At 39.2% G+C, this 70,240-nt stretch overlaps 1 protein-coding gene and 1 long non-coding RNA gene across 5 annotated transcripts; one reads left to right on the forward strand and one right to left on the reverse strand.

Annotated features, from left to right (window-relative positions):
• Nucleotides 1-1,250: 1,250 nt before the first annotated feature.
• LOC128021613 (SH2B adapter protein 1-like) lies at nt 1,251-6,655 on the forward strand. The gene is made up of 5 exons (XM_052608922.1): nt 1,251-2,841; nt 3,184-3,285; nt 5,802-5,892; nt 6,018-6,093; nt 6,355-6,655. Exons 1-3 carry the CDS (start codon nt 1,489-1,491, stop codon nt 5,889-5,891), a joined length of 1,545 nt encoding a protein of 514 aa, XP_052464882.1. The 5' UTR covers nt 1,251-1,488; the 3' UTR covers nt 5,892; nt 6,018-6,093; nt 6,355-6,655.
• A 14,930-nt stretch (nt 6,656-21,585) lies between these two features.
• Nucleotides 21,586-41,214, reverse strand: LOC128021614 (uncharacterized). 4 transcript variants are annotated; one of them, XR_008185614.1, is made up of 8 exons: nt 40,437-41,214; nt 37,842-38,991; nt 37,603-37,725; nt 26,494-28,289; nt 26,280-26,357; nt 25,984-26,100; nt 25,751-25,887; nt 21,586-23,002 (listed from the first exon to the last, which is right to left on the reverse strand). It is a non-coding gene; the product is annotated as an uncharacterized LOC128021614 (long non-coding RNA). The 4 variants fall into 4 exon arrangements; XR_008185615.1 differs by having other exon boundaries at nt 26,494-26,780; nt 28,105-28,289; nt 37,842-41,209; XR_008185616.1 differs by having other exon boundaries at nt 37,603-37,656; nt 37,842-41,213.
• Nucleotides 41,215-70,240: the final 29,026 nt, after the last annotated feature.

Below are 70,240 nucleotides of genomic sequence, written 5' to 3' on the forward strand. Positions count from 1 at the left end.
GCTGGTCCTGGCCTGGAGACTCCGCAGTCTCCTCCCTGATGGTAGCAGGCTGAAGAACCTGTGTGATGCAGAGGGCTTTGCGGGTGAGACGTGTTCCATAAATGTTCTGGAGGGAGGGGAGAGAGACACCAATGATCTTCTCAGCTGCTCTCACTATGCATTGCAGAGTCTTTCGGCAGGACGCGTTGCAGGCGCCATACCACACAGTGATGCAGCTTGTCAGGATGCTCTCGATGGTGCCTCTGTAGAAGATGTACATGATGAGGGCCGGGGCACTGGCTCTCCTCAGTTTGCGGAGGAAGTAGAGACGCTGTTGTGATTTATTGGCCAGTGCTGAAGTGTTTTCAGTCCAGGAGAGGTCCTCTGTGATGTGCACACCCAGGAACTTGGTGCTGCTCACTCTCTCCACAGTCACACCGCTGATGGTCAGAGGAACGTGCTGAGTGTGTGCTCTCCTGAAGTCTACAACAATCTCCTTTGTCTTCTCCACGTTCAGAGAGAGATTGTTGTCACTGCACCACTTGGCCAGGCGGCTCACCTCACTCCTGTAGTTTGTCTCATCTTTGTTGCTAATGAGACCCACCATAGTCGTGTCATCTGCAAACTTAATAAAGAGGTTGGAGTTGTGTGACGGTGTGCAGTCATGGGTCAGCAGAGTGAAGAGGAGAGGGCTCAGCACACATCCTTGTGGGGCCCCAGTGTTCAGTGTGATGGTGCTGGATGTGTTGCTGCCGACCTGTACTGCCTGAGGTCTTCCAGTCAGAAAGTCCAACAGCCAGTTGCACAGCGAAGTGTTGAGCCCCAGCTGAATCAGTTTGTAAATGAGCTGTTGAGGGATGATTGTGTTGAATGCTGAACTGAAGTCTATGAACAGCATTCTGACATATGAGTCCTTTTCTCTAGATGTGTGAGTGCTGAGTGGAGGGTAGTGGCGATGGCATCATCGGTCGACCGGTTTGACCGATATGCAAACTGGAAGGGGTCCAGGGAGGGGGTCTCTAAAGTTATATATATATATATATATATATATATATATATATATATATATATATATATATTCTCATTCAGGGTTGTAACACCATTATGATGACTTTTCATTTGTAGCTGAACAATCCTTTTAACTGTAATATTGTTATTATTTCTATTTAAAAAAAAAATTTAAGACCACATTGTTAAATTGTTTAAAAACAATATTAATTTATCTATTTCTCTCTTAATTTGACATAAAGGTCAAAAATCCCTACCGCAGGATTCTCACAGAGCCCTAAAACTGGAGATCACCTGAGAACTACCATCGCCTCATCCTGCTGCTCACTACATAATTCAGTGTTACTCCTCATACGTGTTTACAAATTTTGTGCAGATTGTGAACTATTTCAGATTCAATTCATTTTCTTTACATTTTTGGGAAATGATTGTCAGTCATTTTCAGGCCACATTTTTCGGTCAGGTTTTCCAAATTCATGTCTTTTGTAAAAGTGTAGCCTGATGAGCAGTTCAAGTACCCCTGAGTGCCCCCTCATGTGCATGTTGTTCGCAATGCAACAAAGTTCGTCTCACCTTCCACCCTCCCCAACTCCATCTCCTTCTCCTCTTTCTCCATCACTGTTGCCACTCTCCACAAGACCCTTGCCTCCTCCAACTCCTGCTAGTCAGCCCTTGTCATCGTTATCCGAGACACCCCTACCATCTCCGTCTCCCTGCCTTTGCTGGACCGAGTTCTGGGAGCTTTATGCCCGAGTAGCCGCTGGTGTCTTTGCCCAGCATTTCCAGGCCCTTTTGCAGGAGAACCCTCATAACTCCCCTGATTCGGCCACTGCTTTTTGCCACTGCTTCACAGACAGATCCATTCGACATTTTGAGAGTGAGCACGAGGGGACCGTCAGTAAAGATGGAACGGTGTGCTGGGTCACCCAATCTAACGTTACATCACTGGAGGAGGAAACAGCATCGCTGTCCCTGCTGCCGTCAGAAGCCTCCACACCATGCATGCCTACTCACACACAGGCTGCACCCACACCGGCCATGACCCAAGAAGGCTGTGGATCGAAGCAGTTCCAGAGTGCCGGAACATTTCAGGAGTTGTATGCTCATACTCCAATCCTCCCACCATCCTCCTCTTCTTCATGCTCTTCCTCTATGGGCGGGAATAACGGGCGGAGGGAGGACAGGGGAATAGCGGTAAAATATAACCAACCTGGATACAAAGACCTGGAAGAAGAGGAAGACAGCTGGGTGGGGCCTGTCACGGAAGAGGAGGTAGAAGCAGATGTAGTAGCAAGGGACAATGAGGGTGAGGATGATATGACCTCAGAAAGAGCTGATCTCAGCCAGATTTCGACATGCCCCAATCCCTCTGGCACACCAGCAAACTCTGGGTCAAAAGGCAATGGGAGATCCATTGGGGGTCAATTGAAGAATAAACTAAAAAAGTGGTTCTCTTTACACACCGTGGCCCACAGCGTCCGAGGGAGAGTGCATGGCATCTTGCACTGGAGCAGGTCTTCCAGTGACGCCCCTCAGAACTGCAGCTCGGCTAATTCTTCAGCACTACCACCAAGCAGCTTTGGTGCCTCCAGCAAGAAGGGCAGGCTGGTAAGGGAGGGAGGTGTGACTGTGTGCTCATCTTCGGAAGAGTTTGCCAGCAATCATGGATTCCCAGGAATTTCTTTTGGACTGCTGCGCCACGGCATGGACAGCACAGCATCGGGACATCCCACTGCCATGGGAGGAGCTGCAGGCGGAAAGGGGATGCATTGGCATGAGTGCCATCTAGTCCTGAAAGAACAACATGGGGATGGAGGATTGGAATATTTCCTGGAGTTTTACATCCCACCTACGGTGAGTGAGATGATTTCTGCTCTTATGTATTGATTAAAAATACAATAAAACGCTAATATTGGGAGATATTATTTTACTTTATAGGGACTGTTTTGTCTTTGAATATGTTTTAAAATGTAATATATTCCTCCAATTGAAGACTTGAATTTATAGCAGACTTCAGTGTTACGTGATGCTTCAGAAATCACTCTAATATTCAGCATATGCGATTTAGTGCTAAAGAAACATTTCTTCATATTATCAATGTTGAAAACAGTTCAACTATTGAACATTAGTCTTGTATATTAATTTAGCTTAACTTATAAATCCTTTATATATTTTGATGTTTTTGAATACTTCTAGACATCCAATCCCAGAATGACTGTCCCATGTTGCTCTATTGTTGATGTGAGGAGCACTACAGCGACAGAGATGCCAGACAAAGAGAACACCTTTCTTCTGCAGGTATGTCAGCACACCTCTATTTTTGCATGTAGTAGTGAGTCAAATCTGCAATAATGAGGCGAAAAGGAAACACTTTTGGTGGTTAAAAAGCAACATGTTCACCACCTTCAAGTATATTTGTATACAAATTTAATAGAAATGTTATACATTTTATTCACTTTTGCATCCTGTGCTGTAAGACCCTTCTCAAAGATCCATATTGTTTAAAAACTGCTCTGTTTACAGTTTTTTTCAATTGTTTACACGCAATTTTGAAAACAGTTCTTTTTGTCAAAATATAATCACAATTATCCAAACACCACAATCAATTAGCAAAATTCCTAGATTGTTTGCAAAATGACACACTTCAGTCAAAACATACACACATATTTGTGAAAATGCTACTTGTTTTCATTTAACCAACACAGTCGTCAATGATCATACACTATTGCAGCCAGTTTCACACTGCTGTGATAAATAAAAAACACATTTGTAAAAAAAATAAAAATAGATTTTTGGCCAGACATTCTTACTGTATGTAAGAGATAATTTAGGTGACAAAAAAAATAGTGAGAAACTCACAACATTCATGATTTGTTTTGAGATATAAGGAGAATGTAGACAAATACTGTAGGCCTACTATAACCTTACCAAGCACTCCACAACACTTGATGCTGCAGACTGAATATTTCAAGTATTTATTTCAATACTTACAGTATTTCTTACCATAATCAGTTACAGTGATCAACCAACAATGATATCAATTACTGTAAACAAATAAAATCTATAGACAAATAAAAATTACTGCATGAATTACAGTACATACACATTGACTCTGAAGAAAAGTAAAGTAAAAGTAAACAGAAATGAAAGAAAATGACTGTAAAAGCAACAAGAATACTGTAACTGGTCCACTCGGTGTAATGCTGTGACAATCTCATGCAATCAGTCAAGCAATGCAAGTATCAGATTTGCATTATAGGGTCCCAGATTTGCATGGTGGTGGAGGACCCCATTTTGTGTGATAGCAGCGCAAAGGGTGATGTTACCCCCTCGCTGCCCTGGCACATTGGTGATTGCCCTGTGCCCAATTACATTTCTCCCTCTTCTTCTTGTTTTTGCAAGGTTAAATCCAGCCTCATCCACATATATAAATTCATGTTGAATTTCAGCAGCATCCATTTGCAAGACTCTCTGAAACACATTAAAGAAAATAGGATGCTATTCAATATCTATTCAATAGCACAGTATTTTTGTGACAGAACATTATGAGCAGTGTATGATACCACACCATAGTCAGATGAACAATGCATACCTCCACATACTCATTGCGCAGATGTTTCACTCTCTATGGATAGATAGATAGATAGATAGATAGATAGATAGATAGATATAGGGCCCCTTCCACCTTGGTGTCTTCGACCCTCAATCCTATGGATAGATAGATAGATAGATAAATATAGGGCCCCTTCCACCTTGGTGTCTTCGACCCTCAATCCTATGGATAGATAGATAGATAGATAAATATAGGGCCCCTTCCACCTTGGTGTCTTCGACCCTCAATCCTATAGATAGATAGATAGATAGATAGATAGATAGATATAGGGCCCCTTCCACCTTGGTGTCCTCGACCCTCAATCCTATGGATAGATAGATAGATAGATAGATGTGCAGCCTACTGTCAAATGTCACAGTAAACAACATTGATTATACAAGCTTCTCTTTCAATGTATACTGTGTGGTTAGCTTACCGGTTTTCTCGATGAAATGTCCGAATTACTGACGCAACAGTATTTCTGCTGAGATTTGGTTGAACTCTTTGTCCAGCTTCCATCAGTGTCAGTCCATGGTTGATAACATGGTCAATAAGTGTTGCACGGATTTCTCGAGTCAAATTTGGTCCTCGTCGTCTTTGTTCAGGTTCTATCACCTCTTCAAGCCCTTCTCTACCTCTTCCTCTTCCTAGGTGTCTTCCTCTACCTCCTTCTCCTCTTCCTCTACCTCCTTCTCCTCTACCTATGCCTCTTTCTCTACCTCCTTCTCCTCTACCTATGCCTCTTCCTCTACCTCCTTCATCTCCTCTTTGAGCTCCCCCTCTCATTCTCACTCTTCTTCTTATTCTAACTCCTTCCATTTTTGTTGAAGACAGGTGAGCTCACCTGCTGCCTTTTATAGCACACCTGAGTGCTACGTTTTCAAATTAGCACATGTGTGCTTCCACACCTGGTAGATGTGTTTATCCAGTTCGTTCATTAGTGTGGTAATTGGCAGTCCGGTGCTTTGTAATTACAAGGAAGTAACCTCACAATCCTTATCTGTGTCTAAGGTGTGAAAATGTGTGTAGAGTTTTACAAATCACTGTGTGTAATGTTTTGCAAAAAGGGTGAAGCAGACATTGTGTGTAATGTTGTGCAAATCTGTGGAGGTGTTTTGCTCATTGGAGTAAAATTTTGCTAATTGTGTGGAAATTTTAATTTTAGTGTGTAAACAACCATAAAAAACTGTAAGCAGATCTGATCTGTTTGTGTTTTTCGCAGTTGGAAGGTCAGGTGCTGTACGTGATCGAGACCAGAAATGCGGTTCAGATTAGAGCTTGGCTTAGTGAGATCAGAGGTACCGTTTTTTAAGGTAAGACTTTGTGTTTTGAATCATTAAAACCACAATGTATATTGAAAGGCTATAATGAGATCATGTTTGCATGCATGGCAATCAAAACTTAGATCTCAAATGTACTCATTGAACCTTCTAATCAGTGAGCAAGAGGATGTTGAGGGAGTGTTCTCACCAACCTCAGCAGTACACCAGAATTCAACGACCACCTGTCTCAAGGTAAGAGTTTGGAGGTGATGTCAGCATTAAAGTGGTCAGCTGCATTCAGGACAGTATGTGTAATGAGACTTATGATTGTGTGATGTTTGCCAGTGCTAAAATCAGCCCCCAAATAAAGGGAAGCAATTTTGTGATTAACAAGCATTAAAAACATCTGATCCTGAACTGAAATATTTATATGTAGCAGAAAAAACAAATACAAATAAGTATCAGTAACTACAGATGGTGATGTATTTGTTATTTGATGTGTTTTCACTGTAGTGTGTTATGGTGGAGTTAGTGGTTCTCCTCAGCTGGACCCTTTACCTCCCGAGTTGCCACCCCGCGCCCCTCTTGATTAATCAGACAGTCGACTGCTTGGTGGGGGCGGAGCCAGTCTTAGCACACCTTTTGTAGAAACACTTGATTCCACAGGTGATGTGCTACACCAAACACACACACATGCGCGCACACACACACACAAACGCGTTGATAGTGACCATGTTGACATCTATTTTACCCTAATCCTGTTTATATTTGAATGCATTTTTTAAAACATTTAAAGGGATAGTTCACCGAAAAATAAAAATTATGTCATTAATAACCCTCATGTCGTTCCAAACCCGTGAGACCTCCGTTTATCTTCGGAAACACAGTTTAAGATATTTTTTAAGATATAGTCCGAGAGCTCTCAGTCCCTCCATTGAAGCTGTGTGTACGGTCTACTGTCCATGTTCAGTAGTAGTGGAAATTATGATTCTTTCAAGAGATTCGTTCATTTTCAGTTCATTCACCAAAAATGATTTGTTCAGAATCGTTCATTGATTCGTTCAGTTTTCATTTCTTTATATTACACAAAATAAGCCAGCAGGTGGCAAAAAGAGTGTATTATGTGTTATGTCTTAAGTCAACGAACGTATTCACTTGTTACAAAAACTGATCTGGCTTTATTAAAATGTGTGCATAATCGCATTCAATATATAAAGTCTAATTAACTTGTTCAGATGAACAAAGCACAAGGTTTTCTTGCCTAATTAGCATTTTAATTGTTTGGTCAGATAGGTTGTATATCATATATTCACATTCATAAATCCGGGATTAAACGTGGAATTCTGTATGCTAAATATCAAAACAAGCTTATGTGCACAGTACATGTAGCTGTGCTTTGCATTTTGCGAGACTGACATGCTAAATGGCAGACTAAACCGGTTTACTCTCATTTATTTCATTCACGAACGACGTATCCGTTCATTCAACTCATTCACGAACGGCGTGTGCCAGTTCAGTCATTTCATTCAGGAACGAGATGTACTAAATCATTCAACTCATTCACGAACGACATGGGTATCAGTTCAGTCATTTCATTCACGAACGATAAGATCTCTAGATCTCGTTCAGACTCATATGAAACTAGTTAATTGAAGGGCATATTCGTTCACTACATTCAACAAATCACATGCTCTGTCACATCTAATACTTGAAGGCTATTGGCTCAAGGTTGAGTAATTCTTTGACAGGATGAAATGGTTGTTAACCGGTTCAATGAGCTGCGCATGTGCTGCTTATAGTGCCGCGCTGCTGTGGAGGGAGGAACTTCACTGAACGAGAAATATGAGTCAGTGGATTACGTGATCGAGAATGATTCGTTCACCTAAAAGATTCATTCAAAAAGAACGATTTGTTCACGAATGACACATCACTAATGTCCAGAAAGGTAAGAAAAACATCATCTAAGTAGTCGTGTAAAATACTAATAAAGTCGTAGTTTTTGCTATTTTTAGACCGAAATGTATTTTCGATGCTACAAAATATTCTAACTGACCCTCTGATGTCACATGGACTACTTTGATGTTTTTCTTACCTTTCTGGACATGGACAGTATACCGTACACACAGCTTCAATGGAGGGACTGAGAGCTCTCGGACTAAATCTAAAATATCTTAAACTGTGTTTCAAAGATAAACGGAGGTCTCACGGGTTTGGAATGACATGAGGGTGAGTTATTAATGACAAAATTTAGATTTGAACTCTGATCTCTTTTATGATTAAATAAGGCACAGAAGTCAAAGTTTCAATCCAAGTTGCTTATTTAATTTATGTATAAAATAGGAATGTTGAGAAAACAAGTGCAAATAAGATTTCCCATCCCATGTGTCCCAAAATTACTTACGAATAAGATATTAATATTTTAGCCACTCCGAAAACCACTGTTGCTATTTCATAAAAAAAAATATTTTCCAATTGAATCTTTTTGATCACATTTTTAAGCTATTCATTTGTGCATACATTTCATATATTTTTTGACATTTTGTAATTCTTTATTAAAATAAATAGATCATCAGATGAAATAGAAGACTTCTCTCTGGCAATGTATGCTGTCTGCTTCTTTGTTTTTCGATTTACCTTTTCAATTGGATCTGCTTTACTTGGATCACAACTTTTGTTTTGTTATTGCGAAGTAAATATGCTATGCAATGATATTGATCGCACTTTGTCTTCTCTGAGCAAATTAGAACACAGAAACACAGTTCATCTGTTTTTTTTAATGCGTTTTTTTAACAAACTCGAGGTCAAAACACTATATGGACAAAAACATTGGGACACACCTTTTAATTACTGAATTTAAGTGTTTTAATCAGACAAAAACATTTGTGGAAAAAAATTATTCTTAAGAGCTTAGTGAATTCAAGTGTGGTACTATGATGGGAAGCCACCTTCTCAATATATCAGTGAATTTTCTATGCTGCTAGATAGTCCACAGGCAGCTGAATTATTGAATTATTATATATAAGTGGCAGCATTTTGGAACAGCAGCTTGAAGTCATAGAGCAGGATCATCAGGTGCAGAGGCGCATGGTTTGTAAAAGACAAATACTCAATGGCCAATGCTCTCTTGATTCAATAGCTGAAGAGTTCCAAAGTTTCATTGTCATTAATATCAGCACAGCACAGGCCTTCCGATCCAACATCAGTGACTGTCCTCACAAATGCTCTACGAGATAAATAGACAAAAAGCTGTTATAGCTATCAAGGGGGAAACAGCTCCATATTAATGTTTATGTGTTAAGAATGTGATGTCATTAATGTCCCTTTTGTATGGAAGCATATGGGTAGCAATATTCAATTTGGAATGTAATATGCAAAATGACAATGCAATATGTAAAATGGCAATGCATTTCTCCAATACATTTGTGCAACATTTGGTGCAAAATGGAAATGAAAATACACTTATGGTGGCATTTTCATTCAGTGTCCCGCAATGAATGTAGCAAAATTCAATATGCACATTGAAAATTCTGAGCCGATCACGTTTCCGCCCTCTCCTGCCACGTCAATCACTGCATGAACAAGGCGGGGCTTGCAGAAGGTCATGAGACTCAAGACTCAACAGGATTCAAGTGAGAGAACATGGACAAGACAGTTGGTCCGTGTATGCCTTGATTGTAATGTAATCATTTTTATAAATAGGTTTATGGCTTCAATATTTCATTCGCACATCTGTCTCGTTGGATTAAAGTGAAGTGAAAATCAAAAGCAATAATAGACTGAACAGTTCCATGATAATATATCTGTAACAACTTTTTATCCTGTTAATTTCAATGGTACGTATTTTGCTAGTTCAGTAGCAGACATTGCCTCGGGCTTGATAACATCCAGTTCTGCCAAAAACAAGCAAGCCCAGTCCTATGAAGTCCAGTATTACTCCTTAAGGTTAACTAGCGTATTAAACATCTCCATATACTTCATTATTACCTCAGAGTACTAATCTGTTGCCCAGAAAGAGAGAATGTCCCTTGGTTTAAAATATCAATTGTTATTGAGTACAAAATTATGATCCTTATAATTAGAATATAATAATTGTCCAAATAATAGCTTTTTTTTGTTGTTTACTATTTGAACACATAATATTTGTTCTCCAAAATCTGTTCTCGGTTTGTGCCTTTATTATCTCTTCTAAACACACTTTCTAGCAAGAAGGGATTCTAGCAAGATTACAATAACAGATCACTAGGAAAGGGAGACCACCTAATTTGCATTACTTTTTGGTGTAAGTAATCAACCAGTAATTGAGTTACTTTTTTAATAAAGTAACTAACTACTTACTATTTCTTAGTGACTAGCACGACTTCCCCTCCACCCTAGTGGTGCGGGGGTCGTTGGTAACAGAGAGATGAACTTTTCCAGCACCACACGATCGATGATTTGGTTCACGTCACTTCCCCGGCCAACAGCCATTTGTGGCACGCATCCCGGAGCTGCTGAGCCATCACGAAGGGCCGGCCATTTTCCTCCAGCTCCAGCGATCTGAAGTGCTGCTGCTGTTGAGGATGCTGAAGGATGGAGATTATCGAAGACCAGGAGGCAACTGCTGTGCAGCCATTTGTGCCTCCCCCGAAAGGCAATAGCATTACATATTACTAATCAAAAATTAAGTTTTAATATATTTCAAGTAGGACATTTAATAAATATCTTCATTGAACATGATCTTTACTTATATCTTTTAATATTCTAATGATTTTTGTCATAAACTATTATTATTAGCTTATAGGCCTATGTGGTGAGTGGGGCGGGGCCGAGAGGTGTGGGAACGAGGAGTGAGGCCAGGTGTAGTGATTGGAGATGAGCTGCAACTGAGCCCCACCGTCGGTATCGAGTCCCACGTAGGAGATGGAAGGATATAAAACTGGAGCGACTATAGTGAAGGACGAGAGATGACCAGGCCTGGGACATTATTTTATGTTTGCTTTTTATTTTGTGTTTTGTGTTTATTTTGTGTCATTAAAGTTCATTTTGATTGTGCGCCGGTTCCCGCCTCCTTCTTCCCGATGAACAGGAAGGTTTTATTGTTACAGCCTACTTGACGTATAGCATATTCTACTGTGCAATAGTAATATATTTCTGTTTGAATTTCTTCAAGTTATACCGAAATTTTATTTTGACAGGTTGTCATGCCCTTTCTGTCCGTCTTTGTATACAATACGAATGAATGGTGATAGTTTTATAATCAAATGAAATGGTGAAATTCTCTCATAGCGCGCTTGCATGCAAATGTGTAGCCTACATCATGCGTCAATATAGAGAAGAGCTGAAAACACCATGCGTGCTTCAGTGTGTGTGTGTGTGTGTGTTAGAGCACACATTCCCAGAGACTTGTATAACAACACCTTCAGGGCCGCTGCTGGCCAAACAGGTTTCCTATACTGGACTGTATTGTTGTGCCCCCATTCCTCAAATATGATGATGGAAAAAAACACCTACTATAGGGGTGAAAAAAGAATGTTAAATGAATAAATTGTATTATTTACAAATTACAATTGTAGCTATTGATGTTTACCTATGGCTACAACTTTATTATGACTAATTTATTTTATAGTCTCAAGCATAAAGAAATCATGCAAAAGGACATTAAGCAGTTTTACTATGATAAAACCATGGTTTCTTTTTGTAAGGGTTGTGATATGCACGTTTTTTGTTGAAGAAATTATAAAGGCTGTGTCAACTATAGCAACAAGGTGGCCAAAAATGAAAGATGAAGTGAATATTTGAATGAAATGTTTGGTCAGTAGCCTAATCAAGGGTTTGATTGTCCTGTAAGTGTAACAGCAGCAATTACATGGCATTTGGCTCCCTTTGCAAGCATTTGTAATAACATGTACATAAATTGTTTATTTTGTATTTGCCTATATTATGTATTTTAACAGTGTTATTATTAACCAATAATTATTGCCTCATTGTTTTTTTATGTAATGCATTTTAAGTCATTTTAAAGGCTATTGATGGCTTAGGTCTGTTTTTATAGCAACAACAACATCAAAAAAAAAATATTACAGTATATTAATACTTCTTTGTAAATTATTATTTGAAGTAACAAAACCATGGTTAATTTTCAACAAGAAGGATGATTTGGGGTGTTATTGTTAAAACCATGGTTAATTTTCGTAAGGGAACCTGAAAAAAAAAATTCACAGGAATGTGCCTGGAAGTGATTAACGGACCTTGTTTTTACCTAATTGATTTATAATTTATTTTAATATATATATTAAAAATGTATAAGGTGTGCATTGTAGCTGGCACCTAAATGAACACATTACAATTGTTTTATGACTGCAAGTCTTTCTCCTCAAATGCTTTTGAGCTTCAAATTTGCGTTTGAGCCCATGTGAAAAAGTAGCATGATTTACATGATTTACAGTTTATTTTAATAAATATCAAACATTCAATTCAATTGTGCATTATAGCTGACACCTAAATGAACAATTACAGTTGTTTTTATGACTGTAAGTCATTCTCCTCAAATGCTACTGACGTTAGAAAAGTGTATAATAATATTTTTTTACAGTCTATGATAATAACGCATGTAACTTTAGAGACGGTCCCTAAATTTGAGACTCGAACGTCCATGCCAATTTTATGCCTGTTTTTTTTTTTTTTTTTTCTTACTTTCTTTAGTTTTCTTTTCTCTGACACGGATTACGGATGTCATCCGGGCATAGATGTTCATCCATCAATTCTGAATATTCAGCCGCAAACATGAAGGGCGAGCGGTCGCGAGCGCGGATGGAGAATGGCAGAAGGTTTTTTTTTTTTTTTTTTTTTTTGAGCAACTGGGATGGTGCGTGTAGGGAGCATAGACAGTAAAAGAAATGGACACAGCGACCCCATTGGAATTCAATTGAGACAAATGAAGCCCAGTTTTAGCGTTTTTTAGCACTTCCGTTTCTGACGCGCAGACTCAAACGAAGCTTGATGACGTCAGCAACCTGTCTGCCAGATGTAAATCTTCTAGTAGCTGTGTGTGCAAACTGCCATCGTTAATCTTGCAGAGACGGCGAGCTTGAGCGGGGAGTTCTTTGTCGTGAGTGAGCAGGAGTAAGTATTCTGATTAATTATTTTGTATAGTATTTTAAAATGTAACGCCAGTACGCCATATTAAGTTAATTGCCTGCGAGCTTCTCCTCCTGTCTGTACGGTAATGCGACAGAGAGCCGAGTGGTTATGACGCAATCGTTAGCCTATTTTTTACAAAAACTGTTTATACGGGGCCATAATGTAACATAGAAGGTAATGGAGCCCTTTATACATTGTCGTGTATCTTTAGAAATAAATAATGGACAAACAGAGTCTTTAAACGCCTCAGATTTAAAGTTATTCGCTGTCAAAGTGACGCCAAAATGAATGGGAGTCAATGGGAATGCTAACGCAAGTGAAGTTCTGCTAAAAGATGGCAGCCCCCACCCGACTTCAACTTCCGGTCGAGTTCCTTGCCCCTTGGTAGGGAGCGACTGTACTGAACACCTTTAATATTCACAGACACTAGTCCATATCGAGACTTGATTAAATGTACAGCTCTACTTTTTTTTTTTTTTATTTTTTTTTTTTATGCTTTATTTAGTGACAATTCACATACAAATGAACAATAAAAGCAAAAATATAAATACTGTATATTCAACCTGACAATAATTGTGAAAAAAAAAAAGAAAAGGTAAATACTAAATAAATCAACAAACAAAAATAAGAACTATATACAGAGGGGTATTAAAAACAAATCCATATCTCCAACTACAAAATAAGTATACAAAAGTCCTTAAAAAGGATAACGTTTCAAGGCTTTACAACAATCTATAGTCTTTTTTGCTTTGGAGTTCCTTACACATTCCATCACTTTAAGATACTGACGTAACTCAAATTTAAATTGTAAAAAATTAGGTGTACTCTTTGACCATCGACATTTATGAATGTGATATTTCGCTAATATAATAAACAAATTAATAACAAAATAGAATGTATTCTCTAAAGGCTTATCATAATAAAATAAAACATTCTTTTCTTCTAAAGTAATGTCAATTCCTGAAATCTCTTCAAAGAAGATCCTAAAATCATACCAGAATAATTTAGTACAAATACAATCAAAAAAAGATGACATATACTTTCATCATTCAAATTACAAAAGACACATTTCAAATCAATATCCTTCTTAAATCTTTTAATAACCTCATTTACTGGATAAATACAATGAATAATTTTAAATGAAACCTCGCGAATCTTATTGATGACACAGTATCTCCTGGAGATTATAAAAGCCTCCTCCCAATTAATGTCCTTAAAGCGAGAATTCCAAAAACTTTTAGCTGGGGGTATTCTAAATGGCCGACAAATCTGTCTAAGAAAATTATTATTGCATTTTTTATCAAGAATACTTATACCATCTAACTTTACATTTAAGTCATTAGTTATGTTCAAATCAAAAGCATCAGCAGCTCGCATCAACTGAAGAAGACCAGAAGGTATAGCATCAAAGACCACTGCATAATCCTTTGCAGAAATTGGAAGTTTAAACTTATCTAAAAATTCTCCATATGAAAGTAAAACACCATCAGGACGAAACAACTGTGTCACCAATATAATATTATTTCTGAACCAATAATCGAAAAAAAGTGTCTTATTCTTATATTTAATATCTTTATTGTTCCAAATCAAACACCTGTGGGGAGAGAAATTGTGTTTGTACACCAACAACCAAGATAATAGAGCTTGTCTATGAAAGTTAGACAGCTTAAGGGGAATTTTATTGATATCAAAGTTACAATTGAGGAGAAAATTAATACCGTCAATTTTGTCAAAAACTAAATTTGGGATGTAATACCATAATTGATTATTAGATTTAATACAATTTTGAATCCATTTAATTTTAAAGACAACATTAGATACTCCAAAGTCAATAGCATTTAAACCACCTTGATTAAATAAATTACCTAGAATGTCTCTATTTAAATAATGTAGTTTATTCTTCCAAATAAAGTTATACATTTTCTTATTTACCTGACTAATACATGACTTTGGAGTATCTAAAACCATTGCTGTATAAGATAATCTTGACAGTCCTTCAGCTTTTGATAGTAATATTCTACCATTCAAAGATAAATCTCTAATTAACCAAGAATTAAATTTATTTTGTATTTTATCAATCAATGGAAGATAATTTAAATCAATTCTTTCCTTCTGATTTTTACAAATTTTGATTCCCAAATAAGAAACCTGGGTTTTAACTGGTATACCACACAATTCCACCACACCATCAGATATATCTTTCAGTGGAAACAGTTCGCATTTATTAATATTTACAGTTAAACCTGAAACTGATGAAAACATATCTAAACACCTAAGTGCTGCATCTATTTCTCTGTTACTTCTTAAAAAAATAGTTGTATCATCTGCAAGCTGTGAACATTTTATTTCTTTGTCAAGTAAACGGATACCCTGAAATGGATTCTTTTTAATGTGAAGACACAACACCTGCATAACTAATAAGAATAAGAATGGAGCTGTACAGCTCTACTTTGGATTTATAGGGCTTGGGCGTCGTGACGTCATTACTTGGCGTGGCCACCACATTGACAGCCTCCTTTACTCCTACTCGGGCTACTGCGCAGTGTTTAGACGTACTCCCTCTCATCCGTGTATCTTAATTTGATTAATTAAAAATCTATTTCAACCATGGTAAAGCGTTGCTGTATTGTGGGGTGTAAATAGCGCAACATATAATCGCCATGGGGAAAATAAAATGAAAATGGATTAACTTTACACCGCTTTCCTGCTTGGAGGCGCGACGGAGACCATAACATCTGAATATTCATTTATATAGCTTAAGTCAACATTGAACATAATGGAAATTTCTTGGGTTACTCATCCAAAATACGGGAAATTTCAACATTCATCTTTTTGTTCCTATCCCTCTGCTGACATAAAAAAATTCGAACTACAAAACTGCTGCATTAACTAACTTTAAGCGATTTGTGAAGCTAGGTCTAACATGACTTTAGTTACAGATTGGCGTGAAATCGTGCTCTCACAAAAACCACGCTATCTTAAAAAGCCCAACATCACGCTAAGGTTGCTTTCAAGTAAGCAAAACGATGCTTTGAAAACAGCTGTTTCGCTGGAAGGACAAGGAGTAGCAACAGGACAACAACACAGAGACTTGACAGGTCCGATTGAAGAGCTAACGGGATATTTTACAGGAAAATACCCATCCATTTGTGAACTGTACATGAGAATTCAATGACTTGTAGCTTCAGAACTATTCTGAAGTGTAGGCGCTCACAAAACAAACAAGTTAGCCGAAGATATCTATTATGCAAAAGTGCGACAGCAAGTCTCCGTCGGTACTCCACTATTTGTTGGGAATTTCATATGGATCCAAACCGTTAATAGTAACGATTTTGTCCACATACTGGTCCCTGGCATCCATATTTAGCGTATCCCTATAAATCCCATAATCTTTTCACGATTTTACTATCTTTTCTCTTTCTCCTAACTCTGCTTCTGCTCATTCATCTTGATGTATGTTTACATTCGAGAGGCTGCCAGCAGGACCACGACGTCCCAGAATGCAACGCGGCGCCCAAGCCCTATTCATAAAAAAATGGCTGAATTCCGTGACGTTCAGCAATTTCCATTTGTGACTGAATTCCGCGATTCAATCCCTGTCGCTTTGCAAACACAGACGGGGTGAATTTATGAATGAAAGTGTCAAAGTTCTGACACAAAACGAAGTTGTTACTCATCCTCACGCTTTTTAAAAGTTGTTAACGTATCACGTAGCCTAGTAGACTACTGTAGCGTTAGTAATTTATCATCTCAAAGTCTGTGCTTTTATTAAAGCTTAATTTCTTGATAGATAGATAATCCATATTTACCTCTTTCCTCCTGTGTCTCATGGTTCCCTCGCTTCGCGCGCACTGAGAAAGTTTTCCAAACAAACCAGTCTCTTGCATACTGTCTGACTCTATTGTCTCTTGCGACTCTGGCGTGCTCTCGTGCTGCTGCGTTCACTGCAGTCGGACATTGGAAGTTCGCGCTCGTAAATTTTCAAATTGGCCATAATTTTTAATTCGTTGCTGCCAACTGGGATGGCAGCAGGGGTGGCAAGGCTTTCATTTAGGGTGGCATTTGCCACCCTATGCCACCCCGGTAGATCCGCCCCTGCTTCGGCGACCAGCTGAGAGAAAACTCTGTCATGGTGGCTAATGCTACCAGACTAGTGGAGCTGAATGTCACTGAGATTAAAGAGTGCAAGCTCAAGATTCAAGCGATAGAAAAAGAAATGCCCCATCTTGTAAAGGACAACGAGGAGCTGAAAGATAAAGACACGGAGATGGAGCGTTACAAGAGACGATGGAACCTTAAAATACATGGTTTGAAAGAAAAATTCAATGAAAACACCAGAGACATTGTCAAGAGTATAACTTCTAGATTAGGGCCGCAGTGGGACACATCGATGGATTTGGTAGTTGATACTGTGCACTGCATCGGGAGAAAATAAGAGGGGAGAGACCGTCAGGTTATTATCCAGTTCACCATGAGATTTCACCGTGACGCCATCTGGAAACTATCCAAAAACTCTAAGGTTTGCAAAGATCTGGGGATTCATTTCAAGCAAGACTTTTGCAAAGCTGACAGGGAGGCTCGTGCAGCTGCATGGCCGAAGATGGAGTAGGCCAGGGCGGCAGGCCAGAATGTGTACTACAGAGGACATGTGGGCTACATCAACGGTAACAGGGTTACTCTGGATAAGACAGAGCTTTGGACAAAAGCATGTCATTTTCCTCTCAAGTAACAGATTGAGATTTATACCTCAGACTTTATACAGTAATCCGGCGAAACACGGAAGTAAAGCAGAGCCGCCATTACTGCGTGCCTTGCTGCTAAGGAAGTAGCAGAATTAGCGTGTTGGTCCCGTAGGCGGCTGTAGCAGATGTTAGCTGTACGAAAAGTTATTTTGTCCATTGATGCCGGGAAGAGCGTGTTATGTGGTTGGCTGTTTTAACAACAGCACAAAACTACAGGCCTGGAATAAAACAGTTTGTGAAATTCACGAACCTTTGTTGCACATTGACCGCCCATGTTTACGGCCATACGGAATACACAGATTTCCTGGTCGAGCGGAGAAGCATTTATTGTTTGAATTTCGTAATAAAATTGACAGAATCTGAGAGATTAGATTTTTTTTTCTATCATAAGTATCCTGCTCGGTCTTGTCTGTCAGTCTCTGTGTCCTCTTTGCTCTGTGATTTTTCTGTGCATGAGAAAATGGATGTGTGGCGTGAGAGCGTCTGAAAATCATCAATTGCGTGTGTCTCACATTTTATTGCATTTGTATTAGTTGTTTGAAGAGTAAACAAAAAATCTGTGGGTCTTAACGCAATTACAATTGGCAAGTCGGTCGGACTAAAAGGGGAAAAAATAATGAATTGGGTCGGTCGGGTTATTGGCAAACAAGAATATTTTTAAGGATGGCCTAATAGTTATTTGAAGGTTGTGAACATATAGCAACACAGCTAGTAATGACAGCATTAGGTTTTATTGTTGTCATCAATTAATGCACTTCTTAATTGCATTACCTTACATATTTTTACATTATTACGTCAATAAATTGCTTTTATCAGTAAGTTTTGGCCACTGCCTGACATCATCTACCCAATGTTCCCTTTCCCCAGACATTTTCTTTAATGAGCAGGAACCGCTTTCACTTAACACTAGGGGTCTAAGAGATTTTGTTAAAAGGAAATCAGTATTCCTTTTTTGTAAAAAAGGAAAAGGCACAATGCTTCTCCAAGAAACTCATTCTGTTGAAATCGATGAAAAATTATGGTCAAACCAGGGTGGAGATAAAATACTTTTTTTTCATGGTTCTAATAGGTCAGCAGGTATTGCTATACTTTTAAACAATTTCCTTGGAAAACCACTGCCAGGGACAGTTGTGGTCATTGGATAATATGCGTTTTTGAAATAGAGGATCGTTTTTTGATTCTGGGAAATATATATGGATATAATAATCAAAACCAAAACAAAATTGTGACGAGTGGGGCGGGGCCGAGAGACGTGGGAAAAGCAGCAGTGCGTCTGGGAACCGGAATTTTTTTTTTTTCCTCTCTCCCCTCTCTCGTCCCTGTCGCTCCTCCTTCCATCTCCTTTTCTCTCGCCTCGTCTGTCCTACCCCCAGGTTCCTGCAGGTCCCTGTAAGCGGTCCCCCACCGGAGGGAAGGGGGGGGGGGGGAGTAGAGCGCAGTCTCGAGGGTACCCCCCCGGCCTGCGAGGGGCGATGGGGGTATGTGACGAGTGGGGCGGGGCCGAGAAACGTGGGTACAAGGAGTGAGGCCAGGTGTAGTGATTGGAGATGAGCTACACCTGCAACCCACCACCTGTCTCGAGTCCCACGTAGGAGATGGAAGTATATAAAACTGGAGCGACGACCGTGAAGGACGAGAGAGGACCAGGCCTGGGCCATATTTTATGTTTTGCTTTTTATTTTGTGCGCACAAGTCGGCCGTGAGGGGCTGGTGCGCTGTTTTGTGTTTATTTTCAATATTAAAATGATGTTTTGATTGTGCGCCGGTTCCCGCCTCCTTCTTCCCGATGATTACAAAGGTTTTATCATTACAAAAATATTGATTGATGATGTTATAAGAGTTGTAAAGGATTTAGGTAAAAGGTATCCAACTGAAAACTTTATTTTCGGAGGTGACTTTAATATGGTAATAGATAATTGGCTTGATAGATCTCCCTCAAAATATACAAGACATCATTACAATGCCATATTGCTTAACTTTTGTAGTGTGTTTAATTTAATAGATGTATGGTGGACTAAAAACCCTTGTGTCCAAGCCTTCATTTGATTGATGGTTCAGTGAAATCTAGATTAGATTTCTGGCTGGTCTCTGAATTTAGATCTTGTCTGGAGCCAAGCACTACAGTTTCTTCTGCACCTTTAACTGACCACTGTATGGTTAAACTTATTCTTAAACCTGCTAACACAGATCAAAGGCCAAAAGGGTACTGGAAATTTAACTCAAGTCTTCTAAACAGTGAAACTTTTTGTCAAAAAATTAGAGCTATAATAAATAATGTTACTGGAGATTCAAATAAAAAAAAACTTGTAGAGAAAAATGGCAGCTGTTTGATTCAGATGGTTGTATGGATTTATTTACTGTTCGTTAAAAAAAAAAATCCAATCAGAATGTGTCTCATATCACTGGAAAAGTCGTGTTGTGCAGTTTCAAATGAGTCCAACCTCAGTGTTGTGTGTTGTTCGCAGTTCGAGAGATCAGGGGTAAAGTAGGCCTTGTTGAGGTCATTCAGAGCTTTGTTGTGGACCTATTCTCACCAAAATATTTGTCTATGAGACAAATCTTAAGCTATCTTCACATATTTTGTTCAAATTAAAGCTTAACATTTACTGTGTCTTGTTCAGAAAGTGGAAGAGGAGATTTACAGTTGAGTCTGTATCAGGGCCTTTGCACAGCGGCAGCTGTTTAATTGAGATGCCTGTACGGATTTATTTACTGTTCATTAAAACAAAATCCAATCAGAATGTGTCTCATATCACTGGAAAGCTCGTGTTGTGCAGTTTAAGACAACAGGGGTCAAGTAGGCCTTCTCTCGAGGTCATTCTAAGCTAAACGCCGAAAATACTGGCTGAATTGGGTTTATTGTAATGATTATTATTAACTTTCCTTTTGGACTAAATTAATGTGTTTGGGTTTGATGGAAAGGGGGAATTCAGGGCTACAAATTGACCTACCATCCAATCAGTAGTAGCGACGGGCGGTGTGTACAAAGGGCAGGGACTTATTTAACGGGAGCTTATGACCTGCGCTTACTGGGAATTCCTCGTTGATGGGAAATAGTTTCAATCCCCAGTCCCGATCACAAGCAGGGTTCAGCAGGTTACCCGAGCCTCTCGGCGCAGAGTAGACACACGCTGATCCCCCCATTGTGGCGCACGTGCAGCCCCGGACATCTAAGGGCATCACAGACCTGTTATTGCTCCATCTCGCGTGGCTGAACGCCACTTGTCCCTCTAAGAAGTTTAACGCTGACCGCATGGGGCCGCGTGACTATTTAACAAGCCGGAGTCTCGTTCGTTATCGGAAAGAACCAGACAAATCGCTCCACCAACTAAGAACAGCCATGCACCACCACCCACAGAATCGAGAAAGAGCTATCAATCTGTCAATCCTTTCCGTGTCCGGGCCGGGTGAGGTTTCCCGTGTTGAGTCAAATTAAGCCGCAGGGTCCACTCCTGGTGGTGCCCTTCCGTCAATTCCTTTAAGTTTCAGCTTTGCAACCATACTCCCCCAAACCCAAAGACTCATGGTTTCCCGCACGCTGCCCGGCGGGTCATGGGAATAACGCTGCAGGATCGCGGGTCGGCATCGTTTACGGTTACTATGACCCTATTGAACTAATCTCTTGTACTAACTATATTTTCATGTTTTTTTTTTTAAATTAAAAAATCTTTGCAATTAATGAAAGGGTTAGGCCATCCATCATCATCACAGCCTCCAAAGCCCTGCTTTGCCTTCATGACGTCCGTTCTTTTAGGCAAAAGCTTTTGCCCCTCTGTTCTCGCACATCTTGCTCCGGGTCCAAGAATTTTCTCGCAATATAACATCCATCCCTCACAATCACATCCCCCTCAATCTCGGCTGTCAATTAAAAAAAGAGAGAACATCTGTAGCACATTTTATTCTGGCAACACGAAGGAACTATAAACAACAAAGCACAGCTTAAAAATTAACAATAAATAGAATGACAACAAGAACAAAACTGATGAACTGGCAGAGACTGAAAAAAGAAAGAAATTTAAATAGCAGCAGTTAAAAGAATATGTCAACCCCAGAACCTTAAACAAGAACAAAAATTAAGCAATGACAGCGTGGTTGCACTGCTTTTCTCTCCGCAGGTCCCGGCTGTCTGTATTCAGGAGGCCAGAGCATTTCCCCAGGTTTTTTTTATTTATTCGATGCCTATATTCATCTCACCATCATCTGCTTCATTAGCCCAAAAAGGTCACAATCGGACATAGTGTCCCTCTGTTCAGCTCCTTAGAGAGCTCCAGAATCTGCTTGGTCAGATCTTTTTCAGTCAGAGAGCTCCACTTGTGTAGCGATGTTGTCCAACAGATCGACCAATTAGGTTGTAGAAAATTTTTCAAACATGATACTAATTATGTGCTACATATGAAAAGGAACAAATTAATATTTACATACACGGGTAGTGCAATAACAACATAAAATATAAATACATTTTATCCAGGCCTATGAGTCAGCAGCAAATCTGCCCTCTTCGGTAAAATCAGGTTAACAATAAATCACCGGGGGATTTAAATTTTATCCTGGGATCACCCAGAAATGCAAGGCCAGTGCTTTAAAACTATAAATTACGGAGTAAAATTTCCTCTGCCCCACAAGTCCTGGCTCAACAATTTTAATTATGTGCTACATATGAAATGGAGCAAATATATATTTACATACACAGGAAGTGCAATAAAAACATAAAATAAATAATTACATTTTACCCAGGCCTATGAGTCAGCAGCAAATCTGCCCTCTTCGGTGAGATCAGGTCACCTGGGGAGAATTTTATCTAGGGATCACCCAAAAACCAGGTTAATAATAAATCTCCAGGGGAGAATTTTATCCTGGGATCACCCAGAAATGTAAGGGCATATAAATTACAGAATAGAATTTCCAACATATCTACATAAAAAATTTGTTAAAAAACTATGAATGGCACATAGATCTTGCTAAACTGTGGTCTGTTCTTGACAACAAATTTAGGCCTAACTCAACAGTACCCTGAGAGGCGCCACAAGTTTCAAAATTAACAATGTTAGTCTCCAGTGAAAAGCCTGAATCTAGGTTATATATTATCACTGAAGTAAATGTGATCATGTTGAAGAGAGAGCCAGGCCTATGATTCAGCAGCAAATCTGCCCTCTTCGGAGACCATTCTGTAGTGTTGATTTCCCACTGCCGTCGAATGGGCCATGTAGTGTGTGACCGATGCCTTCTGCTCCTCTGTGAAGTTTGCAGCCACTTCTGTCTCAACGGTCCTGCGTATCTGCTGGCTTTTGATATTGGGCACACTGTAAAAAATAAGTGTAATTTTAACTGTAAAATTTTGTAAAAACGCTACGGAAAAAAACTGATAATAGGTTAACAGTAAGTTCCCGTACTATATACAGGGGAAAACTGTAAAAGATCTAACAAAGCATTTAATGTAAATTTACAGTAAAATTCTGTTAATTATACAGCTTTTAGAAGTAAAAAAAGAACAAATCAATGTATAATTTACAGTCTAAAACTGTAAACTGATATTCCCAGAATTCCCTGCGTGACACTCCACGTTTGAAAGTATTTTGTTTAAATAATCATGTTTTTAAATAGTTCTTGTTATCAGTTATGTACATTTGAGCTTCATGTTACATCTTCTGTTGCTTAATGAAAGTTTTTTGCATTATTTAAGTATCACGTGTGTTACCATGATGGTGTTTTGTGTTTCCATAAATGTGCACCTTCTATATGTTAATATTAGAGCCCGACCGATATGGATTTTTGGGGGCCGATGCCGATATTAACTCGAAAAGAGCCGATTTATAAGCCGATATTTTGATTTTGAAAATAAACTGGATATTAGACCCATTTCCTATAAGCTGCACTTACATAACATTCAATGGCAAAATATCTGCCTGTTCTATGTATGTGGGCTGTATAAACCATTTTCCAGAAGGGATTTATGTAAAAAAAAAGCCTTAGATTACGGTCTCAATCACTAAACAATTGCACATCAAAAGTATATATTTTTTAACGATCAAAAAACAGTCTGATTTTAAACATTTAACACTTTTACTTTCTTCCAGTTGAAGCTGATTTTAACAGTCTGTGTGTGTACTGTAAATAAATTATAATACTAAAGTTAAAGTTAAAGTATTTGCAGAAGTAGTCCCACACTTTTGCTGCTACATCATTCACCTTTTTCAGCCATCTGTAGGGCAGAAAGAGAGACATAGAAAGAATAAGCATGTGTATTAATAATATCACCATGTATCATTACTCATGTCATCATTAGAATTATAATAATAATAAACAGGGATCTCCTACATAGGCAAAAATGAGAAATATATATATATTTTTTTATTTGTCAAGCAATAGGTATTAACCTCTTTATATTTAACAATATTATTTCAACATTTTCCTGTTATGTCTGTAAAGCTGCTTTGAAACAATATGTAAGAAAAAAAAAGAAAAGAAAAAAGCGCTTGTTCAGCTCACATTTATTTACATGTCCCCTCTGATTTAATCATTTCTGACGCACCTACTGTAGTTACTGTAACTACACTACATTTGCTCTCACAGACACATTCACAACGGACCCGTATATCTTCTCCTCTTCTCTTTGTGCAGTCTGAATCAAAATGGTTAACGTTAGTGCCATGAACACACCGCTGTCAATTTTGAGAAGAACCACCTTCAAACAAGTTAATAGCAAGCATTTAAGGGGCCTGCTAAAAAGGAAGCTATATTAGCGTTAGAGTAACGTAACCAGCCTGAATTCACCAAATTGTTCCCTGGGCCTGAGGGTAGCCTCTTCTTCCTTGCTTCTCTCTTAATTCTCATCAGCAGGACTAGCGCTATCGCTCGCTTCTTACAACGGGACAGATACATGTTTGCTGCTGACCGAAAAGAGGAACAACAGACTATGAAAGAGCTCCCGCTAAAAGTTTTTAAAACTCCGCCTACGCCATAGCGCAGAGCAGGGCAAATCGCGTTGTATCTGAAGGGCAACGCTAAACCCAGCGGCCAAGCGCTGTGCATACCGCGTCCTGTGTGAAAGGCCCATTACGCGGTCATTATGTGGGAAACACACCGCAATAGAATAAGCACTAAACGCTAACTTTATAGTTCGACCTCTTATTAACGTTCGCGATCTTCCACTGATAAACATGGTATTAGCTTTGTGGCTAATCTAATATAGCAATGCATTAGCGGCTGTAAGTGATGTTACAGAATATTTAGAAGTGATAATGATAGGACCGTTAACTAGAACTACCACACCGTTTTTATATACAGTGTATGAACTAAATCTACAATCATTTCACATGACGAACGACAGACTCACCTGGGTGGCTTGGCTGATCGCTTTCTTCTTTGTGGATTTCTGGCGCTGTTGCAACTCTGGAGCTGCAGACCGCCCTCTGGTGGGCAAACTATGCAACACTCATAACATGAGTGAAGAATATGAGACTGTTTCTCATGTTTCATCGGCCGTTATAAACGCCGATGCCGATTTAAATGCAATTAGCTCATATCGGCCGATAATATCGGCCGGCCGATATATCGGTCGGGCTCTAGTTAATATATACTTCTGCTTGTGGTGAAGCTACTTGTGATGAGCTTTGATACTTCATGTGGCTTTCTCTTATACAGTACCATCTTTATTATTATGGTGGTTGTCAGTATTTTCAAGGTACAAAACAGATTTAATTTTGTGTGTTGTTGAATTTACTGGTTTATATTCACATTTTCTTGTTTGTAAATTACAGCTTTATATTGTAAAATTAACAGTTTTTGACGTAAATGTGTTTACAGTTTTCTGTATTTTTACAAAATTATTCTGGCAACCACAGCTGCCAAAAAGTTTTTGTAAAAACAACAAGAAATTTTTTACAGTGCAGATTGTAGCTGAAATGGGGCAGAAATATCAGATGAAACTCCAAAACTTGAATTATATATATTCTAGAGGCTGATTCATTTAATAAATGCACAAATACATTATTAGTTGAATGCTAATCCAACAGATATTTTTGGATTTATGGACTGCTGTTAATACTTACCGTGCGTGCAGACGAGAGAGGTCATTGGTTGCACTCCTGATCTTTGTGCCCGATGAAGAAACAAATAACCTGTTTCCATGACCTACATCTGGCCGGATGCAGTAAGGGTGGATCCAGGTGTAGTATGTGTCCAGGATCTGCAGAGGCAAAAAATCTGTTAATATCTGTTGGTTCATTGCTGGTGTTACTGTATTTCATGGTAAGGCAATTTAGCCTGTACAAAGTTTACTTACTGCTCCCTCCTCCATTGTCAGGGCAAACACAGTGATCTGCATTGTCGCAGTCTTGTGTTCGCTGACAGCCACACACACCTTTCCCCCAGAATTTTTTCTTTCATCCCACTCTGTTGTCTGAAAAAATAAAAAAACACAGAGAAATCTCCTAATATAATCTGTTTAGGCTGATGCCCCCACAAAAACTGAGGTCTTATCACTTGCTGTTATTCCCTCCCTCTGGAAGTGACCGAGGATCAGGATTGCTTCACAGTAGTAGCAGAACATGGTCTTTTCGTATGAAGCCACGTGGTCACCTTTCAGCAGCCTTGGCCTTCCGGAGGACTGCCTGGCACTCCTGAAGCCTCATCTCACCCTCAAGGAACCGGTCATACCTAGAATGGCATACAAGACAGCAATACAGCGAAGAATTACACATATGTCTGTATCACATAACCCCAGATTTACAGCCAGCACATAAGTACTATCAACATGGAGGAAGTCATGAAATAAAACTAAATGGAAACTGACCTGGTTTTACAAGCGACCTTGCTGTTCGACTTCGCCACTGGCTTTCTGAGGGAACCGAGGAGGTCGATGTAGGCTTGGCTCTTCCTGTAGAAGTCAGCATCTGCTGCAGCCAAGTTGAGGTGGGTCTTCAGATACTGAACAAACCAGATCATGTTCTTGATGTAGTTCAGTATGGTGGCTGGTCAGCGTGTCAGAGTTGGGTGAGGTAGTCCTTGGTCTCAGTGGACTAAACTGACTTCATCCCCACTTGGCTGGATGTATCTCAGCATTCTGGAGACGTTGTCTACCTGTGATAAAGAAAAAGAGAAGTGTGAGATGATGCAGTGAGAAGAAAAGCCACACACCAGCCAGCCACACACAGACACCCCTAATAAAGCTGTGTTTTATCTGAGTTCCCTTCTTTTATGGAACGCAATAGCTGCTCTACATGTGCTGTGCTACTATATATTAAAACATTTCCCAGTTACACAGAGCAATACGGAACAGACTAGTCCTCACTTTAAATGAGCTCACATAAATAGTTAACTGACCGTTAACTGACCTGAATTTACTACATTTCTTGTGATCTTATGAATCACTGGCAACTCCTAAATAACTGGTTTGTACATAATGCTATACTTCATTGAGAAATGATAAATTGATCATGAATAAAGTATGAAAATACAATTATTAAACACATTATAGATATGGTTTTAAATCAAGAATAAAGCATTTATATCTGTATTTATAAACTGCTTATTACTGTCTATTAATGCTTTATAAATTATGAATTTTCTGTTGACTAATGCTTAAGTAATGATTAATAGTGTGCAGTTATTATAAAGTGTTACCCATCAATCATGTATCACAATTATGTCAATGTAAACATAATTAGTTTTGACCGTTTAAGCTTTGTGCAAACATAGCAAACTAAAATAAAACATACTCAACAGTATCTTTCACCAAAGTTTCACAGTATTACAGTACAAACTGTAGTGGAAATATTACTGGGTCACAACCACACTGTAAAGTTGGTAACAACAGTAAAAATGTAAACAGTAAAACATTAACTAGTGCACTTACATCATTTGTATGACTCTTTGCACTTACACTTTTTATGCCTCACAATTGTTAATGTACTGAACATGTAAGCTAAACATAACTACAGTCTTACTACAGTTCACCATTTAAGCTTTGTGCAAACACGGCAAACTAAAATAATGCATACTGAACTTGTCTTTGGCCCAAATGTCATAACATTACAGTACAAACTATACTGTAATTAAAATATTACCAGGTCACAACCAAACTACAGAGGTGTAACAATGGTAACAATATCCCAATTTAAATACTGCACATCAATTGTAGAACTCTGTGCATTTAAATATTTAAACATACTTTTTATTTTTCATAAATGGATAATGGAGTAATTTGATTGGTGGATAAATCCCAATACAAAGGGTGGTGTTAAAGTATCACAGAGAGACGTTTCTTAAGCAAAAAGCTGGTTTGCTAGAGACTGAACTCTAGGCTTGAGAGCAATCTATCCCATTGTCATTAGTACATGCTGGATGAAATCAAACGTGTTGGTCAGTGATTTTGGGTAATTCAGGTCTAGTGCATAAATCAAACCGAAGAGATGACAGATGGCCTGTGGGAGGTCCCACATTTTTCCATCACCACTTGGCCTTCAAGAATTATTCCAATAGAAGAAGTCAAGTGCAAGGAGTTGGGGGGCTGAAGATCTGTTGGGGGGCTGTGTCCCCGAATAAGATCCCCACTGGCACATCAAGGATAGTGTTGTGATGATCAGACACCTAGTGAAAAAACAGGTATAAATATAGTATTGTGATCAGGAATCAAAGGTTTATCATCAATGCATGCTCATCAGAATACGCACCAAGTTTGTAAAAAAAAAAAAACAACAACAAAAAAAAACTAATCACTAACCCTAATCCAACTTTATATTGACATGTATGCATTTGATTTTATGTAAATGTAGATGCTTCATGCATACACTTTTTAAAGTATGCATTATAAATTACGTTTATTATTTTGAAGACTTGAAAAAAGTTGGCTACATTTGTATATAAAAGGAATACTTCACCCAAAAATAAAATGTACTGACACTCAGGCCTTTCAATATGAGTTTGTTAAAGGCCTTCTGAATTGACTCAACGGTTTTAAGAAAAATATTCATATTTAAAACTTTTTAACGTAAAATATCCAGCTTCCAGTGGACCATTTTCGACTTACAGAAAAAGAGCAAGTGATGTGACGAATGATGTACCTTAAAGGTACAATATGTAATTTTTTACCGCTAGAAGGCACGTATTCAAAACAAAAAAACAAACAAACAAAGGTTTAGTTTGATGACAACAGAGACTGAGTGTGGAATTATGGGAGTGGTCGTCTTCATCCCCACAGCTAATGCAATCCGACAGGACTCGGGTAGAAATCATGTTCATGGATGAGCGGTTTTAAAGGGCGAGAGGCCTATTGTTTTCCTTAGGATTATTTTTTATTCTTATTATTATTATTATTAAGGCTCAAGCCCAAAGGGCGAGAGGCCTATTGTTTTCCTTAGGATTATTTATTATTATTATTATTATTATTATTATTATTTTCCAACGTCTCGGGGGCTTTTGGGGCCCTTAACATGATTAAAAAGTCTTGAAAATTGGCACACACATTGGAACCTGCGGCCATTAGGGCCGGGCAGAGACTGATACACGGGCGTGGCACAGGGGCTCTACAGCGCCCCCTGGAATATGGAGGGCTATATATCATACATACTTGCTCGTAGACGTATGAAACTCGGTACACATATAGATCTCATCAATCCAAGTATTGCATGTCATAGGCTCCGCCCAACAGGAAGTCAGCTATTTAGAGTTATGTAAAAAGTGCATGCTCTGGAACTTGATATACTTGTCATAGGTTTTTTACCCAATTGCCACAAAACTCGGTCAACATGATCTCAAGGGGGGGGGGGGGGGCGCTGCTGAGGTGTGCATGGAGTAGACGTGTTTTATCGAGCTCCTCCACACCAAGTTTCTTCAACGAGTGAAACTAAATGCCGCCTTCATTTTTATTTCAATTAGTAAACACCTGGATGTGCAAAATGCCTTTAAAATCGGCAAAAGCCTCAAAAAGTTCCAGCCCTCAGCCATCGGCTAGTTGTGACGAAGCTAATCCTGCCGCTAGCCAAGCCTCTGCCGACGACAATACAGTGAAGTGAAAGTGAAGTGTCATTCAGCCAAGTATGGTGACCCATACTCAGAATTTGTGCTCTGCATTTAACCCATCCGAAATGCACACACACAGAGCAGTGAACACACACACACACACTGTGAACACACACCCGGAGCAGTGGGCAGCCATTTATGCTGCGGCGCCCGGGGAGCAGTTAGGGGTTCGATGCCTTGCTCAAGGGCACCTAAGTCGTGGTATTGAAGGTGGAGAGAGAACTGTACATGCACTATCCCCACCCACAATTCCGAATTCCGTCTGGCCCGAGACTAGAACCCACAACCCTTTGATTGGGAGTCCGACTCTCTAACCATTAGGCCACGACTTCCCCAACACCGTCGATGTAGGAAAAGATATCAAACAGGATTCTTGCGACAATAAATGAAAGATTTGACAAGTTTGAGGAAGACTTTAGGTCTCTACAGACATCGGTACGGGATTTCGCGGAGAGAGTGGAGACTGTTGAGGGTCAAACACGAGACCACGAGGACCGCCTGTGCTCTCTCGAAGCGACTTTGACTGATTTGCAAAAGACCAATAAAGCTCTTAAAGCGAAGGTCAACGACTTAGAAGGGCGATCTCGGCGCAACAATATAAAAATAATTGGTATCCCGGAGGGAGAGGAGAAAGGGAGACCGACCGAGTTTGTCGCGGCGCTAATTCCAAAACTACTGGGATAGACTCACTTTCAATGACCGCTTTTCATTGACCGTGCTCACTGCACGCTCAAGCCAAGGCCATCAGGTGAGGAGAGGCCTCGCCTCATTATTGCTCGAAGGAAAAGGAATTAATTCTTCGACTTCGCCGGGATCGCACCCTGGAATACAATGGTCACAGGGTTTAAATTTTTCCGGACTGCACCGCAGAAGTTATGGAACAGCGAAAGGCATTCAGCGACGTGATGCGCGACTTGAGAGAGCTAAAGACAACACACAGTCTCCGCTTTCCTGCGCGTCTCCGTGTTCAGCACAGTGGACAGTTCCAGACCTTCACTTACCCTGTAGAGGCTGCGAAATTTGTGGAGACTAAGCTAAGACCGGGGTAGAGACATATGCGCAACACTGGTATTACTCTTAAAATGCTTCATACTGCCTGTTGATACGTTATCATTTTTTTGTTTTCATCAAGAGTGTTTCCAAAACAGCATCTTTATAGACGGCATCATTGTTAATAGTTATAGATTAAAATGTTTGTAACTTGGAAGTGGAGTAGAGCGGGTTTTCCGCGATCGTAGTGACTGGTGATGGTTTTTCATACTACTTACATGCGAGTAGTGTTCTCGGGTCGAATTAGGGACAATGTGCTTCATTTCGGGGAAGCCAGGGGTGGGAGGGGATGGGTCGACTTTGTTCTAAGTTCTAAAAGTTTACATGTTCCTGTCTTATGTGCTGGTTTTTTTTTTTCTTCTCCAGTTTTTTTTTTCTTTTCTCTCTGGACTGCCTCATTTCAAGGTCTCAATTTTTGTTTTTGTAGAATTTGATGTCTAACATTACGGGAGAAGCCTTAACATTGGCTTCCCGGAATGTAAGAGGGCTTGGCCATGTAATTAAAAGAAGTAGAGTGTTTGCACATTTGAAATCACTCAAGGCTGGTATAATATTTCTCCAGGAAACCCACCTCAGTATAACTCATCAATGCAGACTCAGGACCAATTGGATATCACAAGTCTACCAGGCCTCATTCAATGCCAAAGCAAGAGGTGTAGCTATTCTTTTTCGTAAGAATGTTCCTTTTCGACTTTCATCCATGGTTACTGATCCCCAAGGTAGATATATAATGGTATATGGGCATATTAATGCTTTCCCAATAACTTTGCTTAATATATATGGCCCCAATTTTGATGACTCTGACTTTTTCCACAAAATCTTTACTCTTTACTCATTGCTCTTTTAAAGTTTGATCAAAAAGTTTTGACTAAAATATTGGCTTCCAGATTAGCACAACATATCTCAACAATTATTCATCCTGACCAAACTGGATTTATTCCAGGAAGGTTTTCATTCTTTAATGTCCGCCTACTACTTAATATTTTATATTCTGATCATCAGTTAGCCGACAATTCTGCAGTCGTTATTTCACTAGAATTCCAAAAAGCCTTCGATCAGATTGAGTGGCCATATATGTTTGAGACTTTGAAACAGTTCGGATTTGGCGACAAATTTATCAACTGGATCAAAATTGTTTACTTCCATCCGTCCTCATCTGTATTGACCAATGGTATTAGATCCAGCTCTTTTGAACTGAACCGGGGTGTACAACAAGGTGATCGTCTTTCACCTCTACTTTTTAACATTGCGCTCGAGCCATTAGCGGTAGGAATTAGAACTCATCCACATATCCATGGAATCTCTTTGGGCAATGCTGAAAGTATGATAAGCTTATATGCAGATGATCTCTTACTGTATATCACAGATCCTGTGGTTTCTGTCCCGAAAATCTTAGATTACATTGACACTTTTAGTAAACTTTCAGGATACACCATAAATTGGAGTAAAAGTGAATTTTTGCCCCTAACAAATAAATTAAGTGATACTTTTTTGAGCAGTATACCATTTAAAATAGTGGATGATCACTTTACATATCTCGGACTGAAAATTTCAAAGAACCCTAAGCGGCTGTTTAATTTAAATTTTTTAGACATGATTAATAAACTTAAACGAAGCATTGAAAGCTGGAAACTGCTCCCTTTATCGCTAATTGGCCGTGTGAATGTGATAAAGATGATTACTCTTCCTAAGTTTCTATATCTTTTTCAAAATCTCCCAATTTTTTTGCCGGCAACTTTTTTTAAGCAACTTGATTAAATAATTATTTCATTTGTATGGAATGGTAAAACACCTCGCATAGCAAAAGCCCACTTGCAAAAACCTTCTGATTGTGGAGGCCTTGGCCTTCCCAACTTTAAGCATTATTATTGGGCAGCAAATGCCAGGGCTCTCACTTTCTGGCAAAGGGGTATTCTGGATGATATGTAACCTGAGACTTCTCCTTTATGGGTACGTGCAGAGGCGATGTCAGTGCCAGAGTCTTCTCTCCCAGCTTTACTTTTTACAGAGTGTAAATCTATACATAAATTAGCTAGCAATCATTTTGTATTAAGAAATTCCCTCAAGATTTTGAATCAGATCAAAAAAATCTATAAACTACCAAAAGTCTCAGTCAATACACCAATATCATGCAAACCTTCATTTGAGCCTTCTCGGATTGATGGAGCTTTTTCAGGATGGAGAAAAAAAGGTTTATGCTGTATAGGAGATCTTTATATAGCAGATCAATTTGCATCCTTTTTGCAGCTTAAAAATACATTTGTACTCCCGCAGTCTCACTTCTTCCGTTATCTGCAAATTAGTGTGAGTGAGTGAGTGAAGTGAAGTGACATTCAGCCAAGTATGGTGACCCATACTCAGAATTTGTGCTCTGCATTTAACCCATCCAAAATGCACACACACAGAGCAGTGAACACACACACACACACACACACACACACACACTGTGAGCACACACCCGGAGCAGTGGGCAGCCATTTATGGGGAGCAGTTGGGGGTTCGATGCCTTGCTCAAGGGCACCTAAGTCGTGGTATTGAAGGTGGAGAGAGAGCTGTTCATGCACTACCCCCACCCACAATTCCGTCCGGCCCGAGACTAGAACTCACAACCCTTCAATTGGGAGTCCAACCCTCTAACCATTAGGCCATGACTTCCCATATTAGAAATTATGTAAAGAAAAATATTCCACAATTTATAAATAAACCTGAAAGCAATGTTATTCACACGCTTTTCTCCTCTAATCCTGAAACTAGACATTTGGTATCTCGTTTTGTTCAAGCTTTTACAACACCTATAAGCACCAAGCACCTTAAAATAGCCTGGTCTACTGAATTAAGCAACGACGTGTCTGATGAGATCTGGGAAGAAGGTCTGTCGAGAATAAAGAGTTGTTTTGTAAATTCAAGATATAAACTAATCCAGTTAAAAAGTTATGCATCGTATTCATTACTCCAAAACTAGATTGAACAAAATATTTCCCTCAATTTCTTCTCAATGTGATAGGTGCAAGATGGCAGATGGGACATTGGCACATTTATTTTGGTTTTGCCCTATTCTTTATGATTTTTGGTCTAACATTTTTAAATTGTTTTCAAGCATATGGAGTTAACATTCAGCCCGACCACAATCTGGCCATTTTGGGCTATTCTAATGTTATGGATACTATCCCTCGTACTCATCAGCACGCGCTAATGGTAGGCTTAATCGCAGCCAAAAAGATTATACTCTTCAATTGGAAAACCTCACAAGCTCCTTGTTTTCAGAGATGGTCAAATGAGATGCTTCATATCATTCAAATGGAACAGCTATGTTTTGGTGAGCTTGGCGCACTGAAAAGATTTGAAGCCACTTGGGGACCTCTCTTGAGTCTTTTGGAAGTTCAAAAATAATATACTCTGTAATCATATCCTTTTATTTTATTTATTCTTATTTTTTTTTAATTCGTACCAGTTTTATTTACTCCTCCAATGGTGATATTACTGATTTACAACACAACTGTGAATATTGTAAGTTATGCCTACTCTTAATAATTATTATGTATATATATTTGCTGACTGAGGCAATCCAGATGTTTTTTTTTGTGTGTATATCCTTGTTGTCTACTGTTGGTTGTTTATTTATGTTTCTGTGTTTGTTAATGCAACTTTAAATCTTTAAAAAAAAAAAAAAAAAAAAAACATGATCTCAAGACATTGCGGCTGAAAAATTGCCAGGGGATTTTTGATATCTCGAACGGTTTGCTCATGGCGAGGCGTTGAAAATTATGGCAAGAAATGAGAGGAAGTGTCTAATACCATCCACATACATTTTCTGATTTTAATCAAACTTCATCAGATTATTCGTTGTATGATGTCGATCACATATATGTGACTATAAGGAGTCAAAGTTATAGCGCCACCAAACGGCAGCAGGAAGTGTGTCATTTTCAAAATACTTTGAATTCAGCATCTTATTTTTACTCGATTTGCTTCAAACTTCATCAGAATAATGTTAAAACACAGCCGATATAAATCTGCAAGGGGGATATTGATATCTAAAAGTATTGTTGCCGTGGCAACATGTCAAACTGGAATACTTTTCAGGTGATTTTGAGGCATATAACATACTTAGAATTTCACGAAAATCTCAGAACACACATCAGTATTAGTGACAGCTAGACACTGGCAAAAGCTTATTAAAGGGCGTGGAAGAGGCACTCTATAGCGCCACCTTTTGTCAAAAGTGGGGGGGTTAGTTTTAGCTACAGACACCAAACTCGGTACATAAATTGTTCTTATCAAGACGGACAACTTTCTAATTCACAGTCATCAGCTACGACCACTAAAAACATAAAATATGCTATATTATACTATTGTTAGCAATTTCTTTATCATCCAATTTATCTGGTGTACACACTTTTATTTTCTTAATAAACTTGTTTGTTAGATTATAGACAGTTACAGTGGTCTATAATAAATATTAACGGGTTTTATTCAAGCTGTTTAGAATGATTGCAGTAGGCCATTTTTTTAAAAATGTAAATCCAAAAAAATAAATTAAATAAATAAATAAAAAACATTGGAAAACAATAACTGTTGTACTTTTTTGTTGTCAATGACGCGCATTACGTCAATAACAGGACAAAATAATACAAAGAGACATAACTACTTGTATAGATAGTCTATTTAAGTTTAAACATATATGACAACATATTTGTAGCTGCCGTCAGATGCAACTTCATATATTTCATTCATTATATGCACTTTACATTTAAAAGGTCAATTAATATAGAATAGATAAGTATTATATTTTTTGTTAATACATGTCAATTAATTTCATATTATTCAGCTAAAACCTTAGAAAAGGGGGAATCTATTTATTTTTTATTTTGTTCCGCTTGGGAATTATTTAAATGTTGCTATCAGAATAGTTTCCGGTGCACTACCTGTAAGAAGAGCTGCACGAGGTGCCGCACTAGTAACCCATGTCTGTAAGAGATAAGCCATAAGTGGTGCTAAGAAGAGTTTTTGTTTAAAGGAAGCTGTAACCCTCCAAGTTTATTCCTCTTGAGTCAGAGAGGCCAATGAGGTATGTGTTTTATCATCTTAACTGGCTTCCATATGTGAACGTTTGTTATGTGATCGTGTGTTAATGTATAATTAGCCAATTAAGTGTATTTACTTGCTGGTGGAAATGTGCACTTTATTTATTCGTTTGTATGTATTTTTTTGTTTATTATGTGTAAAACATCTCTTTTAGATGGTTAATTTAAGTTTGTGTATTTTCTTTCATAGTTCTGACGGCATTGTTGGGACATAAAAAAGGCTAAAAGACTAGCATGTACAAGACATGTTGAAGACTCGTGTCCAAATAAATGTCTGTTAAAACCAAGAACGAACTGAGCCTTTAATTCAACTCGAGGGGAGTAACAATATTACCTACACAAAAACAAGGATATCAACTAATGGCCAGGGGCGTAGCAAGCTTTTCAAAAGTGTGGGGGATGGATGTGGTTTGTTTATAAACAATAAAAACGATGAATACAGTGACAGAGGGGTACAAAATGCAGGGCTTAAAGTTCTCCGGCACCGTGCCGGATTTCTGGCTTGCAGCGTTTGGCTGGGAAAAAAAATAATCCTACATTTAAAAAAATAAAAATCATGGCCACATCCTCACATACACCCTAATCAAAACATTTTAAATGAAAACACACCAGACACACGTGTGCACCTGGGATGGAAATAAGCTCCACCCATGACACAACACACACACACACGCATGGCCTCTCTTCCTACATATGGGCCTTTCACACAGGACGCGGTATGCGCAAGGACGTTTTGTTGCTGCGTCGACCAAAGCGCAAGCGAAACGGTGCGCACGCCGCGGTCAAAGTTCAAAATAGTTCAACTTTTGCCGCTGCGCTCTGTGACGATTACCAGCGCGACCAATAGAATCGGGGGATCCAAACAAGCACGGAAATAAAAATGGATGAACGGCGAGTACTGTGTGTCAGTTTTTTCTGAGCTGTACGATACAAGTTTGAGGTCGTACCCACAGCCTCTTCTTCCTTGCTTCTCTCTTAATTCTTATCAGCAGGACTAGCGCTATCGCTCGCTTCTTACAACGGGACAGATACATGTTTGCTGCTGACCGAAAGGAGGAACCACAGACTATGAAAGAGCACCTGCTAAAAGTTTTTAAAACTCCGCCTACGCCATAGCACAGCGCAGCGCAAATCGCGTTGTTGTTGAAGGGCAAGCGGCAAGCGCCGCGCATACCGCATCCTGTGTGAAAGCCCCAATAGACCTCTTTCAAAAACTGTAACCCCTCATTTACACTGAACACGTGTGCGGCGCATTACGGCTGCGACACGGCAACTGGAGCTGATCGTGCCCATTCTAGTCAATGCTTGTGTTTACACCGGCCGCGACGCGGCACGTTTCAGAAGCTTCCCAGAAGCGGCTCTCCGCGCCGCTTCGCTAAATATAGGCGCCTAGTCTATTTTTGACGGACGCGTGTCCAAGTCGCACCGGAAATACAACATAAAAGTCAAAAATCCCTGTCAATTTCAAAATAAACACCCTGTGCAGACTCCCAAACGTATTGCATGTATATTGGCAATATATCCTTATTGGAGACAAGAAATGGATGACGAGAGATTCATTCTGGAATCAGAAAAACACATCGGACAGGCAAATCACGTGGTCTCACGCATCCAGTCGCTCCGCTTTTGATATGCTCCCGGTGTGAGTTGGCACCGCGTGGAGGACGGAATAAAACCTTGTCGCAGCCGTAATGCTCTGCACACGTGTTCAGTGTAAATGAGGGGTAAACATTCATTTCATTGCTCACCTGTGAACCTTCCTGTGCTCTCTCTGAAACTGATGCCTCCAGCAACTTCCTCTCCTAAAGTGGTAATAATGGGCAGTGGTAAAGGAATAGGGACAAACAGTTCCAGCTGTGTTTGAAAAAAACCTAAGTGAATATTGAAAAGTAATATCATGAAATAAACACAAACAATATCTAATGGGAATAGGCTACTGTTGTTTAATGTCAAAATTTTTCAACTTTCAGCTTTCAACTTCACTTACATGATTTCTCTTGAAAAAGGTGTCAATCTTTTCTCCTGCCACTTTCTTTTTTGCATTTTAATGATACTGCGTGACAAAAAGACAGTGGTAAGCTTGATAGTGACATGGGTCTGACAGGACTGTGACTGCTAAATTTTGCTTACTTGCGCCCTGAAAAGGGGAGAAAAAAAACGCCCACAAAAAGCTTTTTCTCTAGTGGTATAAATAATGTAACAATTTACTGTTTTTAAACATTAAAATAATATAGACTTTTCTTTCATAGTTCTTCAACAGGTATGGAAACAATGTCAGCATTTCTCACTTTTTTCTCCTCAACAGGTAACGTTACAATCAAACACAACAGGTAAGTATCCACAAAAGTTTTCAGCTAATCAACAAACAATGCTCAAAATATCAAAATCAGTTGCACTGGCAATGAACCCATGAATACACTGCTTAACAATGGCAGTTTGTCCCCCCTCCTTTTCAATTCCCTGCCTTCTTCATCACAGTTATGTTATACATTGCATGCCACTTAACGTTACATAACCAAATTTAGCTAGCTGCTGAACAATATCCCAATAATAGCAATTAGCATAAGTCTAAAAAATAATAAATATAATACCGAAAACACTCGACATGTCAACAAAACATCTTCCCAAACACATATCAAGCTTATTTAAAAACCTCGAAAGCACAAACACTCATTCAAAGTACCTTGAAAAGGGAGATGTAAATAACCATAACCATAAGTTCCCGCCTCCTCAGCATGAGCTGACCGATAACACCCCAAGAGAGGCGGGACTTAAGGCAGAACAGCCAATCATCAGCTGGTCACACTCAAAGCCGGTGTCATGTTTGAGAGGGAGGCAGAGAGGAGGCAGCCGCAGCGAGTGTACACACAGAGTGGCCAGAGAAACGGAGGAGCGACTGTAGTAAGGCGTTTGTGCAATACTGCGGAAAAACTGCAGAAAACGTGCGGGTGTTGAACCCTCTCACCGTGAAAAGTGTGGGTGTATCCCCCACGGGTGCGACGCCCCTGGAACTTTTCCTTGACATAAACAATAAATAATCAAACCTCGGATCCATTGCTTGACAGAACTCCCAGTGGCGGCTCCAGACAATTTTGATTGGGGGGGCAATGGGGGGTCCTGGTCATTTCAAGGGGGGTCTCATGAAAACCAACAAAAAATACAGTGGACACGGTTAATAACTGTATATTACTGCTACTAAACAACAAAAACAACACAGCATATCAACTACTTTGTTTTTAATTAATCAATTGCAGTTTGCAAACAATATGCTCAAACTTTAAAGGGTTGGCGCTTTAAATTGTTCGTGTCACCAATACGCATTAATCCACAAATGACTTAAGCGGTTAACTTTTTTAACGTGGCTGACAGTCCCTCTGAACAGGGCCATGCAGAGACCTTTGGAGGGGCAGGTGGTCAAAGTATAAAAGGGGCACATGGAACAAGGCTTTAAATGGTGCTTCTCAAAATATCAATACAGCAATATATTTTACAAATGCTTTGATGCAGTTCTGAAAAAGAAACAATAGAGAAGACAATTTTAAGTTTAAAATAATAATAGCTCTGGGATTAGAAACTGAAATGTATTAAATTGTCCCTACCTGATGGCTTTTTCTTCTCTGTTCTACAGAATAATTAAGAACAGCTGTTATAGTAAAACTATAGAAAACACTTGTGCCTCTACATTTTCCTCTTTCTCACCAGCCTCTGTCTCCTGGCTTGCCTTTCCCTGCTCTCTTTCTGTCACTTGTGCCTCTACATTTCCCTCTTTTTCTTCCTCTGTCTCCATCTCCTCATTTGATCTATTACTTTCCACTCTCTGTCCATCTAGGAACAAGGCTCAATTGACTATTTCAGCATTAATCTATTATTTTAACCATCACTACTGCTCTTGCACCTAATTAATAAGTCCACTTTAAATATTGATTCAAAACATTAAAAAAATGATACACTGGAATATAGTGATTCATATTTTTATTACTGTTGTAGTTGTTGTCTAAAATCGAACACCTTTGCAATGTAAACAAATGACGGGCTACATTTGTTATTCATATCCTACACAGTGCACTTTGATGTCAGGTATATTATTTTTTTTTACATTGATATTTTTACATTTATTTCCAGTGAGATATTATTAAGTTTACAGGCTAAAGTGGACTTGCTGTGGTAAACACTGTTGCTATTGTAGAAAAAATATATATTTGCGTCACATTTAAAATATAATTATATTTTAATTCATTTCTGAATTGTTTTTATTTTTATAATGATAATTCAGAGAATGAGAAAATCTGAATAATCCTTACCAGTGTTGTGATAATTATTTTTTAGGCACTCTATGTGTTAAAAAATAAATAAGTACTGTAATATAATAAGAATTTAGTCAAATAACATAAAAAAGACCAGACCCTTCGATGCCTGTGAAACTTTTCTCCCTCAAACAGCACGCTAGTGTTACTTCTACACTACAGGCTACACACAGCAATATAAACAACATATCTGCATGTTCTCACATCACATCGTTCTTGTAAAATAATAATAAGTAAATAAACATCAGAATCACTTCGCTAAGAATGAAACACCTTACCAGCTGCCACAGTGTTGAAAATGTCCTTTAGCAATTAAAAAATGCTCGTGAGGAATACTCCCAGTCTGATGGGGTCATGAGATCATCATGTTGGTCATTTTATTTACGGCTAAATTATTATTAATAAATTGTACTAATATTATGATTGGGCGTGGGCAGGCATTCACAAAAGGAAATGTTATCACACAAAAAAAATTCGAGGAAATTTTGCTTTGACAAAGGGTCACTTAAGGGGCAAAGGAGCAGGTGCTCAAGTGAACCGGTTGTTTCGGACAATTCGATCAAATGAAACCAGTTGGAAAAAAAAACGGTTCACCGGTTCTTTTGCGCTCGATGTAATGTCATTCGCGATTACTGCCCTTCATTCAAGTCTTCGGTTTACCAGCGCTCATAACACTAGCACAGAATCAGTTCAGAATAAATCATCAAAAGAATCAGATACCATGCGCAGTATCATCTGCTCCTCGGTTCTCTAATCCGACACGTCCAACAGAAACAGAAACATAGACAGTAAAAGAAATGGACACAGCGACCCCATTGGAACTCAATTGAGACGAAAGAAACGAAACGGTAACCGTCTGCTCCAAGGGGGCTGGCCACTGCGGTCAAGCCAGCCGCGCTTTGAATGGGCTGGCCGACTGGAACCAAGTGCGACACGCATTTGTTCCGCCTGTCACATCAGGTCGATTGTTCCGCCTGTCACATCAGGTCGAATTATTGTGATACATTGTGCTGCATTGTAGCCTATCGAAGGCGCCGCGACTGATCAAATGCGCAGTTGTTTGGTGTGATTTTACGATTCCAAATTTAGGGGGGCCAGAGGGGGGGCCAAGCTTGGTGACACGGGGGCACTGGCCACCCCCCCTAAAACCGCCAGTGAGAACTCCCCGAAGCCTGCCCCATCCGCGATACTGATCGGTCTCATGTCCTTACAATTGAACGAAATTAATTTATCCGTTATGGCCTCTTGTCGTGTTGCAGACAAAGAGCTTGTGGCAGGCGATGCAAAGTAACGTTAAGTGTCAAGACATGACTGTTTAGCTGGAGTTCCACACATTATGCCATGCTCATTTAGGTGCACATTTTATTAAATTGACGATGAAATCAAGAGACAATTATTTTATTAAACAACCTGCTTATTTGCATCATGTTAAACCCAAACCTGTTCAATTTGTATCAATTGTAAACCTATAATAGTAAAATGTCTTTTACATTCAGCAGGTGTTTATTTTGTAGTTTTTTTTTCACACGTCAAATGCGATTAGATTGATTATCCGAAATAGCTACTGATTTGGATAAATTATTATTAGATGACTGTCAAGTAAATGTCAACCAATAACAGCAAGGAACGCATGTAAATGCAATTTAAATGACACAAGTAAAAAGCTGCTTTTGGTGCACTACAAAAATATTTTTATTTTGAAAGGAACCATAAAAACGCGTTTCAAACTTTACCATGCAAACAACTTTTTCTGAACATATTTTCACAACATAGGCTACTTCGAACACAGGCTTACAGTCTTCAGGTGAATAGAAGTGCGCGAGTGCATTGATTCACATGTTGCTGGTCCCTGGTGTGTTTCTCCGCGGACAGTAGTTTCGCGTGTGCGCCCAGTCCCCGGTGGCGGAGCAGAACGGGCACACGGGCAGAGGATCCGTCCGTCTCGTGCCTTCAGCCTGTGACTCGTGTAAACCAGCGCCGTCTCTCCGTTTTGTCTGCAGAATCCGCAGGTGTCTCGCGGGGTGCCCAGGTCATGGCTGGAGGAGGAGGAGGTGCTGGAGGCGCTGCTGGTGGAGCCGGCTCTCAGCGGACCCTCCGCGGGTGTCCCGTCCTCAGCGGAGGCACGTGCTCCTATTGGTTGTGATCGTGTAAATTACTGCTGTTGTTGACATTGTAACTTTTTCAACTAGGCCTACATGCCAGCTTGTACTATTAAAAATAAGTTGGCAGAACCTAGCAGTAAACAGCCTTACAAACAAACAATTCTAAAACCCGTAAAAAAAAAAAAAATATTAACTACACTTAATTTAAAAACTTAAAAAAGTGTAAAAAGTTTTTTTCTGCCTTTGTTAACTTTTTTTTTTTTTTTTTTTTTTTTGAGTTAATGTAATGTGTTATTTGGAATATTTATACCAATAAACATTCTGAGAGCATGCACTCCAGGCTGGGCCATCTTTGATTTATCAAAAAAGATGATCTTGTATCTTAATTAGAAATTATAAAACCTTAATTTGTGTGTGTGTGTGTGTGTGTGTCTTAACATATTTAACATATTAATATATTAACACATTATTAAACAACCATATTCAACCACATATAAAACAAAGCTTAGGCTAGGAGTTCAATTCATAATTCGTAAAATTCAAAACAACTCGTACATTTTGTGCTGACATTTAACAGAAAATGAAAGTCTACAACATTAAAAATGTTATTGTAACATATGCAACAACTAGGCTAACTAAAAAAACTGAAAAACTTTCTTTTCTGTCTGTTTTCTATAGTCTGATTAAATAAACTTTAATTGTGACCATATTTTAAAGTTTTATATTGGCTTTCAAGTTGGCTCACTTTATCTTTTGAAAATCATACTCCACATCATAAAAACCCGGTTTTATCATCTATAAACTGGCTACCTATTAAGTTCAGTATCTATAACAAAGTACTGCTGCCTTCTTATAAGGCCCTAAATTTCCCAAGTATTGAAATAGTACAATTACAAGTACTGTATACTACTTGTACATTGAAACTAGTACAGTACATACTTGGAAAATATAGTTGAACAAAGTTTACTTATTAAAAATGAACTTCAAGAATACATATTTTTTGTAAAGGCAGTAATGAAACAGCAAAATCATAGACAGATTATATCACAATAAATACGGGACACCTTTCCCCAAACCGATATATGCATAACTAAATATATGCTGTATATCCTTATCTTCATTATATAGTGGCCTATGTGAGTGTGATTTTATTGTGTTCAAAATATGATAATATTGTCATTTTAGTTTAACAGACTAAATGAATGACAAACATGATTCTAATTTAAGAGGGTTTAGATCTGCCTGTGTGAAACCAACATTCAAAACCACTGCTAGAGGAATCATGCATTTGTGTAACTCAACTTTTGTTTTAAAACCTTATTTGTGATAACTTCCCCATGTTGCAACTAGCCATGGACGTCCCTGTGTTTAGAGCAAACATTTAAATGGTACCTAGTTTATAATTATTTAAACAAATGAAATCATGGCTATGTTGTCTCCCAGAAACCAACACCAAATGTGGTCATTGAGCATTTCATGAGACATTGGATCCAACTCTCTCCTTTTATTCATCCCAAAGTGTTGAGTGGGGTTCAGGTCCCAGCTTTGTGCAGACAAGTTATTTTGTTCCACACTGGAGACAGTAAATCGTTTCTATACGGAGCTCACACAATGGCAAAATGATACTGAAAAACGTTGATATATTTTAGATAACGTGGTGTAAGAAATGTAGCATGTGGCCATTTAATACCTGCAATTTAATTCAATGGCTTTGTATATGCTTTTTATATTTATATTTCATGCTGTCCAATATTTATCAGTTATTTTTTCTGTAATTTACTATGCAACAATTCACACCACAGTAAAGTCACCCCACATAAGCATATTTGACTTCAAGTAGACCTTTTAATAAAACAAAAACTTGCTGTGCTCAATGTACATTTATTTGACTAAAAATGGAGAAAAAAGGTCACATCAACATTTACCCTTGTTAATACATTATACTCAATATCTTTCCAACAGAAGTAAAATACAACAGTTTTTAATTTCCTTTTATATTAAAATATCAAATAGTCTGCAATCTAACAGTGCTTATGAAGTACGTCACTGGCTTTATAGCAGAAAAGTTTCATTTTTCCCTCCGCTCTGCCAGTGGTCTTCAGCAGAGTAAAAATAATAATAATAATAATAATTAAATAAAATCAAAATACATGAACCTTTGTTATCCTGCCCACTTTTCATTTGACAAGCTGAACATGCGTGTAAAAAAAAAAAGAAAGAAAAAAAGGCAATTACACAGATCTTTCTACAGAGTAAACTGAAGTATCACCAAACACTTCAACTTTGCAAAGGTGTCAGGAGATGATTTTTCTCCAAATCAAGATCATTTTCATTTTTCCAAGTATAATCTCACTACATTGCATACCATGACTGGTCCCAAAAGCTGGCCGATTTAACTGTTAGTTTCGCTCTTCTACTGTATAATCAAGTCTATACTGACAGGAAGTTAAAATGAATAAAAAACAAATAGACCAAACAATTGCATACAAAAAAAATTGGAGTCTCAAATTGTACTGAAATGTAAAGGCACAATTAACAGTATATATTCATAATAAATAGGGCAATTTTTGGCCTGGATGTACTTGGACAAGGAAGGTCTGGGATTTCAATGTTTTTGCCCAGAAGGAAATGCTCGCAGCATGAGATTTTATTTTGAACAAATGCATTTGCTCCTTCTCTCTCTCACATAAACACATACACATCTCAGTGTCCTCATATCACATGCACAAAAGCTTATGAAACTAAACTAAACAAACAAATAATATTTATAAACACGTAAATGCCGAGTTCACTTCCACCAGCGGGATCACTGAACTGGGCTTCAGAGGAGATGCCACAACGGATGCAGACATCCCAGCATGCATCTGCAACTCAGACGAACCAACCTCCTGAGACACAACCTTCAGATGGGACGGTACATGATGTGTTTGAAGTGGTAGTATGTGTGTTTGTGTTTGGCAGGACACATGTGTGATAAGTGCAACATTTGTATAAGGTGATGCTGAATCCTGGGCTCGCTTAAGGTGATGCTGAATCCTGGTCCTCCTCTCGCTGCAGTTCTTCTCCACACTGGAGCCAAGCTTAAGCTCCCTTTACACATGAACATGACTGGAGACAAAAAACGCAGGGGAGAGCGGCCACAGGCTTGCTCTGTCTCCCCGTTGGACCGTTGGCTTTGTACACAAAAAAAAACAAATGTTTGAGAAGAAGGGAGTCTCTGTTGTCGGAGTTAGACGTCAGTTGAGAAATAGAGTGTGTTCTTCTTCAGCTTAGCGAAGGATATGGGTGGATGCTGCAGGTAGTACAGCAATACCTGAACCTGTGAAGAGAGAGAGGGATTCATGACACTTACATTCTCAATCATGTGTCAAACGATCAGCATTATTCATCCACATCACTAGATGGTGCTGCAACTGTGAGTTTAGTCTGATGAAGAAACCGGATACTACTACTTTTTAACACGGAACAAGCCATATCAGAATAAGTTCAGAATTGGTACTGATGATTATTATTAGTAGTAGTTGTAGTATTAAGACTAATGCCCTGTTCACACCAAGAACGATAACTATAAAGATAACGATATTAGTGTCCACGCCAGTGAACGATATCGTCTGTTTATTCTAAGCATACGCTCGTTTGCCACTTTAAATTCTCGAGCTCAATCCAGCAGGATGGATTCTGATTGGCTGTCAATGTTTTTATCTTTCATCAGCTGGAAAATCGTTCTGAAAATGATTCCAACGATACCGTTTCTCTGGCGGAGAATATAGTTGTGGTGTGGACTCTGCTATTCTTTAATACTGAGAAAGATTTTTATAACTATATCTTTATCGTTATCTTTATAGTTATTGTCCTTGGTGTGAACGGGCCTTTAGAGTATATGAGCTTCAAACTATTAATAATAATAATAATAATAATCATCATCGTCATCATCATCATTCCTCAAGAGATCAAGAAAGCAACAAACTAATAATAGTAGTAGTATTAGTGTTGTTGTTAAGAGTATCAATTTCCAATTATTAATATATATTATTTTATATATTAAAAAAAAAGACAAAATATTAGCTCCAAAGTTATACACACTTGGGAATTTTGTCAAAAAAATAGCTGTGTGTGTGTATCTTTTGTTACTGTTAGCGGGGGGACTAGGGTGGGTGTATGAATTAGATTTTCTTATGTTGTGTCTTGGAGCATTTCGCTGGAAATTGGTTAACCAAGGAACATTATCACGTCAAAGCTGGTTATGACTTTTGGCTCAGGCCGCTTGTTCAGTTTCTGATATATCATGTACAATCCATAACAGCAAACATCAACAGTCAAAGAGTCTCTTCAGATCCCCTCACACAGTAAACATGCTGCTTTAGATGAGCAACACATGAGCGCATAAATGCACGAGTGAGCTAAAGAAGCCCAGGACTCTGCTCTCAGCATAAGGGCAGTGTTACTGCAATAATCAGTATTACTGTAATAATGTAAGTGCTGATGTAGATCTACAAACTGTCAAACACACCAAACCACAATGCATTAACTGATATATGATATATCCATGCTGGGAAAGACAGTGTAAAGCACTGAGTGAGCGGTGAGAATGTAAGCCAGGACTGACCTGTGCCATGACCAGAAGCCAGTGTGACGTTGGGTTTACTGATCTCCAAATCTGACGGTCTCAGCAGAGTGGGGCCAAACACTGTGCCCAAATTATGCAGAGACATCTTATTTACCGGCTCCTTCTCTGCCACCCTAAAATGAGAGAAAACAAAAAAAACACAAAACTGAATCACATCTTATTAAACAATTATTAAGTTGAACAGAGTTTCTAATGACTCGGCACATGTACTTTAGCTCAAGTGTGATGTATAGAGCTGTCCAGCAGCTGTCCACAGTGAGCAGTGTTGTTAACTGAATCCAGCACGTGCAGTTTGTGTCTGTGATATTTTAATGGCCAGTGGTTAGACTTGGCAATATTGCCTCCAGAGAGATTATTTGTGACAGTTTTTATAAACCTAAGGCTTTGCTAGCTAATTGCCAGAACCCTGGGCATTTATGATGGTGACTGAACTGATGTTTGTATGAAGCTACTGGCTTTAAAGAGTCATTGTCAACAACATTACTCCGCTTCAGGTATCGTCTTCCCTTGTTAAAGTATATTTTAAAATCTGGAATCAATCAGCAGCCGTCTTTAGTGCCACGATTCTTCAGAAATAATTCTTATATGATGTTTTGGTGCTCAAGAAACATTTCAATGTAGAAAACAGCAGTTTTCAAGAAGCTGTTTTCACTGCTTTATATTTTTTGGAAACCTTTAAAAAGGTTTAAAAACCTTTAATGCAGTAAAATAAAAAATAAAAAACTGTTTTCAAGAAACCTAAGGGAGTACCATATAATTGACAATAAATCAGCATATTAGACTGATTTGTGAAAGATCATGTGAAACTTAAAGGGGTGAAATGCTCGTTTTCACTCAATATCCTGTTAATCTTGAGTACCTATAGAGTAGTACTGCATCCTTCATAACTCCAAAAAGTCTTTAGTTTTATTATATTCAGAAAGAGAAAGATAGTCTGTACCGATTTTTCCCGGAAAAACACGAGTGCCTGGAGGCGTGACGTGTGGGCGGAGCTAAAGAATCACGAGTGCGAGTAGGCTTTTGTGTTGAGCACGTCTGGAAGCTGTGACACTGTGAGGACAAAACCAACCAAAACAAACCACGGCTAACAGTCAGATTCAGCGTATATTTATGATCCAGAATCAGATCCAGAGGCTGAAATTGAACAAGAGCAGCATCAGCAATCAGTCTCTATGTGGTATGTACTGAAACTGTATATATTTGCTTAGCGGTTTTGGAAAATGACTAAGTTCCACTTTCTTTGTCGTCTTTTTTTTTTTCCTTTTAAGCTGTAGATGTGGAAAGTGCAGTTTGATGACAACATCGCATGTTGTTTACTTGATGTGCTTACGCGCCGATAGCTAAGTTAACAACACAGAGATATTTGAAGCAGTTTTACTCACCGCCTGCGGTTCCAACACACGATCGTGACCCTTTTTCGTTGGGACTGCATTATCCTTAAGAAATAAGCGATGTGCAAATCCATGGGTCAAACTGGGCCTTGTTTGTAAAACAAGCATCTTCGAAATGCAGGGAACAAACACAAACACTTGCACAACTCCGTTGATGCTCTGTAAAAATAAACTCCATCCACTGGTCCCTTAATGCTGTCTCTCTTCTGGTAATCTGTGCAGGGTTGTCTTGTCCTCGCAACCAAAAACACACTTCTTTTGTGACATTTGGCGACGCTCTCGCTCTGATCAGTGAAGTCTGTTGTGCTCTCAGTGCTCTGCTATACGGGAGCGCGCGCTCTTCCGGCAGAAGTGCCTCAGGACACATATAAGGAAATTCCGCTCCATCTAACGTCACACAGAGCCATACTCGAAAAAAACTTTCCGAAACTTGTGACAAACCGGAAGTAGTATTTTTGGAACAGAAATACTCCTTCAAACATACAACTTAATTTTTGAAACTTTGTCCATGTTTAGCATGGGAAACCAACTCTTTAACAGTGTAAAAAACTCAGTATGCATGAAATAGCATTTCACCCCCCCTTTAAAACTAGAATAATGACAAATTTGTTGGTACCCATTAAGAATGATAAATAAACCCTACTAAATTATGTTTTTTGAAAATGTAAAAATGCAAGTTAAACACGAGTGCGTGAAATGCTCTTACCTCTTCAGGTGTTCCAGTAGAGTGAGGAATGTGATGAGATTTGGGTCTGGTAGTGACCGCAACAGATGCATCATGCAGTTTTCTTTTGCCGCAGGATCTGATAGAGCTATGATGAAGAGGAGTTTGATAAAGTGGAGTGTTATTACACATCTAAACATGACTCCTATTTGCTACTAATCACGCAGTGGTGTGGTTTTAAGTGTGAAAGATTACAGATGAAAAGCCATACCAATGCCCTCCATGAAGGCCGGGTACAGTCGGTCTGTGAGAAGAGGTTCTGGTAGCTCCCTGAAGTACAATTTCAGTGTCCCTGCTATGACATTGATGTCCATATAACTCAGCAACATCAGGATATCTTTGGTATCTGAGAGAGAGAGAGACAGAGAAAAGAGAAAGAGTGAATGATTTGCCATTACAACAAACGTTGCAGGAAACACTCATGCAGGCGGAGTAATAAAGCTCCTGGTATGACATATGACATAATAGTGAGTAAAACATGTATGCTAGCCGAAGCCACAGCTCAGGGCCCGGTTCCCCAAAACGTTCTTATCGCAAAGTAGTTCTTAACCTATTCCTTAACCTCTTTCTGAACCTTATGGCACGATTCCCGACACGTTCGTACGCTAAGTATATCTTCTGTAAGTCACACTTTCGTAAGGTTGGTCTGGACCATTCGTAAGCTCTCTCTTAGCGTTTTTTGAGCTCAAGATGGTACTGTACAACAGTCTTTAGAAATCAGCGCAGCGCACTGAGCGCAGTACAAGTCAATCACCTTTATTTTATATAGTGCTTTAAACAAAATACAAGTCAAACTATGGTATGTTGACAATGTTGTGGCACAACAATGATTTTATGTTATGCACATTTTAAGACTCATAATAAATTATGTTCGCAATGGATACATGTCCTATTATGAAGATGACTTTATATGGTATCAGAATTAATGTGGTGGTAATTAGCCTAGGCTTTTTCGTAATGTAATTAAAGCAAATTGACAATCACTTTTGATAATTAAAATCTGGCAAACAATTTGGCTCTAAACGGCTAAGATCTATAAATGGGTAAGCATGGTGGTGTCCAGTAAGCGACCAACTATGGCAGCGATCCAACGTGTCCTTGTATTGAATCAAAAACGGAGCCGGAAGCGGAGCCGTTTAGTCCATGTCAATTTTTTTATTCCGCAAAACTTAAGCCCTTTTGACATTGCCTGTCGTGGCTATATTTAAAAAAAATCGCCTCCCAAGACAGCTCATTATGGAGCTGCTGGACCTTCTCAGACCTGCACTTGCCAGGCAAACGTTTTGTATCTAACTCTCTCTCTCTCTCTGTGTTCATTGTAGATGGGTTGCTTTTTATTGAAAACATAAATCAATTGCAATCAATACCGCATTAAACAGAAGTAACTGCAGCTGCTTGCCAATAAATTCTGATTGTAAAGTACCTTACCATTAATATAAAAGTGTATTATATAATTTTTAGAAGTCATTAAACCCATGTCAAGAAGCGGCACAAGTGGCACAACGGGATAAGGAGGGTGGATGATTAGCAAGGGATAGGCTACCCGGTTCGTCTAACCGTCACAACATATCGTGTGAACATATTAATGACCATTTGATAATTTAATTTATAGTCTATATTCTACTGATAACTTAAAATGTTAAAATAAATGTTACTGTAATAATTTGAGGAATGTTTCATTTGCATAGAACGTGTTGTAATGCACCTTCGCGTGAAATGGAAAATCGATTCCTGAGCAATCGATGCCAACTAATTCAGCACCTTCACTTTGGGACAGTGCCTTTGTAACGTCGGACGTAAGAGGCAGCGTGCTAAGAAGCTTCCTAAGGGACACTTCGGGGAACACACTTAGGAACATAAACAACTTTGGTAAGATATATCTTTTGAGGTCTTCTTCTTCACTAAGAGTGAGCGTTATCGGGGAACCGGGCCCAGGATGGTCCCTACAGACAGTGTGTGTGTTTGTTTATTGAGCCAGCCGTCAGCTGGAAGGGGTCAGACCTCTGCGTGGCCTTTCCCACAACACTGCTGCTGCTTTTAGACTCAAGACACAGGCCTCCACTGACCTCACATAACCAGAGAGAGAGAAAACAGTAGGGTTGCAACTAACGATTATTTTGATAATCGATTAATCTGTCGATTATTTTTACGATTAATCGGTTTATGTACTTATATTTAGGTTTGCCCATTTTCCCCCAAGTAAATTATTAATAAAGGGTCTTTATCATTCAGCATATATTTTTAAGAGATTTTAACCATTTTGCATTGTCATATCCTCATCAAAAATATACCTGGAGTTGTTTTATTATGTGTTAGTAATCCTTTGTCGAACTCTTCTGCAATCAAAACACTGACCCATACTCTAGCAAATTTCACAAGGAGATTTCAAATAATGTTTTCACCATGGCAGTCCTTAGAGCTCCTAAAGTAGTTTAACATCCCGAACAAAGCTTATTAAGGAATCTTTCAGAACATATTTTCACGAAGAATAAGGATAAAACAGAATAAAAATTTCAGTACATTGCATTTTTTTATTTACTGGGAAACAGCTTTATAGCTTATGCTGTGAAATTGTAAACAATCATTCGAAAAAAGTGCCAATGGCATGGAACCTGAATGGAACTCACATTTTAAAGTAAAATCCATCAGAAGGTTGTCCAGAAAAAAAAAATGGACACATAAAAAACCTGCTGTGTGAAAAAGAGCAGTGAATACTTAGAAAAAAAAAAGTGCATTTAAAATATATTTAAACATTTACCTCTCTCATTCAGTCATGATTAGGCTGCAAGACTGAATTATGAACTGGTAAATGACCAACTGATCATAGAACATGTTTGTAAAGCTTTAAATGTTAACTGTTAAAGAGCAATGTTATCAGCTTTTACGACTTAACATTTGCAAACAACATTGTACTGGAGAATCTGCACAAATAAAAGTCTTAGGTGCCGTTCACATATTGCGCCTAAAAGCGCGATATGTGAATATTTTTCAGTTTTTTTAGGGGGGATAAATTAAAAGAACACCATTTTTTGTTACATTTGTTACGGTTACATTTATTTGTTACATTTATGTTATTTACATCAAGCTTTTGAATGATGTAGTATTGCATATTGTTATTGAAACTTCATAATATTTCACTCAATTATACATTTAGTCAGGAATTATAGTTTGGAAATTCTAACTAGTAAAACTCATGTTTATGATCTCTGCTGAATAGAGGACTTCATTCTTTTTTTTCTGAGGAAATCCATTTCTCAAATCCTCAACCACATCATATCTTTTTGGGGTGAATTATGTCTTATTCCTCTAATCGCGAAGCAAACAGTAAAATAAAAAAAACTTGAAGAACAGTCATTGAAGATCAGTTTGAATCTGAATAGCGCGTTCAGCGCGGGGGCGTGGTCACATTAGATATAATGAAGGGAGACATGAAAAACAGACATCGCCTTGTTTTCATATGGATTACTTTATCACAGAATATTTGTTTTCGGCAGCACTTTTTTAAATTTTAAAGTAGACATGTCAAACGTTCTATAGATATATCTCTCATGTCTCTTCGTTGAGTATTCACTGAGTTACAGTTCATTTTAATTACATGTTTGTAAATGAAGATCAGCGCAGACAAAGGCTGCAGACAGCACACCTTGTTTGTTATCTTTATTTTATAAGTGCACAAAGTTTTGTTATTATTATGTCTGTATCCAAAAAAAGTAGACCCTTTACAGATTTGATTGATGTATTGCTCTTATCTGTACGATTAAAACTGAAAGTGTAATTTAAGTTCTTTTCAGGGTTATCAGGAGAAAATGACTCATAACGCGTATCCGCGTTAATCGACTAGTTCAAACGTATTTTATAATGTTAACTTCAAATAATACTTATAGTAATTTAAAAATGTGGTAGCATTGGATCTGGACAGGAAGGATAACTCTAGGAGGGGTGTGTCGCGATTCTGCCTTCTCACATTGCAATACAGGTTCGTGGACCTGCGTATGGTGATTTCGATTTCATATCGCATATCGTTACAGCCCGAATATACAATTATGATCAGCTGTTCCTTCATCTTGGCTGAGCTTTCAACGTTGTTACGGGAAAGGATGAAGCTGGTTGATTAGTTCTTGTCACATGACCCGCGGTGCGCTTGCGGCATTCTGAAAAGTTGAATTGTTTTTAAACTCTATGTGGTGCGGACGCGCCTGGAAGGGTTAGAGAACAGGAAAGAAACAGAATGAGATGGTGCCTCCGTATCAAAGGCATAGAAGAGAAAAAATACGAAGACATCAGATCAGTGGTTATCCAAACCCTTGGTAAGATTGCACCCGATTTGGAGCCAAAGCTGGAAGAAGCTGTTGATGTTGTTAATCGGCTGGGAAGAAAGATGGACAGTTGAAGCAGGAACGTCATCATGCTATTTGTACAAAGCCGGGTTCTCTCAAATGTTAGGGGCTTGAAAGACATTGTAAAGAGAAAGGCAGTTTTTTTGTTTTGTAAAGGGCAAAAAGTTCATTGCCTGTTTTTACAAGAGACTCATTCAACAGACTCGGATGCCTCTTTTTGGGCTAATCAATGGGGTGATACGATTTTTTTCAGCCATGGTTCTAACCGTTCTGGAGGTGTGGCAATATGTTTCAACAAATGTCCTGGGGAAGTCATTAGTTATTAAGTTGATGGTAATGGTTATTGCCTAATGGTGGTACTTAAAATGTATGATTTTTTTTTTCATTTTATTTAATATTTATGGCTTTAACAATGCAGCTCAAAATCAGAAATTAATAGAAGATGTCTCTGAGGTGATTACAGAAACTAAAGTAAAATACCCAACAGATAATATTATAGTAGGAGGGGATTGGAATATGGTTCCAGATGAGTGGAAGGACAGATGGCCTCCCAGACTTAACAAACAGCGGCTGAATGTTTCCATTGAATTTTTGAAATCCGAAAATAATTTGTATGACATTTGGAGAGATTTATATCCTGACGCTGAATGTTTTTCCTGGTTTAAACCTAATGGGGAGAGCAAATCCAGAATTGATTATTGGATGGTAAGTAACAATATTATAAAATTTGTTTCTCAATCTTACATTTTTAAAGCTCCGTTAACTGATCACTGCTTTATTGATCTTGTGCTAGAACCTGTGGGTAAGCAATTTAAAAAAAAAGCTTATTGGAAGTTCAATGCCCATCTTTTACAAAATGAAGAATTTTGTCATAAAATTAAGGAATTGATTAGAAATATAGAGATAAATGATTCTTTTGACTGTAAATGTAAGCAAATGGGATTTTTACAAATTAAAAATGAGAGAATTCTTCATACAATTTTCTAAGAAAATATATAAAGAAAAAAAGATTTTTGAAAATCACCTAATTCGTGAAATAAGTTTGTGCTGTACTAATCCTGTGTTAAATAATGAGGAAAAAAACAGGCTGATGGAGCTGCAAAATAAATTAGATCATCTTTATTTGTAGAGGGCACAAGGGGCCTTTTTAAGGTCACATGACAGGTGGATTGAGGATGGAGAAAAGAACTCTTCATATTTTAGTAATTTGGAAAAAAATAGGCAACAAAGAAACTCCATTGATAGTTTAATGATCCAAAATGAAGAATGCAAAGATTTAAGAAAAATTTAAAAAGAAGTGTTTCTGTTTTATTCTAATTTATATTCTTCAGATTTTTCTTCAGATGACTCGGATCTCTTTTTTGCCAAAATTCGAAACAATATTCCACACATTGATAACTCTTTTAAAAATGTATGTGATTCGGATCTTAGAGTTGAAGAATTGGATTCAGTTGTTATGAAGTTGCCTTTAAATAAATCTCCAGGGACTGATGGGCTCACCAATATTTTTTTTTACAGTTTTTTGGAAGGATTTAAGGATTTTATTATTTAATGCCCTAGCAGAAGCTATTGAAAAGAAAGAGTTGATAGAAAGTATGAAGCAAGGATTAATGACACTTATTCCTAAAGCTGGCAAAGATAAAAGAGTTTTAGATAATTTGAGGCCTATTACTTTACTCAATACGGATTATAAGATTTTGTCTGGGGCTATTGCTGCTAGACTGAAAAAAGGTATTTCTACTATAATTAGTGAGACACAGTCAGGCTTTTTAGAAGGAAGGTCAATTCATAACAATGTAAGATTGGTTTTAGACTTACTGGACTATAGTGAGGCTGTTCAAAGAAGTGGATTTATTTTTTTAGATTTCTTTAAAGCATTTGATGCGGTAGAGCATCCATTTATTTTGAAAACTTTGAAGCACTTTGGTTTTGGAAGAAGATTTATAAATTTAAATGTTATATAATGATATTAATAGTTCGGTAGCTCTAAGGCATAGAACTTGCACACTTAAAAAAGTCCCTATTAAAAGGGGAATTCGTCAAGGCTGTAGTAGTTCCCCATTATTGTTTATTATAGTAGCAAAGTTGCTATCGATATTGATTCAAAATAATGGTATTGAAGGGTTATCAGTGTTGGATAGACAAATAATAATAAGTCAATTTGCAGACGACACAACATTGTTTTAAAAAAAATTAACAACAAATTCCTTTAGCTTTACATTCGGTTAATATTCTTTCTAAGGCTTCTGGCCTGTATCCGAATTTATAGAAATGTGTAATGTTAACTTTACTTGAGTTATTTAGGGATTGTTATCTCTAGAGAGAGAGTAACAATGGAGAATAAAAATGTATGGAATAACATAGAGAAGTGTAAATTGATATTGAATAGTTGGCTGCAAAGGGATCTTACAATCTTTGGAAGAGTTCTTTTGTCCAAAATGGACAGTTTGTCTAGACTCATCTACCCAGCCTTTTCCATGCCCATTTCAACAAAAATGATTAAAGCAATAAATAAGTTGAATTTTAAATTTATTTGGAGGAATAAATGTCAGTACATAAGAAAGGATGACATGATTAAAAAGTATGAAGATGGTGGAGTAAATTCGATTGATTTTGATGTTATGAATGGTGTATTGAAATTAAAATGGTTAAAATCCTTCATATGCATCATCAATCCTTTTGGTATATTGTCCCAAGTGCAATTTTAAAAAAATTGGGTGGAATTAATTTCCTTTTACGGTGTGATTTTGATTTTACTCTTTACCAGTAAAACTTTCTGACTTCCATCAGCAAGTGCTGCTTTATTGGAAATTGTTGTTTAAGCATAATTTCACGCCTCATAACACTCCAGTTTGGAATAATAGATATATAAAATTTGGTAGAAAATCAGGTTTTTTTTGAGGTATGGAAATCCAAAGGGATTTGGGCTGTTGTCCATTTTTTGGATGATAATGGGAATTTGTTATTACATAGAGAGTTTTGTTATAATGAGATTATAAATGAGATTTACCCTACCAAAGAATTTTTAAGGTTAAAATTTTTTTACTTTTTATTTATTTATGAATTTGTATTATTTATTTATTTATTTTTTATGTGTTTGTCGGTATACGCTTTGTTAGGCTCAACCAAGTCTGAATAATTGTGGTTATTTTTTGAAAATATGTTCGTGTACCTTGTTTGGTTGTAATGTTGTTGAAATAAAGGTTACTCTTCTTTTTTTGAAGGCTCAAAGTAAAGTATTCCCACAACCGTTGAATGCTGCAGAGACGCTGTTCGGGAAGCACGTGACATAAAACGAGGCCAGCTATTGGCTATTCGCTACTTCTCCTGCTGTACTGGTTGAGTAAAACCCCCGGTGGCTCATTACTGCCACACTTTGGTCACCGCAGATTTGAAATATGCACGAAATGAGCCGCTTATGGCAAATAAAAGTTATTTAGCAACTAATCGATGACTAAATTAGTTGACAACTATTTTAATAATCGATTTTAATTGATTAAATAGATTAATTGTTTCAGCTCTATTTACAAAGAACACAAGTCAAAAATTATAACTATAAAGATAACGATAAAGTTATAAAAATCGTTCTCAATATTAAAGAACAGCGGAGTCCACACCATAACTATAACGATAAAGGCACAGAGAAACGATATTGTTGGAATCACTTTCAGAACGATTTTTTTTTTCTGATGAACGATAAAAACATTGCCAACCAATCAGAATCAATCCTGCTGTAATGAGCTCGAGAATTTAAAGCAGCAGACGCGTGTCTGCTTAGAATACACAAACAATATTGTTCGCTGTTGTGGACGCTAATGTCGTTATCTTTATAGTTAGTTATCGTTCTTGGTGTGAACAGGCCTTTAATCATCATATCTGATTCCATTGATGCAAGCATAAGTTCTCATTAGGTGTGCGATCATACCTGGTTACGCGTCCGTACAGCATGTCTGTCCTCCTCTGGTCCAGCATCTCAGCGCACACATGCCAGAAGCGTACGTTAAACCAATGGAAAACAAAAACAAGTCTGTGAGCTCTGCTTCTTATAGAGTTGCAAGAAATTATTTTACGATCTGTATCTGTATCGATTATTATTCCCCACTGTAGCCGTAGTCATCATATCTTATTCCGTACATACAAGTGGAAGTGTGTTTCTTTTCTTAATGATTCACCTGGCCTTGGACCTGTTGAGATGCATAAACAAATGATCTCCCGCTTGTGCTTATGTGAAGGCTCCGGGGAAGTCTCTGAGACATCTTCAGCATTTTAAAAGGTTCCTTGTAGAATGAATAAACGTACTCAATGTTGCTACATATTTCTGAAACTGTCAGCAGTGAAGAGACTTACCGAATCCCAAACTTGCCCTGAATATAGTTCCAGATGGCTCTACGGAGCATGGAAGTGTCCACACCCAGGTGTCTGGCCATTGTGTTGTGTTGCACTGATGAGGGCGGTGCTTTGGAGTGGGACTTCGTGTCGGAGGGGACACCTTTCCCGTTTGCTTCTTGTCAGTCACTCTCTTCTCCGACTCACTGAAAACGTCTCCGGTTACTGTCGTAACCTCGGTTCCCTGATAGACGGGAACGAGACATGGCGTTAACGCCTTGGGGACTCCCTTCCTTCCTAAACCTACCTGAAATCCTATTGCACAACGCCAGTGAAGTTGCAACTCTCACTGGCCAATGCCAGTCAAGATGGCAAATATGGGCGGGGCCTCGCCACTATATATTGTGCCGTGTTGGTGGCATAACCTCAGAATTTTCCGACTGAATTGACAGTACAGCAGATCCGAGCAGTGAACACGGCGGCCTACGCCATGTCTCGTTCCCGTCTCTCAGGGAACAGAGGTTACGACAGTAACCGGAGACGTTCCCTCTCGAGAACGGTCTCTCGACATGGCGTTAATGCCTTGGGGACTGTATAAAACAACGCCGTGGGAACAGCGATTAAAAAGGCTCAGCCTCGGCGGAGCAATCATAAATAATTCTTGTATACATTAAAGATAAAGTTAATCCCCAGCCAATCAGATACGACCCTGCGACATGCCTCGACGGGATTGGATATAGATTCCCGTGAGGGGGACCAATCAGGTTATTTAAAAATCATGTCTGAAAGAGACGCAGCCCTATAGCTATACAAATATGACACAGTCCTGTGAACCCACATACAAGCGTATAGCAAAACAGTGCAACAACCATTAGAATGAAATGTTGGGCACACATAGGGAATGACCGTATGAGGCGTTACAGTCTGAACCTCTCCCTACAGGACCTGGTCGAAACCACCAGCGCCGTCGAGCGGCTAGTGGTTGCAGGAAGAACCACAGGTTGTACTCACCGATAGAACCTGTGAGGCTAATGACTGCACGTCCAAGTTGTAGAATCTGACGAAGGTATTCTGCGAAGACCATCCAGCCGCCATACAAATATCTTTGATAGAAATTCCCTTAGTCCACGCCCACAAGGAGGAGACAGCCCTCGTCGAATGGGCTCGAACACCAATAGGACATTCCATACCACGGCTAGAATATGCCAAAGCAATAGCGTCGACCACCCAATGTGACAGCCGTTGTTTAGAGACAGGCTGTCCTCTGGGGCTGCCTCCGAAGCAAACAAACAGCTGCTCGGATTGCCGAAACGCAGCCGTGCGGTTGACATAAAGTCGTAAACCTCTTACCGGACACAACACCTGACTCGGGGTGCTGTCCAATGAAGTCTCCGATTCCGGAGAGAAGGCAGAAAGAGCCACCACTTGCGCTCTAAATGGTGTTGAGAGCGATTTGGGCACATAGCCAAACTTTGGCTTGAGCGTGACGTTACAATCACCTGGTCCAAACTGCATACAGTCCACATTCACAGAGAGCGCTTGCAAATCCCCCACGTGCTTGCACGAAGCAAGGGCGAGCAGCAGCGCGGTTTTAAGCGTGAGCTCCTTCAAGCCGACAGACTGAAGTGGCTCGAATGGTGGGAGGGCTAGCGCTCCCAGCACCATAGCCAGATCCCATGATGGCATTGTAGGGGGGCGGGAGGGTTTTAGTCTTCTCGCGCCTATCAAAAATCTGATCACTAGATCGTGTTTCCCAACTGAGCGCCCGTCAATAGCAGCGTGAAAAGCTGAGATAGCTGCAACGTAAACCTTAAGCGTAGAGGGCATACTGCCGCCGTCCATTAGTTGTTGCAGAAAATCCAGAATGACGGGGCAGCTTTCCGGGTCCCGACCATTCGATTCACACCACCTCTCAAAGACTGCCCATTTACAAGCATACAGGCATCTCGTAGAAGGGGCTCGCGCCTCCGCAATCGTGTACATCACGCGGTGAGACAACGAACCCGGGTTTACCGGTTCCCGCACACCATCCACACATGAAGTTTCCACCATTCTGGGTTGGGGTGCCATATCGAGCCGTCTGCCTGAGACAAGAGATTTTGTCTCAGCGGGATTGGCCACGGGGGAGCTGTTAGTATTTCTAGAAGATCGGGAAACCAAGGCCTGTTCGGCCAGTACGGAGCAACTAATAACACTGACGCTTTCTCCTCTCTGATTTTGTGCAGCACTTGTGACAAAATCTTTAGCGGGGGGAATGCATACAGACGGGCATTCGGCCACGGCATTGTGAGTGCATCCCCGCCCAGGGGAGAGCGCTACAGCGAGAAGAACAGAGGGCAATGCGTGTTCTCCTCTGTCGCGAACAGGTCCACCTCCGCTTTCCCAAACTGTTCCCAGATCAGCCTCACTGTCCCAGGGTTCAGTCTCCATTCTCCGTGAGGAATCCCGTTCCTTGACAGCATATCCGCGCCACTGTTCAGGCATCCCGGAACGTGCGCTGCTCGAATGGAGGGCAGATAATGATCGGCCCACAGCAAAAGGCGTGCTGCCTGACTGTACAGGGCTTTCGAGTGTACTCCGCCCTGGCGGTTTATGTACGATACCACCGTCATGTTGTCTGTGCGAATCAACATGTGGTGCCCCCTGATTTGCGTCATAAAACTCTGAAGGGCTAAAGAAACCGCTCTCAGCTCGAGGCGATTTATGTGCCACGTTCTCTCCGACTCGGTCCAGTGGCCCGAAGCCGGTAAGCCATCGCAGTGAGCTCCCCAGCCCGTCGTCGACGCGTCTGTCGTGACCACTTTCCGCCGCGTGACCAGACCCATCTGGACGCCGCGCTGGTACAAGTCGGGGTTCTGCCATGGTTTCAGTGCGCTTAAGCACCTGCGAGTGACCACAATGCGGGCACGGCCCAATTTCCACGCCCTTCTCGGTACTTGTGTTTTCAGCCATAACTGGAGTGGGCGCATATAGAGTAGACCAAGGTGACAGACCGTCGCGGCCGCCGCCATCCGCCCCAAGAGCCTCTGAAATTCCTTCAGTGCTATGGGACGGCCCAGTCTGAATGCGTTCAGAGCGGACACTAAATCTTGTATGCCCTCCTGACTCAGACGCGCTCTCATTGTTATCGAGTCCAATTGCACCCCTAGATACATGATTGTTTGGCTGGGGCGTAACACGCTTTTTTGTACATTCACACAGAGACCCAAACTCTCCAGGTGACGTAACAGAGTGTGTTTGTGGCTGTTGAGCACATCCTCTGAATGTGCCAAGATCAGCCAATCGTCCAAATAGTTCAGTATGCGCATTCCGCTCGCTCTCAGAGGGGAAAATGCTGCATCCACACATTTCGTAAACGTACGAGGCGCAAGCCCTAGCCCGAACGGCATCACCATGAACTGATATGCTATGCCTTCGAACGCAAATCTCAGAAAGCGCCTGTGACGAGGGGCGATCTGAATATGAAAATATGCGTCTTTCAGGTCCACCGAAACAAACCAATCTCCGGGTCGAATCTGTGCCAGTATCTGCTTTAGCGTTGTCATTTTGAAAGCGCATTTGTACAACGCACGGTTGATGGGTCTCAGGTCTAATATTGGACGGAGACCACCACCTTTCTTGGGAACGACAAAGTACGGTTTCCGCTCCATCGACTTTGGTGAAAATTTCTGACCCACCCGCGTGAGTGCGAGCCGATTGGGGCGCAGCCCACGCCTTAGCGACCTCGTCATGCAGGTCTGGGAGGAATGGGGCTCGTTTCCTCGGAGCAGCAGCTCGGCGGCCTGAGTAAAAGAACCAAGAATCCAGCTTGCTCTTAGCTGGTTCGTCGGGGGATTCCCACTCTAAGCCTAGACCACTAGGCACCCGCACTGAGAATTCTTCGCAGTGTGGGCAGCCTGACCCGTTGAGTGCTGCCTCCGCATGGGCGAGACCCAGGCAACGGATGCAGAACTCTTGGGTGTCCGGGGCCTCGATAGGCCCCGAACACAGCGTGCAAACTTTCGACATGCTGGAACGCCAAGAGGGAAATCCGTCTTCTTGCGTCTTCTCAACAGCTGTCTCGTAGGATAATTGAAAGAGGAAGATTCTGAGGTTATGCCGCCAACACGGCACAATATATCGTCTTGACTGGCATTGGCCAGTGAGAGTTGCAACTTCACTGGCGTTGTGCAATAGGATTTCAGGTAGGTTAGGAAGGAAGGGAGTCCCCAAGGCGTTAACGCCATGTCGAGAGACCGTTCTCGGGAGGGAACCAGACATTGTGTTAGAATGAATTGTTTCATTTCTAAAGACTCACCTGGATGCTGGATTGGTCGAGGAAGCTCTGCTATGTCCTGAGACCAGTAGTGCTTTAAGCACATGGGCTGGTGCGCCTCCTCTTTCTGCTGTGTGGCTGGCTGAGCTGATGCACAGAGACCCACAGAGAAAGAAATCTAAAACGCTCTTTGCCACTTACATGCAGAATGTAGATTTCATCATCAGAACTGTGAGTCCAAATGAATAAAATTATAATTACCTAAAGCATTGCAGTTTGGCTGAGGTCCGTGGGCCAGGACTTGTCCTTATATTGAGGTTAAAATTGGCATATTTTTGCATGTCCAATCACTTATTTCCTGTAAGCAGTGACCATTCAAGAATTTGATGCCTTGGAAACAATAGAACTATATTCATACCTGGTTGTGTGGCCAGACAGAACGTCTGTCCTACACCCGGTGCGTTAGGCTTAGACGGTCTCCGAGGGCACGCCGTCACTGTGTTCCTCTGAAAGTCCTGTGAATGCAGTTATATGACTGACATTTGAGAGTGGCTCTAGCCATAAAATGCCATTTTCATCAAGACTTAAATCCACGCCGCTATCCATCTCACCATCATCTGCTTCATTAGCCCAAAAAGGTCCCTCAGAAAGCTCCAGAACCTGCATGGTCTTTTAGACTTTGTGACATGGAAGTAAAAGCAGACACATCCATCTTTTACCATTCCTGTTGTTTCTTAGTTTTAAGTTGCCTGGCTGTTGTACGCACACCTCCACAGGTTCTGATTGGACTGGGAGGTGAAAATACAGACTTGTTTGAGCCGATAGACTCAGTTTCTGTCTGCATTTGTCCAAGTCACATGGAGGCATAACGTCGCTAAGTTCCAAACTGTCGTTTATTTTCTTCAACATTTCATACCTTTCCTTACCCTTCACCTGAACGACATATATATCTTCATCTTAAACGTTTTTGCATAATAAGAGTTAAAATTAAAAACTACACAGTGAATGCAATGAAATAAAAACCTTAATTTTAAAGTGATAAAATTAGCTTTTGAATGTAACTTAAAGCCACTTTGCTTTCAGTCAAATCTCAAGCTTTCTTTTTCTTTTGATTCATATTCAAGGTAAGTATTTGTAATTTAGCTACTACAGATTTATCTGTATCTTTTTTATGCAGTAAAAGAGAGGTGGTCAAACTGGCCTTGTTTCTTTGAGATGTACAAAGTAGATCTCATCATAATGAGCCAGTGAGTTTAAAAATAACTAAAATAATAAGTCGTACCTGCTTTACCTGGCCAACTGGCTTTTCTGTAGTCTGCCTTCAGGATCTGGCAGCATAGCTGAATTAAAAAACACACTGATGGTCCGTTACCACTGAACAAAGCATGGAGCACAGATGGTCGATGTTACACTGACGTCAGGATCAGAACTTTGGACTGGATGGTGCGTGGAGACATGCATGAACATAAATTTACTAAAATGCCTGTACAAAAACTTTTTTACAAATATATACAATATTAGGTATGATGACAGGCATACAGTGTGTGATCATACCTGGCTGTGACATCATCTTCCTGCGTCCAGAGCCGAGCAGTACTGTCTGATGAAGTCTTTATAAAGCGGAGCACATCCTAGCCACGGCTCGCTCCAGTGAAGAGGAATTCCCCCGTGGGCCGCAACGTCATAGCATCTTCACAAGCTTCAGATCATATATGCACTTCTCTCTGGGCTGTGGCTCTGACCTGAATATCACGACTGCACTGAGAAATCAGCAAATACAAAAACTTTATCCACCAAACACATGGGGGTTTTCGTACTTGCCTTAAACGCCTGGTTCGACCCGGTTCAGCCACTGGCTCACGGGCTTCACGTCGCTGTGTTCGTCAGTGCCTGCACCAGTCGCTTCTGCTTGTGCATGTAGAATTGAGATATCTCTCAACATCATCGATGTTATTCCTGTAAACTCCCTCCATCCCAGAAACTACCACCAAAGAGTATAGAAGTAACAAGAGGTGAAACTCCATTGCAGTTTTGACAACAATCGCTAGATGGCGCTGCTATCGCGCTGGCGCCATTTTGGACTGAACCAACGGCTTTACCGTTGGCAGAACTACCGTATAGACCCCTTTTGCGCGGACGTCACAGGTACGTCACGGCGCTAGCTGGAGGCAAAACAAACGGAAAACTGGAGGCGGCTAATACAAACCAACACAGGGTCGGCTACTCAAGGAGCTTAAAATGTCGTCTTGTTGTGTTGTTGGTTGCCAGAATTGACGGAGAACATTTTATATACATTGTTGTGATTAATTGTGACCGGAATTTAAGAACATGGTAAGAAAGAATAAATACAGAAAGTTTATAATTAATTTGCAGTCTTCAGAATTTTTATTTCTAGAAACTATTTACATCTTAATAATAATTTTACTGTAATGTCACTCTTTATTTAATCTAAGGATTTATACGCCCTCAGTTTCTCTTTACTATACACGCTCGGTTTCTCTATCAGGTAAGTGTAGATGTCAGGCCACTGTGTTGAAGGGAATCTTTCTGCCTCCAGCTAAGCCCCGCCCACACAAATACTTCACCTTGTTTACCAACTGTAAAAGGGTCTATACACTGCAGCATTAACAATTATGTCTGTAAGGCAAGGCAAGTTTATTTATATAGCACATTTCGTACACAATGGTAATTCAAAGTGCTTTACATAAAAGAAAGTAAAATAATCATGAAGAAAAATAATAACAAAAATAAAACAAGCAATTTTAAAACTTTTAAAATGATTAAAACATTTAAAAACAGTTAGAAAATGATTTTACATAAAAAATAAAAAAAAATAAACTGTGAAAATATAGTGCAATCAATTCGGACATTGCACAGTGCTCATTCAATAAATGCACAGCTAAACAGATGAGTTTTGGGTCTAGATTTAAATGTGACTATAGTGTTTTAACACATCTGATCTCTTCTGGAACCTGATTGCAACTGCGGGCAGCATAGTAACTACAGGTGCTGTAACGTTAATGTAAGCTATCCCATGACCGCAGTAACAGTTTGCTAACGTTATGCATTTGGTCAAAATTGGGTCAAGACTCGAAATGGTCTTTAAGTTTGGATAGTGATTTTCATGTTTATGCGAAAAAAGGGTGACAGTTAAAGGGTTAATTTAGTGATAACAATGAATTAATAAAGCGGTCATTTGCCAGGTCAGGTGTTCATATATCTCTGAAAATATGCGATTTAAATGGTTGTAATTCAAGAATGCTTTGGAATATAGACTTACTGTATGGTTGGTCTAGTTTTAAAGAAGACATTTGCTAGGTTATTCTTGAAGTGAAATAAATTATGAAGTTATATAAGTTTAAGTTTATTAAAATGTACAAATTAAAAAAATATAATTATTTATATTCTATATAATATATATATATATATATATATATATATATATATATATATATATATATATATATATATTACAAAATATATTTTACTCTATAACTGCAAGAAAATGAAAGCAAAAAATCTGAACAAGTTGTGTTTCACATTTTAGAGACATGGGATGTCTACTATAGAGATATTAAAAACAATAAACTACTATTTAATTCCCTCAACCGCTTTTGAAATGGGACCGGTATCATTCAATTCTATGACAGCTGTGTTGTGTTCAGTCAAAGATGGCGGAGCTGCAGCTCTGCGCATGGGTGCGTTTGTTGCTATGGAACGTTCTATTGAGTTTCGCCTCTTGTTACTTCTATACTCTTTGCTACCACAGGCCAGACCATAGATGTGCATCGTGACATGCCACAACCTCGAATGATGGGTCAGCCTTTGAACTGATTATCTATTGATGTGGCATAGCAGGAGACATTTCAGTGCCATGTGGGTCTGGAATACTTGCCATAAACGCTTTCGTCAACTTGTTTCATCTGTGGTTCACGTCGCTGTATTCATCAGGCAGGCAGGAGTGTTGTCTATTCTCCATCATACGGCCACACCCTACCGACAATGTTACACCTGTACCTGGAAAATACAGGGGAACTACAAAAGGACATGACTGAATAAGTATGAAACTCACTCCCCTTTATGTGTCCCCCTAATAGCTTCAGTCAGGACCATAGAAATAATTGGGTTAGGCCGGCGACACACTGGATGCGTGGCGTGTCGGTTTTTAATTCGGCTCCCATGTTAACAGGTTAGAGCTTACAGACCGCCTGCGTGAGACGCGCGTCTCAGGCGCGGCTCGAGCCGCGCGGAAAACGCATGCATGCTAGAAATAGAACCGACGCCTATTTTTACCGCGACACGCGCGCGCATGTTGGAAGCGTTTCCAGGCAAAATATAATAGGAAAATGTGTTTTTATGTCATTTTGTACACAAATTTTGGCCTCACATGTCACCGGCCTTACATTTTGAAACGTTCTTTGCCACGAACATGAGGGATGTACATCTCATCTTTAGAATAAATGGAGCATTACACTCATTGGACTCTATGCTAGGAGGATGAGAGACCACAATAATACTATTAAACACAAACAATACATTCTCTTATTGAAAATATATCATTGAACTAAAAATACACGTCTGAACAGACACTACATAGAATAGGTAACTATTGCCTCCTGGTTCAACTTCTGCAGCCCCTGGATCACTGACTTAACGTCACAGTTAATGCTTCATTTACACATGTGGCTGATGCTGTGCCTCTCTCAACCCCAAACGCCATCTTTCATCAGTTTTTTGCACTCTTCTCTTTAATTTCGGCAGTCTATAGAACTAGAAATGTTTTTCAGAAGCAACAATCAGCCAAATTTGCGAGTCCGTTCAGTGCCTCCAAAATGGCCGATGACGTGTCGTGAAAACCTCTATAAACAAACAAACATGGCCGCACTCATTTACTTTGAGCGAGTCAATGGCGGCCATCTTTTCTAATAGCGGCTGGTGGATTTTGGCTCACTTCTCTGCGAAAAATCAACGAAAACGTCTGGAATATACAGCGGGGAGAGTGTTCATCTCTACGGTTCGAACGAGTTCAGTGCTGCTCGGAATGGTGGAGATTTTTGTTTACTTTTTGAATTGTTTCCTCCCGGGACGAAGATAGTTTTACCTGCCTATTCGGTTGGACAGCGCCATATTTGTCACAGGTAAGTTAATGTTTTCAGATGTAAAGGCTTTACGCATTATTTGTGAAAGTTTGTATCATCATTTGACTCTTATTCTTGTTTTCATGTCGCACACCAAGGCCAGATTATTTTGTTTACATTCGTTTCTGATAACAATTTCTAGTTCATTAAGGTTTATTTTTAAAGTATACATTTATTTTTGTTTTGCTTAAAGTTGCTCAAAGCGTTTTTTAAAACATTTATTGTCACATGCAGCTCCTCACTGTCCACTAGCTAACTTACCTTTCCCCGGAACACACTGTTAAAAGACGCAGTCTCTGTCGGCCCAAAAAACAAACTGGGCTAACAGGCAGTTTGAAACATAACAAATTGTTACAGCCAATAACCACAAGAAGGATTTGGGGGTGTGGTTAGTGTGCGGAAGAGGAGGAGGGAGGGTCTAGCCCTTGTGCATCAATTAAAAAAAGTTACACATAGGTTCATAGGGGACAAAAATGTCCATGTCCAAAAAGTGTCATAAAAATATTATAGATTAATATTTTTTTCCACTTTCACTGATGCCATTTTTTTAACCAGAATAAGCTCTAATCATAATAGCCAAACATTCATTAATTTTCAGGATTTTAACCCTTTAAATGCTGGTTTGTTTACACAATGCCACTGTTGTTTTTTTATGAAAAAAATACAAATTTTAATTATTTTAAATTTACTCAATTCTAAACAGATTATTTTTTCTTTGATTATTACAGCCTTGGATATGTCAATGATTAACAACAACATAAATTTTTATGCATTCATATTTTTTATGCAGTATCAGATAAAAAATAAAAGTACCTCTCAGGTCCATAAAGGACAAAAATGTCCATGTCAAAAAAGTGTCATAAAAATATTATAGATTAATATTTGTCTCCACTTTCATTGACTTAGATTTTTTACTAGTGCCAGTTCTATTCATAATTACCAAACATTCATTAATTTTCAGAATTTTAACCCTTTAAATGCTGGTTTCTCTACATAATGCCACTTTTGTTTTAAATAAAAATAATAATTATTATTATTATTTTCCATATAGTGAATTCTAAGCAGATTTTTTTTTCTTTGACTATTACAGTCTTTGATGTGTTAATTATTAACAACAATATTAATTTGGATGCATTTATATTATTTTTGCAGTGTCAGCTTAAAAATAAAACTACCACTCAGGCCCATAAAGGACAAAAATGTCCTTTTCAAAAAAGTGTCATAAAAATATTATAGATTAATATTTTTTTCCATTTTCACTGACTTAGATTTTTTTTCCAGCATCAGTTCTAATCATAATAACCAAACGTTCATTAATTTTCAGAAATTTAACACCTTAAACGTCGGTTTCTTTACATAATGCCACTGTTGATTTTTATAAAAAATATAATAATAATAAAACATTTCCATATACTAAATTTTAAGCAGTTTTTTTTTTCTTTAAATATTACATCCTTGGATATGTAAATGGTTAACTACGACATTCATTTTTATGCTTTCATATTTTTATGCAGTATCAGATTTAAAATAAAAACTACCACTCAGGTCCAAAAGGACAAAAACGTGGGTATGTAAGACACAGCTGTGTGCGTCTTAGTAAAAGCAAAAGAGGGAGGACAGAAGTGCTCTATGCTTTATTTGCAGCAGCTTTGGGGGAAGCTCTGGCTTGTTCCTGCGAATTGTGCCAACTAGGGCGATCTTCCTCTTTAGAAGCTCCTCCGCCAGTCCATAGGAGGTGAAAAAATCGTCACAGGTCACAGTGTTCCCCTGGAGCCCCTCCGTCATTTCCAGAATGACCCTTTTTCCTTGGTTCACCTCCGCAGGACTTCCAGGAGACTTCCCTGTGTAAATTTGCAACTTCCATGCATAGGATGTGGTGACATCACAGGTGACCCAAATTTTTATGCCATACTTGGCAGGCTTGCTGAGCATGTACTGGCGAAATCTGCATCAGCCTTTGAAATCGAACCTCAGGGTGGAGCTCAAGAGCTTGAATTTATAGTGGGACATGGTGTCTCGCAAAATGGAACGGCCGTTTTCCACATCCCACAGGCTTCTTGTTGATTCATTTCGGAACTTGTACACGCCGGCCAGAATCAGCAGCCCGATGTATGCCTGAATGTCAGTGGAATCGAAATCAATCCAATCCATCACAAAACGCATCCCGTGTAAATTAGTGTTCTCCAGAAGAAGCTGAATGATTTCTTCGATGATGAAGAGGTCGAAGCAGGACTGCAAAGTTGTGATGCGGGCAGTTGCATAGTGTGTGGGACCCGGGGTCATACCCTTGGCAGGATTGTAGCGCAGCGTCTAAGTGTGAGTGGAAGACCAGAGAATCTGCCCATTTTTTGAATTCCACTGAAGATCTGCAGTCTCTTCTGTGTCCTCACTCTCAGTGCTGTCATCAGAGGAACAAGAGATATCAGAGTCAGACTCTAATGCAAACTCGACTTCATCCTCTGAAGTCAATTATTCATCCTCACTTACACATGTAGCTGGGTGCTCACTGTTGGTGGCCACAACTAGATCCAGAGCTTCCCTTGCTGTGAAACCTCTCTTCATCTTGCAAACTATGAAATGACAAGGCACTCAAGCCACTGATATTTATAGGTTTGGCTGTGAAAGCACCTGTCTCAACTAAAATCTACCAGACAAAACAATCGCCATTTTCTCGAGGTGAAAACAAAAACAAGGTTTTGAGGGGCTTCTGAACTACTACATCAAAATCAAGCTCACATTTTTTCTTTGAACAAAAACAATAACAAATGAAAAAGTGCAAACAAGTAATAAGAAATGTGTTTGACTGAAAAAAATCTTCAAAGCTCAGTAACTTTTTCACCTTATTCAGTTTCCACATGACAGGGTCTGTAACTCTGTATGACTAATTTACATGGGGTGGGATTTGTGATTTCCAGTACAATATATATTTTTTTCATTCAAACTGTTCACACACACATAAGATTTTCAGTACACACAAACCACACTCTGACATCCATAACCAACAGGCACACACAATTATAGCTTCATAATATATCTAATTGGCTCTATAATATGCATAATCCGAAAACAGCAGAAAACAACAATAAAGCGATAATTTGCTTTATATGCCAAAACTGAAAAAATGGCACCATCTGGTAAAATATAGTAAAAATGTAAATTTTGAAGCCCTGCCAACAGAATGA

This window comes from Carassius gibelio, chromosome A10 (genome assembly GCF_023724105.1).
Source record: "Carassius gibelio isolate Cgi1373 ecotype wild population from Czech Republic chromosome A10, carGib1.2-hapl.c, whole genome shotgun sequence".
Classification (NCBI taxonomy): Eukaryota; Metazoa; Chordata; class Actinopteri; order Cypriniformes; family Cyprinidae; genus Carassius; species Carassius gibelio.

Excerpts from the sequence above, each read along its gene's own strand:
- LOC128021613 (XM_052608922.1), top strand. The coding sequence starts at position 1,489 with ATGAGCAGTTCAAGTACCCCTGAGTGCCCCCTCATGTGCATGTTGTTC. Across the intron at positions 2,842-3,183 it reads AGTTTTACATCCCACCTACG|ACATCCAATCCCAGAATGAC; the intron begins GTGAGTGAGATG and ends GAATACTTCTAG. Across the intron at positions 3,286-5,801 it reads AGAACACCTTTCTTCTGCAG|TTGGAAGGTCAGGTGCTGTA; the intron begins GTATGTCAGCAC and ends TGTTTTTCGCAG.